The 71,769-nt window shown below is 46.3% G+C and overlaps 2 protein-coding genes and 2 long non-coding RNA genes across 13 annotated transcripts; all 4 read left to right on the forward strand.

The window, feature by feature from the left end:
• Nucleotides 1-9,421: 9,421 nt before the first annotated feature.
• Nucleotides 9,422-11,705, forward strand: LOC123040693 (uncharacterized). The gene is made up of 4 exons (XR_006418226.1): nucleotides 9,422-10,195; nucleotides 10,289-10,462; nucleotides 10,639-10,880; nucleotides 11,005-11,705. It is a non-coding gene; the product is annotated as an uncharacterized lncRNA (long non-coding RNA).
• Nucleotides 11,706-12,582: 877 nt separating this feature from the next.
• Nucleotides 12,583-15,980, forward strand: LOC123040694 (uncharacterized). Its single transcript, XR_006418227.1, has 3 exons — nucleotides 12,583-12,759; nucleotides 12,860-15,526; nucleotides 15,606-15,980. It is a non-coding gene; the product is annotated as an uncharacterized lncRNA (long non-coding RNA).
• Nucleotides 15,981-18,182: 2,202 nt separating this feature from the next.
• LOC123043777 (uncharacterized) lies at nucleotides 18,183-21,522 on the forward strand. 10 transcript variants are annotated; one of them, XM_044466351.1, is made up of 7 exons: nucleotides 18,183-19,108; nucleotides 19,219-19,369; nucleotides 19,842-19,983; nucleotides 20,112-20,217; nucleotides 20,341-20,392; nucleotides 20,759-20,818; nucleotides 21,188-21,522. In XM_044466351.1, exons 3-7 carry the CDS (start codon nucleotides 19,885-19,887, stop codon nucleotides 21,465-21,467), a joined length of 597 nt encoding a protein of 198 aa, XP_044322286.1. In that variant the 5' UTR covers nucleotides 18,183-19,108; nucleotides 19,219-19,369; nucleotides 19,842-19,884; the 3' UTR covers nucleotides 21,468-21,522. The 10 variants fall into 10 exon arrangements, 4 of the variants coding, with proteins under 4 accessions (XP_044322286.1, XP_044322287.1, XP_044322289.1 ...); XM_044466352.1 differs by having other exon boundaries at nucleotides 19,242-19,369; XR_006419553.1 differs by lacking the exon at nucleotides 20,759-20,818 and having other exon boundaries at nucleotides 20,097-20,217.
• Nucleotides 21,523-46,834: 25,312 nt separating this feature from the next.
• Nucleotides 46,835-48,908, forward strand: LOC123040695 (desmethyl-deoxy-podophyllotoxin synthase-like). Its single transcript, XM_044463467.1, has 2 exons — nucleotides 46,835-47,780; nucleotides 48,126-48,908. Exons 1-2 carry the CDS (start codon nucleotides 47,436-47,438, stop codon nucleotides 48,750-48,752), a joined length of 972 nt encoding a protein of 323 aa, XP_044319402.1. The 5' UTR covers nucleotides 46,835-47,435; the 3' UTR covers nucleotides 48,753-48,908.
• The last annotated feature ends 22,861 nt before the right edge of the window (nucleotides 48,909-71,769 follow it).

The following is a 71,769-nucleotide window of genomic DNA, read 5'->3' on the forward strand; positions in this document are numbered from 1 at the left end:
GACACCAGATCCGAATTAAAATGCATCAACCGCGTGTGTAGCCGTGATGGTCTCTTGTCGGTGGAGTCCGGGAAGTGAACACGGTCTTTGGGTTATGTTTGACGTAAGTAGGAGTTCAGGATCACTTCTTGATCATTGCTAGTTTCACGACCGTTCCATTTGTTCTCTTCTCGCTCTTATTTGCGTATGTTAGCCACCATATATGCTTAGTCGCTGCTGCAACCTCACCACTTTGCTCCTTCCTTTCCTTTTAAGCTTTGCTAGTCTTGATACCCATGGTAATGGGATTGCTGAGTCCTCGTGGCTCACAGATTACTACAACAACAGTTGCAGGTACAGGTTTTGTGATGATCATGACGCGAGAGCGATGCTTGCTTGCGTTGAGTTCTTCTTCTGCTTCTTCGATCAGGGGATAGGTTCCAGGTCGGCAGCCTGGGCTAGCAGGGTGGATGTCGTTTGAGTTTCTGTTTGTGTTTCATCCGTAGTCGGATATTGCTCTTATGTATTGTGATATTGTATTCGTGTGGCATTATGTGCCTTTTGTATGTATCCCCATCTATTATGTAATGTTGATGTAATGATATCCACCTAGCAAAAGTGTTTCAATATGCGGGTCTATCCTTGGTGGGACCATCGAGTTCCTTTTGGATAGGGTCGCATATTGGGCGTGACAAGTTGGTATCAGAGCCTCGACCGACGCTAGGAGCCCCCTTGATTGATCATGTAGTTTGGCCGTTGTTGAGTCTAGAAGAACACTGTTTTCGGAGTCTAGTTACATCGGAGAGTAGGAATTCTTTTTACTCCTCAGCCCCTTCGTCGCTCTGGTAAGGAATCTTGACGTAGGTGTTTTGAATTACTCCTCTTCCCCTTCAAATTTTTCTTTAGGATCACGCAGTTGGTTTTCCGATCGTTGGTTCTCATCTCTTTTGATCCGGTGCATTTCTCGTCAAGTCGACTTGACCCTCTTCATCTTTGAGTTCAATCCTCAGTTGTTTTCTTTTCCCACCCGCCCACCCTTCTTCTTCTCGGAACCGGAGTCCGTAATCGAGTATCCATCCTACTCGTGTGAAGTCTTTGCTCTCTCTCCTTAATGATTTCAACCGGTGTTTTCTCTTCAAGATATTCGTCGATTTCCCCTTCCAAGTTGCCTTTGTTTTTCCCACCCTCCCACCCTTTTTCTTCCCGGAGCCTGAGTCTGTCTCGACCATCCATCTCATTTGTGCGGAGCTTCTTCAGTTTTTCGTCAATTATTTCAACCGGTGAATTCTCGTCTCGGTAGACATTCTTCATCTCTTTTCTTCTCCGGTGGACTCAATTCATGTTTTTCGGGTTGATCACATTCTTTTCCTTGGATCAAGTGTTTTCCCTGCTCGTTCTCCTCTCGCCAGTTTATCCTTCTGGAGTGCTCAAGACATCTCAGGAGATTCGTCCGTGTTCCAATTAATTCGAGGTTGTCACCTCATTCAAATATTTCAGTTGTTCCGGTGCATCATTTATCTGTTCTTCAATCCTTTCCAACGGTGTTATCTCTTCAGTGGGCCCTAACCCACATGTTTTTTCCCAAGATCTTACCTGACTCTTCTAATTCCCCCGGAGTTATTCTCAATTCTTTTCAAGTGTGATGTAAGAATGAATTTCATCAGTCACATGCATTCTCCAAGATCATTTTCAAATTCTTTTCATTGTTGGCTCAACCCCTTCGCTTTTCATTTACCCGAAGTACCTCAGTTATTTTGGTGTTGTTTCTTGTCGACATTTGAAGACCGAAGAAGAGTTTTCCTCTAAGTCTTGTCCGTTCTCTCAAAGATTCGTGGTTCTAGCCTCGTGTTACCATCTCAAATCATTTTAGTTTGTCAGATATTCTTTCTTAACCATCCGGAGTTTGTCAGAAGTTGTCTTTCCGTTTCTTTTCACCGGAGGCCATCATTCCAGTTATCGTTCTGTATTTATCCCGGTGCTTCGTTCAAGTGTTCTTTAATCAGCTCGTGATCTCTTTGTTCTTTTGCATCTAAATCCCCTCTAGCATATTTGTTCCTCTAATTATCCCGGTGATTCATTCTCTTTCATTAGTCATTTTCGAATTCTTACGATGGTTCATTCAAGATTCTTTTTCTTGTTTATCATATTAATTCATTCATTCTTTCCAATCCAACTGATGGTTCATGAAGAATCTCTCAAGTTCGCGCTATATCTCTTCTCAATCCTTTCAAGAAGAATAAGTAGTATGCAAAATCCATTGTTGGTCATCAATTTAATTTGATGAAGGATAAGCATACAATAAATCTTATTCTTATTTCATCAGAGTGATTAATCCCTTCCTTCGGAGTTTGTTCTTGATGAATAAATTCTAATTCCAAGTGCTTTCATCTTTTCTTTTTCGGAGTTCAATTTCCTCGGCCTTTTCGTCGGAACGTCCATCGAAATCATCGCAAGGCTCATCTTATTGTTTTCATTATTCAATCTATCTCTTCATCCTTTTATCACCAGAGTTCTTCATGGTGGTTCTTCATGATTTAATTCATTCTTCAAGAATTCATCAAGATTCTTGTTGGTGGAGTTCAAGTATCTTTCCTTCTTGCTTTTTGAAGTGCAATTAATTCTCTGAATTCTTTTGAAGTGGAGTTTTGCATTTCTTCGGCTTTCTCGGCTATTATATCATTTCCGTTTGTGGTCGGTTATCACCTCATAATTTTTGAGATGTTTTCCATAAGTCCACAACAAGCTTATTCTTTCGTTGTTGATTTTCTCAACAACTCCGTTCAACCCTTCCTTCTAAGTTCTTTTCATTCAATTCTTTTAATTCTTCCGGAGGCTTTGCGTTTTTCATCTCGTCAAGTGCCATCCCATCTTGTGAAGTTCTTATTCTATTCATTCCTTGTTCAACCGGAGTGCTGCCTAAATCCTTTCAGTCTTATTCGTTTAATATCTCGTTCTAACCGGAGTGGTTTCATAGTCTATCTGATTCCGCGAGCTTTCGATTCTCGTCATTCTCGTCGTTCCTCTCTTCTTCTCGAGTGCTCTCGATTCTTTGCTTCTTCTCTTCAGTTCTTGCTTCTCATCATCCCTTTTTCTCTTCCGTCTCGGTCCTAAGATCTCGGGACGAGATCTCTTGTTAGTGGAGGAGTGTTGTAACGCCCCGGATTCGTTGCGCCAGGTGTCCGCCAGTTATTCGCTGTCATTGCCATGTCATTTGCTTGTGTGTTGCATATTGTCATGTCATCATGTGCATTTCATTTTCCATACGTGTTCGTTTCATGCATCCGAGCATTTTCCCCGTTGTCCGTTTTGCAATCCGACGCTCCTATGTCTTCCGGCGTCCCCCTTTTGTCTCTCGTTGTGAGTGGGTGTTAAACGTTCTCGGAATGGATCGAGTCTTGCCAAGCGGCCTTGGTATACCACCGGTAGACCGCCTGTCAAGTTTCGTGTCATTTGGAGTCCGTTTGATACTCCAACGGTTAACCGCGTAGCCCGTAAAGCCCCTTTCATCTTGCATCCCAACACCCCTTCCAAAGTGGCCCAAAACCCATCTAACTCCCCTCCATGCTCTCGGTCGTTCGATCACGATCATGTGGGCGAAAACCGTGCCTCATTTGGAGTCTTCTAGTTCCCCCTACCTATAAATAGGTGTCTCCCCGGAATTTTCGCGCAGATGAACCCTAGCCTCTTTCCCTGCGCGCCGCCGGACATGTCCGCCCGGCGGCCGGACACATCCACCGCCCCGCAGCCACGTCGCCCCGGCCAATCGCGGCTCGCCACCTCAGCTCCGCCGCCGCCTCGCCCAATCCCACCGCGCCACCTCACCCTCTCTCTCTCCACCCCGCCGCCGGCCCGCGCGGCCCGGATCGGGCCCGCGGGGCCCATCCCGCCGCCGCCAGGCTCCCGCCCGAGCCCGCATCGGCGCCCGCCGCCGTCCGGCGCCGGCCACCCGGCGTCGCCCCCGCGCCTCCCTCCGGTCGCCTGCGCCGCCCGCAACCGGCCCCGCCGCAAGCGCCGCCTTCGCCGTGCCCGTCGCCGGATCCCGCGCCTCCCGCGCTGGCGTCCCGGCCAAGCCCCGCCGCCGCCGTCCCGGCGACGCGCCGCCCGCTCACGCCACCGGCCCCCGCAACTGCCGCCGTCCCGCGGCTCCGCCGCCCGCCGCCGTGGGGCCCTGCCGGCGAGCTCCGCGCCGACCCCATCGCCCCCGCGCCCGTGGCCTCCGGCCGTCCTCCTCGCCTCCGGCCGCCTCGCCGTCGCTGGACCCGGCCCGCTCCAGATCCGGTCCGGGTGGACCAGATCCACCCGTCCCGGAACCAAACGCCGCCCATCGCGCCCGGTCCTCTCCGTCCCGGGTCTCCTCCATCCCGTTTTCCCCGAGGTGTTTTTTGCCTAAGTCCCCAGATCTGCAGTAATTATCATGCCATGTTCATCACAATGTATCTCTACATCCTTAGCTCCGTTTTGTGCGTGTAATATGTCAAATTGTTTGGCTCGAAGAGTACTTCATTTCATTCCATTTTATCATATTCATTTGAGCTCATCTTGATGTCTGAATCATTGTTGCAAGAGTGCTTCATAATGTTTTCTGCTGTCTGTTAACAGAACGAGCTCATTTGCCATTTTTGCCATGATTGATGTGTGCATCCTATGAGGTTGATGTCTTCATGTGTTTTGATCTATGCCATGTCTTCTTTACAGTGGTGCTTACCCTGTATTTTTGTGATCAATATGGTGACTAGCACAAGCATGCAAACTAGGCATCATGATGTTGCTGATTTTAGTCCCTGTTCTGCTGTTATTTTGATGCCATGTAAACATGTTGCTACAGAGAGATCCATGCATATTTTGAGATACTTTAGTAAGGATGTTTTGAACATATGGTTATTCTCTATCTATCCCTGCCCTTGGTTGCAATTATGGAGTAGTCTAGCATGTCATTTTCATGCTCTATTTTTGCTTCAAAATGTTTCCTGGCAGATTGTTTACATGTTATTCAATTTTGCCAAGGTTGTTGTAGTTGATCCTTGCATGCTATGAACTTGTTCTTGCCTTGGTTGGTTACATAAACATGTCTTCTTACTGTTGTTTGCCTTGCTATGCCATGTATTGCTCTGTGGTGAGTGGTACAAGCTCATCTACATGCCTTCATAATTCTGTTCCTGCCATGTTTGAATCTGTAATATAACTTGTTATGTTTACATGGGTGCCATCATATTTTCTGATCCTTTTTGGCTCATGGTCAGTAAAGGATATTTGATCTATGCAATTAGTAGATTCATTCCATGCCTTTGTTTGCCATGATAAGTTCATGTAACATGTTGTTTGATAGCTCTAAACATTGCAACCTGATGTTATTTTCTGCAAAGTCTGAACTGTTATTATTTGCAATCTTTCCATGTGTGTTTGAGCATGTTCTAGTGACTTCTGGAGATAGTTCAGTGTTCATGTTTTGTTGTGCTTTCCCTGTGTATCATGCCCATGCCTTTTGTTTTCTTGTTGAGGTCCTGTAGCATGTTGTTTTGATGCTTGCAATATGCCTAGTTGCTGTTTTGGACAGCTTGTCCTTTAAACTTGTTTCATGTGTGTGTGTTGAACCGTTGCTCCGTTTTGAGTGTGCTCTATATGAAACTTGCTTGATTTTGCATATAGTTTCATATTATCATGTTGCATCCTTGTTTTGAGGTGTTTGCTTGATGTTTGGGTGCATTTTGCATCAATGCCATATTTAACTTGTTTTACTCATATCTTCTAGGCCGTAGCTCCGAACTAAATAAACTTTATATGTAACTTGACTAGAATCTCATGTAGATCATCTTGGTTCATCTTAACTTGCTGTTTAACAACTTAAACATAAGGTTTATTCAGATCTGGACCAATTTTGAAATATGCATATGAGGACTTACCGGAATTCTTATATGTTGTTCCCGGCCTCATTTAAACTTGCCTTGATGTGTTGCTCTTGTTTGCATCATCTCTTGCCATGAGTAGCTTCATGTAGTCTTGGCTTGCATCATGCTTGTTGTGCATCATGTCTTGTCTATGAGTGGTGCGTTTACCTTGTTGTGTGCTTCTTTTCGATAGTTCCTGTTTCGTTGCGATCGTGAGGATTCGTTCGTCTACTTTTGGTTTATCTTCGTGGCTTCATCTTCTTCATGGACTCGTTCTTCTTCCTTGCGGGATTTCAGGCAAGATGACCGCTACCCTGGATCTCACTACTATCATTGCTATGCTAGTTGCTTCGTTCTATCGCTTTGCTGCGCTACCTATCACCTGGTTATCAAGCCTCCCATATTGCCATGAACCTCTAACCTTTGACACCTTTCCTACGAAAACTGTTGTTTGGCTATGTTACCGCTTTTGCTCAGCCCCTCTTATAGCGTTGCTAGTTGCAGGTGAAGTTGAAGATTGCTCCATGGTGGACAGGGTTATGTTGAGATATCACAATATCTCTTATATTATTATTAATGCATCTATATATTTGGTAAAGAGTGGAAGGCTCGGCCTTATGCCTGGTGTTTTGTTCCACTCTTGCCGCCCTAGTTTCTGTCATACCGGTGTTATGTTCCCAGATTTTGCGTTCCTTACGCGGTCGGGTGATTTATGGGACCCCCTTGACAGTTTGCTTTGAATAAAACTCCTCCAGCAAGGCCCAACATTGGTTTTACCATTTGCCTCACCACCACCTACTTTTCCCTTGGGAGTCGCTCTCTCGAGGGTCATCTTTATTATAGCCCCCCCCCCCCCGGGCCAGTGCTTGTCTAAGTGTTGGTCCGAACTAGAGCCCTTTGCAGCGCCCCCTCAGGGAAACTTGAGGTCTGGTTTTAGTTGTACGGATTGCTCATCTGGTGTTGCCCTGAGGACGAGATATGTGCAGCTCCTCTCGGGATTGTCGGCGCATCGGTCGGTCTTGCTGGTCTTGTTTTACCATTGTCGAAATGTCTTGTAAACCGGGATTCCGAGTCTGATCGGGTCTTCCTGGGAGAAGGTATAACCTTCGTTGATCGCGAGAGCTTATCATGGGCTAAGTTGGGACACCCCTGCAGGGTATAATCTTTCGAAAGCCGTGCCTGCGGTTATAGGCAGATGAGAATTTGTTAATGTCTGGTTGTAGACAACTTGACACCAGATCCGAAATTAAAACGCATCAACCGCGTGTGTAGCCGTGATGGTCTCTTGTCGGTGGAGTCCGGGAAGTGAACACGGTCTTTGGGTTATGTTTGACGTAAGTAGGAGTTCAGGATCACTTCTTGATCATTGCTAGTTTCACGACCGTTCCATTTGCTCTCTTCTCGCTCTTATTTGCGTATGTTAGCCACCATATATGCTTAGTCGCTGCTGCAACCTCACCACTTTGCCCCTTCCTTTCCTTTTAAGCTTTGCTAGTCTTGATACCCATGGTAATGGGATTGCTGAGTCCTCGTGGCTCACAGATTACTACAACAACAGTTGCAGGTACAGGTTTTGCGATGATCATGACGCGAGAGCGATGCTTGCTTGCGTTGAGTTCTTCTTCTGCTTCTTCGATCAGAGGATAGGTTCCAGGTCGGCAGCCTGGGCTAGCAGGGTGGATGTCGTTTGAGTTTCTGTTTGTGTTTCATCCGTAGTCGGATATTGCTCTTATGTATTGTGATATTGTATTCGTGTGGCATTATATGCCTTTTGTATGTATCCCCATCTATTATGTAATGTTGATGTAATGATATCCACCTTGCAAAAGCGTTTCAATATGCGAGTCTATCCTTGGTGGGACCATCGAGTTCCTTTTGGATAGGGTCACATATTGGGCGTGACATACAAATAGTTAGTTAGACTAGTATGTTGTATCACTAATATATGACTCACCACTTTCTCTCACAAAGGTTGTTGGGAGTCACGCTACATCCGGTTGTAAGCTTGTGGTAGCCCGCTTCTCTTCCTCTCATCTTCTCTCTCCTTCAACTAAACACAAATCTGGTGTGGCATTTCTTATAGTCCGCCTAAATAACTCTCGCTTGCTCTTACATTACGTTTTGTAAATACCAGTTTATAAAAAGTTACGTTTGGGTAGGAAAATAGGAAAACTGGTCGATGCACACCAAACTGACTTACCTTGTGCGCCTATCTCATGAATCACAATCGATGCACACCACGGAGGCACACAGATCAAAGGACGAAGAAGGAACAAATCAAGATTTGTTTTGATCATTAGGGAAAGTATTGATCTACTAAAGGAAAGAAGTTCTTGCATTACTCATTCTCATCGGAATTGTAATAAGGTTAATGACATCTTGGCTAAATTTGGTAGGTTGCAAAGCCGGACTATGGTCTGGCTTGGCTTTGGCCCGGATGAGGTCTTGGAACTTGTGGGACCAGATTGTAACACCTGATTGTTGAGTAATGCAAGAATTTATTCGCAAAAAAAAAACAGAAAAACACCTTATGCATGTCCAGCAAGTCTGATGCTAAGTACAAGTACACGGTATTATTCATGCTTGACATCTAATCTATATCTATATCTATATCTATACCTCTATATCTATATCTATATCTATCTATATCTATATCTATATCTATACCTCTATATCTATATCTATACCTATATATATATATATATATATATATATATATATATATATATATATATATATATATATACCTACTAATAAAGCAATTAGTGCTTCTGGTGGTACGTCGTCGCTGTTTTTACGAAAAAGTCCTTGTGATTTAGAGTAATAAACCCGCAGTCCATATAATAAAGTCAATCGAACCGGTATGACGAGAAAGAAAAAAAACAGCCTCCCGATCTAGCTCGTACGCCGCCGCCTCGTGCTCTGCTCCTCCCCGAGGCCCCTCGCTCGATCTGGACCAGCAGGTCCCGAGCGCCTCGGCCTGCTCCTCACGCCGGCGTCCCGCGCCACTGCCGCCGACCTCCAGCCGTTGTCCATTACCCTCTCCCCCACACTCTATCTCTCTTCTTCTCCCTTTCTTTTCTCTTTCTCAAATCTTGTCTCTGTCAGGAACGACAGCGCCATGGATCCCGATGTGAAGCTTCACTGCAGCCTGATCTGACCTGGGAGGGGGGTCGCGTTGCGCTCGGGCGCCACATCAGGTGGCGGTGGCGAGGTGGGAGGGGAGCACGGAGATGGGCGCGCGGAGACGAAGGAGGAGAAAAATGGAGAGGCGGGGAGGCTACGCTCGGGGTCCGCATCAGGCGGCGACAGCGAAGCGGGAGGTGCGCACGGAGACGAAGGACCCGAGAATGGAGGCGTCCGGGAGCGAGGACTTCGCCGGCGTCAAAGCCACTGCCAGGCGGGACGCGCAGGCGCGTGAGGGGCGCATGGCTCCTCTCCTGGTGCGGCACACGAGGGAATGAGGTGGGGATCGAGCTGCCGGCACACCACCCGCCGTTCACCCTTGCTCCACACTTCGTCGGAACTCCATCTGTTGGTTCTGCACTTAGGTATTCACTGAAGCAAACTTTGTAATTTCCTGATATATCTTAATGATTGTTGAAGCCAAACTCGCATCTCATCTGCTTTTTAATAGTTTTGCATAATTTACTTTCTTGAACTGATGGTCTGAACTCTGAAGTGGTGTCTTATACATGGTTAGATAATGTAGTGGGGAATTTTTCTGATGTACAACCTATATATCAGAAATGGTTGAGCTTGGAATGATCTGTCCCGGTTATTAGTGTTTGTGTTCCTGTAGATCAAATATCTATTTGTAATTTTGGATTAGTATATTTGCTTTGAAAGTCAGAATTGCATTTACTGTTTTCTTTTTGGCGCAAAAAGAAGTAGTTAGTGTTAAACATATGTTAGACAGAGCTACTTACCAATGGCAATTTGTCTGGAGATCTGATGTTTTTTGTACATTGTTGTGGCTGAAAACCTGAAACGATTTGTGTAACTGATAGTCTGTTGCTTTACTTCTACACTGCTTAATTAACCTGCGATTAATTTTGATATTTGATTTTTGGCAAGAATCATCGGACTATAGATTATTGATCATGCATGAAACGTTTTAAAGGAAGCGAATCTACATTTGCATGCTCGGTTTGAAGACTTGCCAGCTGGGTGAAGAAGCTTTCTGACAAACATCCAAATCACTCTAATAGGCCCAAGTTGAGCATATGTTAGATGGTCTGGATGACATGGATGGTGCCGAGGATGTCCCTTTTGATGAGCTCATAGGCATGCAAGGCTTAGTATTTCACTTGGTTGAGAATGCAATTACAGTAAGGATCTCTTCTTTGTCTTATTTTAGTTAGACAAATGTGTTTCCTTCATGTTTACATGTATCTGATGTTGTTTCATTTTATTTTCTTAAGATATGTATTACATACAAGTCTGATGGATTCAAGAGAATGAAGAGTAAATAATACTATACTATAAATACGTCAACTACAGATAACCCTCCCAACTACAATGTTGCACCTGACAACCTCCTACTCAACGAGGCCAAGCTATCTGCAGGGGACCATGCCCCTGGACGTTCCTAAGAGGTATGGACCTAAGGATGGCCTTGCTTGCACTATATTGTAGCAATATAATCCATAATGCATGCAGTTTGCTTTCTCCCTTTCTCCCATGGACTCTGAATATGATATCCACCGTCCTTTGTAGGTTCATTAGTTTACTTTTTGTTGACGCAAAAATTAATATGTAGTTGTAACCGCAGGTGTGCTGCTAGATGACCTTCTTGCTGCTGAAACAACAAATGCTTGTAACTGCAGCTCCTGCTAACATGCAAGCTGGATGAGCACCGGGCATATTTGCTACGATGATGAACAAACATGCAAATGACTGCAGAAACAACAGCTGATGGAGCTGTGGTTCTTGGAAACCCAGTTGCTCCTCCTGTTAATGGGGATGTGTATGCGGATATCAGCCCTGAGAATGTTGTGGTCCAGTGACACCGAGGTTTGCATTATTTCTGTCCTAGACTTGTGCAGACCATCTTTCTATGGATGGTCTTCTGTTCATATTAAATGTGAGCTACCGCGTACTGAGATGTGTTTCGAACTTATTTTGTGTGTGTGTGCAGAAGATAGTGCAAATGTGCTAATTATTTGGTTGAAGCATCTGCTGCAGAGGTTGAGGTAATTAGTGCTACTTTAGCTGCTATAAAGGCCAGACAAGTTGGAGATGAGATGAGCATTTTATCATATTGCTTTGCCTGTAATAACCAAAATTGATTGATTTAGTTTCACACAACATAGATAATTATATCGTCAGGTTCAATTTTACTTATGAAAGTTGAACATTTCTTATCTTGTTAGATTTCCTCTTTGTAAGTTCTAGGACTTTAGTTAATTGAATATCTTAAGGCATGCATGCCAGAACTTTCCAGATGGTAACACTTGATGCAATTCTGTTCCTACTATTCTTACCTGATACTACCTGGACGACCTTCAAGCATCAATAACTTAATCCTTTTAGGTTTTCTACTTCTTTCTCCAGTACAGACATAATATTGTTTGGTGCTTCCCAATATTTGGACGTGAAAGTAGAGAAGCTTTACATTTCAAGAAATATTAGATTATCAATAAGAAAATATGGTCCAAGCCGGACTACTACTTCTAAATGTTTTGTTTTTCACCAAAGGGGATATTTTACTTCTCCTAATCATGGTCGCCGTGTAACCCGATGATAGTAGGATGGTAAATAACTACATCCTTTTTCGGCATGGCAAAAAAAAATACATCCTACCCATTTGATGATTTGCAACTGCAGCTGAACAATAATGAAAGAAAAAAGAGTACATGCTTTACATAATGTACCTACAACAACAATAGGTTGCCCCACCAAACATCACCAGAGGACTGAGAAGGAAAACGACGCTTCCTCAGTCAGGTTCTATTGGCCGTTGTAGCATTAGCATGATGAAGATTCTGGAACAGTGCATGACATGTCCAAGCCCAAGGTCTTCCCTTAGTGTGAAGCACCTGAGCTGGCGTCGAGCAATATCCCTTGAATATTATTTCATTGTGTTCTTTCTAGGTGTGCAACCATATCAGCTGCACCAAGAAGCTCCATGCACGGGGCACGGCAGTACTACTTCCCACAAAACCTATTATAAACAGCGTGCTAGCTACCAGGAATGTGCAGATTCATGGAAGAGCTTTGTGCAAAAAATTAGGAGAAAGAGAAACATAAGAGACATTTCAGCAAGTTTACTTATGAAGGCAAAAAATAATTCTACTTATCACTGTAATACGAGTTGTAATAAACGAGAAAAGACGTGTGATATTATCTTTTTTCTCCCGTTGCAACGCACGGGCACGATTTGGCTCCTTATTTAGATCTAACCATCCAAATACCAACTAACCATCCCTAAAAATAGGTCTAGCAATTTGATGCGGCGGACGAAAACTCTGCCATCCGCATCGGCATTTCTTCTCGCACCTACCGCCGCCGCCCCTCTCTCAAAACACACACGCCCGGCTGCCTCCCTACGCGTCGCCGCCTCGCGCCCGGACACCGGCGCCACCCCACCCGCCACACCGCTCGCCGTCGTCGTCGCCGTCGCCGCCCCTAGACGCTCTGCCTGCGCGCTCCTCGCCGGCACGCTCCGTGAGTCCCTTCCCGCCCCCTCGCCAGATCCCCCCCCCCCCGGCCCACGCTCTCGCCGCGCCGGCGGCCCTCCCCGTCACCCTTGCCGCCTCCCACGACGCGCCTCACCTGTGCGCGTCTCGCTATCCCCACGAAGCCCTCGCCGGCACGCTCCTGGCCTCCCTCCCCGCTCCCCCCATGGCAGACCATAAGCGCGCACGAGGGGCGGCATCAACTTCACTCACTGGTGTGTTATCTTCTCAATCGTCCTTCATTCCTATTGACTGGAAGCAATCTTGTCGATTTCATTTATTTGATTTTGATTGTTCGTCGCCACTCTGTTGTAGATGAAATAACCTCCGCTGCCCGTGGCTCCCTGACTCTCTGATGGCAAGAACAGGCACTTGTGGCACTCATACAAGTCAACAGCCTGTACTCTAATGGTGCACAAAAGGGCTGTACTCGATTAGTCATTTCGTCAGATTTTAATGTGAGTCCTTACTGACAAATGCATGCTAGATTCATCAGTGCTCCACTGGTCCTTTCTCTGCAGCTTCCTTTTGGGTGTATTTTCTAGGCACATAGTATAATACATGATACATAAGGGCAACATGAATAGATTGAAATACTAAAATTCACTATTTGTAATGGATATGTCGTCTCCTTGAACAGATATGAGCAGCCGGTAGTATTTGTTCATCGCCATTTTTTGCATATAGGGGTAGTAAATAAATGTCTTCATACGGAATTATACATCAAAGGTGTGCTACAGTACTAAAGATATATTTATTTTCCCATTTTTTGGTAACCGTCGCAAAGGACGGACACATATACAACAAGTATATTATTTCACCTGTTGAGCACTCATAATTGAACCCATACAACAAGTATATTTAGTTCTTTCTTACAAGTTGAATATTTGCATAGTGATTTTGTATTAACTATAGATTCCCCTCAGCTACTGGAAGGTCCTAATTGCAATTCTGAGCACTCCTGATTGTACCCATACAACAATTCTTATAGTTCTTTCATAACAGTTGAGTATTTTCATATAGATTCTGTACTAATAGAGATTGCCATCAGCCAGTGAAATGTCCATTTTTTTTGGATCACCTCAACTTTGCAACTCTGATCTGTCTGTAATATTTTTCGAGTTATCAATATTGTATCCATAACATGGGGAATATTCATTGAATTAAATCCGAGTCTACACGTGATATTTTTATCTCTGTTTATCCCATTTGTTGAGCAATGATATTATTTTTTAAGGCTGCTTGTTGAGCAATTCCATGGAAGACCCGTGTTCACACTGAACATTGTATTCGTACGCTTCCATGTATTAAATTTTATAATTTTTTTTGGTTGATGCAAGCCTTCTTGTTACCTGTATGTTGTTTATTCTGCAATACTTGTCTTACGTACAATCCAAGCTTCGACTCAAAGTCTGAAGTTGTTGGCTATTTCAACCCCTCCCCTGTAGTTCATATAGTCTTAGATTTGGATTTAGAATCTCTTTTTATTCTGCAACCAAAGTGTTAGTAAAGTATACTGATTAGCACCTGCAATCTTTTGCAGGTTTTCATTTTATGTCTGATTTGTTTTCATATTCACTCACCCTCGAATCAGTGACAGTTGACAATTTGGAGATACATATACAATAGCTAGCTATTGACAAGCCTGATTTTATGTTTTTTCTCGAGGGTCTCAATATCAATCAAATATTTTGATTTTTAGCTGAATGATGGAACAATGGATAGTGGTGCTTAATCTCGAACTAGGCCACTGAAAGCTTATTTACATAGATACTTTTATGTTTCCTTAAAATTTAGTCCACATTTATGACTGACTTTATGCTCTGCTAATTCTGTAACGACATGTTAGATTTTTGCTACATGTGTGAGGTGCTATGTTTTGTAATGGCATGTCTTCTAGGCGTCAGGGAACGATTTGCTGCGACTACAACTAACATGCAATATATTTGTTTACAGCTCAGCATTCCTTCTTTTCTGTTGAGTTTTGTTGATATAGCAATTAACATGCAATGATCTATATTTATATTACTTCCGAAGTTGCATGTGCACGATTGCTGGGTTAGACTGTTAGTATAAGGAACTATTTGTATATGAGAAAAGAAAGCATTGCTTTAAAAATTAACCTATGGGTATGGTTTATCTTAGTTGTTGGTCTGCCATTTGAGGGCGTGAGCACGTGAACATTTTCAATGTACATATGATTTATACTTTCTTGATCAATAATAACAGACATGCCAATGAAAGTAACTGTCAAATGGGAGGTTTGGAGTATGATATTTGGTCTATTCACATGCCATTGGCCCTGCTTTGATCAACACACGATTCTTGCTGACTTCTTACATATCCTGATGCACCAGCCACATGCACCTGCGCCTGCACCTGGTCTTGTTTTCATATATGTTACAGGTCATACGACACTCCATTTTTTATTTGCCACATTTCTATCCATGTTAAATCTGTGGTCATTTCATTGTTTTTTTTCTTGGTTCTGGAGCAAATTATGCTTCCGCTAAATGCAGTTACAGCAGGTCAAAAAACTAAATACAGTTACACAATAAAGTTTGAGGAAGATGGCTTTCATGATCACATTTATTTCCTCCTTATTGCTTTATACATTCAGAAGTTATGCTTGACAAGACAACTTATTTCTCAGACTAAACCATATATGTTAATACATTGATTTATGCTACAACAACGTAATTTTGGAATGTATAGCTCCTAAGTGCCGAATACATGAGACTGAATTTGGTTATCCAGATCATGATTTGGTCTTATTGATAGCAATGTGAACCTTTGAAAAATTGTTTTAATTCATTTGTCTTCTCTTAGTGGACCTGGAATCTTTCTATGGCCTTCTTTCCTAGGGCTGCATTATTTGATTTAATCCTTTTTTGCCCGAGCCGAAGGATCTAATGAGAAACTGTTGGTTCACAATCAACCCTTGGAAGTGTCAACATCTAGATCGACAAATTTTACAGTAAGGTTGTCATTAAATTCTTTTGAGGCCCCTATAGAAGTGAAGTTATTTCATGTAATTATAATTGTGCTTGCTATTTATCAGGTGACTGGAATTTTCAGCTGCGGCGGTCGACATGTGCCTGAGAAGTAGGTGAGACGGCACTAAGGCTCAGATGGAGGTGACACTGCCTGTCGCGGCATCTCCAAGATGGAGATGGAGCTAGGACCTGGACGTAGGCAGGGACGACGCAACTTGTCGTGGTGTCGGCGGCGGAGGACATGCAGCGGGTTATGGGGTTTGGGTAGAGGTGGGTTAGATGGATGACGGCGGCAGCAGCGGTACCTCGGGCAGACCAGGGCGGCAAGGCTGCAACGTGGGCGGTCGTGTGTGTTGGCGTAACGGACCCGACTGAAGAGAAACCTTTTTGAGCCTGAAATAGTCGCTCTCAATTGTAACCATAGCAGCATGGCACGGTTTTGAAGGATCAGAGTTGCTTGTGTGTTGTATGACTCAGTTTTTTCTTGCAAATTTAAGTCCTTTGTTTGCTCTATATGTTGAAGACGTTCGTTCTACACGTCTTCCTACGGGTTTTGAAGAAATAGAGTTGCATGGTACGACATGGTGAAAAGAGAAGATACACATGATGAGATGAAAACGAACTATGTGTTTTTTTATCTGTAAGTAGCTATGTAGGTTAAGTCTCATTACTGGACCGAATCATAACACTCAACACGTGCGTTGCACGTGCACATTTACTAGTACTATACTAGTACTAGTACTATACTATATATACTATACTAGTCTTTCCCTACTAATAAAGCAAATAGTGCTTCTGGTCGTACGTCACTAAAATTACCCTTGGAGTTGTAAATAATTACCCACCATGCCACCGGTAAGTGGGAAAAAACGGTTCACTTAAATCGCGGACGGCTTATGTTTATTTAAGGTAAGCCCATATCATTCATAACGCGAGGTAGAGTGGTGTGGTGGTATTAGCCTCACGTCTCCATACCTAAGACCCGGGTTCGATTCCTGGTTCTCTCCTTTTCACTTCTTTCTCCTTCTCCTTTTTGTTTTTTCGAGAAATCTTCTCCTTCTCCATTCTCTCCTATTTAGCAGATGGGCCACATGATGTTTCAGTTTTGGCCCAACCACTTTATTTTTATTTTTTCTATTTTCGGGCACATTCAACTTTTTTAACTCATAACTTTCAAACCCAAAATCTAACATGTCATATATGGAAATCTCTCAAAAAATCTTCTCCTTCTCCATTCTCTCCTATTTAGCAGATGGGCCACATGATGTTTCAGTTTTGGCCCAGCCACTTTATTTTTATTTTTTCTATTTTCGGGCACATTCAATTTTTTTAACTCATAACTTTCAAACCCAAAATCTAACATGTCATATATGGAAATCTCTCAAAAAATCTTCTCCTTCTCCATTCTCTCCTATTTACCAGATGGGCCACATGATGTTTCAGTTTTGGCCCAGCCACTTTATTTTTATTTTTTCTATTTTCGGGCACATTCAATTTTTTTTAACTCATAACTTTCAAACCCAAAATCTAACATGTCATATATGGAAATCTCTCAAAAAATCTTCTCCTTCTCCATTCTCTCCTATTTAGCAGATGGGCCACATGATGTTTCAGTTTTGGCCCAGCCACTTTATTTTTATTTTTTCTATTTTCGGGCACATTCAATTTTTTTAACTCATAACTTTCAAACCCAAAATCTAACATGTCATATATGGAAATCTCTCAAAAAATCTTCTCCTTCTCCATTCTCTCCTATTTAGCAGATGGGCCACATGATGTTTCAGTTTTGGCCCAGCCACTTTATTTTTATTTTTTCTATTTTCGGGCACATTCAATTTTTTTTAACTCATAACTTTCAAACCCAAAATCTAACATGTCATATATGGAAATCTCTCAAAAAATCTTCTCCTTCTCCATTCTCTCCTATTTAGCAGATGGGCCACATGATGTTTCAGTTTTGGCCCAGCCACTTTATTTTTATTTTTTCTATTTTCGGGCACATTCAATTTTTTTTAACTCATAACTTTCAAACCCAAAATCTAACATGTCATATATGGAAATCTCTCAAAAAATCTTCTCCTTCTCCATTCTCTCCTATTTAGCAGATGGGCCACATGATGTTTCAGTTTTGGCCCAGCCACTTTATTTTTATTTTTTCTATTTTCGGGCACATTCAATTTTTTTTAACTCATAACTTTCAAACCCAAAATCTAACATGTCATATATGGAAATCTCTCAAAAAATCATGCAGATTTTGAATATGCTATTATATTAATCATTTCTAAAATTTTGTTTACGATACAACCTTAATTAATATCTTCTTTACATGTGGTATTTTGGAAATGTCGGTTTACCATTGATATTTATGTTGTTAAATAAATTTGAAACATCTTGAGTATTCAAAAATCATCCAATCTTATGCTTTTTGCGAAACACCACTTATCATGTTGTTTGTTGTGTGGCATCGTGAAAGATTTCAAAGGATTCGCCGATGTTGTAAAGTGTGAGCATGATGGATGGATATTTTTTTCCATATATATATTATAGTATATATATATATTATATATATATTATAGTATATATATATAATTATATATATATATATATTATATATATATATATATATTGTTTCTGGTTGTCCGTCATGGTTGTTTTGCAAAAAAGCACCTCGGTTTACAGGAAATCAACCCGCAACCCTGTTTTAGTGGCACCCAGAGAAAACGTTTCACTTTTACAAACAAACCCTATAGGCATTTCAATTCTGTCCGCAGTCCTTTCCTTCCTCTTATCCACTCTGCGTCGGCGGCTACGCCCATCCCGTCGTGCGCCGGCGGCCGCCGTGCCTTGCGCGGGCGGATGGAGTGCGCTCGCCGGGAGGATGGATAGCGCGGAGAGGCGCGTTCGCGCTCTAGATCCTGTGCGCGGGCCTCGCGCCTCCTTGCACCGCTCCCGCGGCCACTCGCCACCCGCCGTTGCCGGCGACCACAAGCAGCAACCGTCGCACCTCCCCGCGCGCCACCCGAGGCCCCAGCCACGCCGCGCCGCCGTCCTCCGCAACCCCGGCCTCCTCCTCGACCTCGCCTCTCCGTGCGAACAAACGGCGTCGCCGCCGGCGGCCAAGGCCACCGTGCTTGAGCTGACGGGCGCCGACCTCATGAGGCTCATCTCCGAGGTGTTCGCCGTGCTGGCCGACATCAGCTGCAGCATCGTGATGCCAGGGCGTGGTCGCATCGCGGCCGCCTCGCCTGCCTCGTCTACCTGCGGGACGAGGATGTGGCCGCTGCCGGTGTGGAGCGCATCGAGGCCCGCCTCGCCCCCCTCCTCCGCGGAGACTCGGAAGCCAGCGGTCACCAAAACTTCTGCTCCCAAGGCCCCCTTTTCCATCCGCCGTCACCGCGCTCCGAGCGTGAAATCCTCAGCTTCAGGCTGCCGTCAGAGGAGCCGCCTCCGGAGAGGAACGACGGGGCTTGGATGAGCATGTGGAAGGTGCGGACCTGCACGAGGCGCCGACCAAGACGGGCTGTTCTTATCCGTTGCCTACTTTCTAAGCAACTCCGTCTCCATCGAGGTCTGCAATGCTTTTCTATTCCCATTTGTCTTTCTATCTGTTTATTCATTCCACTGTTGATAGGTACATGACACTGCTGTCTTTTTTTTGCTGATGCATAATTACTTCAGCTTCTTTTTTCCGTTGCCAATAGTCATCTCCTCCTTAAGATGGGGATTAGAAGCCGGCAGGAAAACTATGGTTCCCGGATGAAAAAGAGGCGCATAAAAGTTGCAAATTTTGAATAGCAATTCCTATGTATATATGAATGTGCTAATGGAGGTAAGACAAATTCCTAATTTAATAATAACCCCTCTGTCCTTTCTACTGCTTCATGTGTGTGTGCCTGGCTGCCTGCCGCTGTTGTGCATCTGTTTGCTTGGTGTTTTTTCAGACATTGTGTGAGAGAGCGAGACGATTGAGAGATTTATTTGTGCTACCGCTCGTTTGAGAGCAGGAATGTGTAATATATATTTTTGCTGATTTTGAAGATTGTATCCATAACGACAATGATGACATGAAAAAAAAGAATATCAGTAACTACACTTATCCTTGATCTGGTCTGAAAGATAAATATTGTATTTATAATTGTGTAGCTAGGTTTCAGATATTGAAAATATTGCATTGCTAAGTACATTAGTTTATATAAATCAATCATCTGGGTTGTCGTTTTGAATAATTTAACACTATACATCATAGGACGATTGGTGTATATATACTTTACTTCATGACACGGTTGTCACGATTGTTGCAGGGCTGTGTTGCAGGACTGATTGGAGGCAACCAAATCTTGGAGAATGATGGAAGATAATGGACTCCAGCTTTTAGGAATGTTATATAAGGATCCAATTTCAAGCTTTGGACTGTTCCATAAATTTGCTGTTGAGAATCAGGAGGTTGGTTTTTCCTTTGTAAATTTGGAATTTACTTCACACTACAAGTGGAAAAGTAGACTATCAGTTCAAAATTGTGTATCTTCATAACTGTTAATGTAATCTTAGCCTCCTAGGTGATCATTGCATAGGTCTACTGGAAATTGGTGCCAGAGGAGCTCTCGATGAAGTTCCTACGAGAACCAAAATCAATTCTAGATGCATCAGATATATCAATGGAGGAAGCATGGTTCCCAGGTGCAGTGCTAACATTGCTGAATGTTGTCTGCTACCATAGCCTTCCTAAAACAGGACAACACAATTATTATCTGGAGGGACGAGGGATCTGATGATTATCCAGTGAACTGTATGTCTTTGTAGGACCTTCGCACTCAACTGATGTATGCATCTGTTATCAAACTGAGAGTAGGAGGTATGCATAAACCTTTAATTTTGGGAGACATAACCACTCTTCGAATCTTAGCCAGATTCTTCCATCTCTAGGATTTAACTTTCTGTGAAAAGAATTTCATGAACACGCAAAGATTGCCAACTAAACTTTGTACAAAAAAGGTAGACGTGATAAATCTATTTATCTCTCGCCGAACTACTCTGAATTTTGTGGTACCTGGTGAAGATTAAGAAAATATATGCCCTGCTATATTTAGTGATAAATAAGATACCAAATGTGACTAAATAGTTCTGCTTAAGCGTATGTACCTGCACTCTTTTCATATGGTATTGTCAAAACTTCGGCTGAGAATATATTAATAGTTGTTTCAAAATGTTTCCTGTTCAGTCAAGACCTTTGGGACATTACCAAACGCTATTGGACAAGAAGATTGATGGTTTTCAGCAAGTAAGATAATAGTTCAAGTATCGAAGGGACGTACGACTTTTGGTGCATTGTTAGGAAAATTGTATTGAGTGTATTTCACGTTTCTGCTCTGTCTCCATTTTGCTATGTCCTTGAAGTTCTTATGTCACTTGCTATTTTGAGTGCCCACTATCATCTGAACATGAAGTAACATGAGAAGTCAAAGTTTTGTGCATGCCTTTTCTTTAATATGTTCAGATTTATAGCTCATGAGAGTAATGCTTAAGATTGATATTTTAGATACCATTTTTGTATTTAAAGTGCAGGCCGAATTTCTTACTCCTATAACTAAACCAATATATGCTAGCTACTTTGTGTCAGGCGTACTTTTTGGTTTCGTTCATGGTGCAGGTTAGCTGGTTATTTACAAGTGTGTGGAGCATCCAAAATTCAAGTAAGAACACCATGCTTCCTTGGTGTGTCCATAAATATATCTCCATGCTGGAGCTGTCAGATGAGTACGGGTCAAATGAAGAATGACAAAAACGCCCATGACTATTTCAAACTGTTTTATTTTTCCTACATTCAGCCAACCGGAGTATCCTGCTCTCCCTTCTATAGGTTCTACAGTACATCTAAATCCTTATTCTGTCGAATCAGGTACTTGCATTCTATTGTTCAAGATGTGTAATTTTTCTGTTGATTAACAAAATCATTGACTTATGAAAGAACTCTTATTGACGAAAGTGTACATGCAATGAGTTATGCAGTTCACATACAACTTTTACCAAAAGATGGGTTTCCTTTACTCGGTTCATTTATTATTCTGTAGTAATCAGTCATGTATTCCTGGAGTTTCAAAGGATCTCACATTTCATGTTGTCTATAACTTAGCATGCTCGTAACAAGGGTGAAGGAAATATTGTGTGAGATTGAGTAAAAATCTAAGTATGTGTTACGGCCGTAGAGGCCCACCGGGCAATCTTAGCCCACAAGTTATCTTAGGTTAATTCTTACGCAAGTTATCTTAGGCTAGTCGTTTTGAGGTTATAAATATTAGTTGTAAGATACCTTTTGAGATCAAGCAATAAAGATAGTTCTATCATATTGCCCGGCTCCAGAGGAGCCGGAAACCCTAGCCGACAACAGCCAACCGCCGCCGCCCCTAACCCTAGCCGTGACGGCACCCACTCGCCGGCGCGCCCGCTCCAGCCCTCGTCCACCTCCACCTCATCCCTATAACCTGCGTAGCCGCGCTGGTAGGAACCCTAGTCCTACCAATTTGGTATCAGGTACCCGGGTTTCGACCATGTCTTCTCTACCTCCAAATCCACCGCCGCTACCACCGCCGCTGCCCGTCAACTCCACCACCGCCGCTGCCGCCAACTCCTCCACTGCCGCCGCCTCCGCGCCGGGCGCCACGACCTCGCTCCTGGCGGGCGTCATGGCGTCGCTCTCGGCGCCGCCCCTCCAGGCACCCGGCACCGCGCCGGGCCATGGGCGGCCACCAGCTCCCGTCCAACCTACGCCGCCGCCATCACCTCCCCCGCAGACGCAGCAGTTCACACCGGAGGCAATGGCCGGCGTCCTCACCGACCTCGTCGCCGCGGTCCAGGGCATCCGCCTCTACTTGGCTAGCCCGTACGGGCCGTCCCCGCAGCTCCATCCGGCCGTGATCGTGGGATAGCCGGCGCTGCCATGGTACTCCGTCCCCGCGGCGATCACCGGGGGTTACCCGGCGCTGCCCTCACCGGCGGCTCCGATGCCGCCTTGGCCACAGTGGCCGACGCCAGCGCTCGCGGTGCCACCCACACCGCCAGCAGCCGCCCAAGGCCTGTAGTGGCCGGCCTACTCCGTCCCCGCGGCCATCGCCGGGGGCTACCCGGCGCTACCATCGTCGGCCGCTTCCACGCCGCCCTGGCCCCAATGGCCGACGCCAGCGCTCGCGGCGCCACCCGCGCCACCAGCAGCCGCCCAGGGCCCGCAGTGGCCGGCCTGGGCCGCGCCACCCACCGCCTCGCCGTCCCTCCCGGCGGCCACAGTGCAGGTTCCGCCGCCGCCACCGCCCAGCCCTAGCCTGGGCTGGTCCGCGCCAGGCGGTCTTCCGATCCAGGAGGTCCGGTTCCCATCGTCACCATCTCCGCTTCCGAGCTGGCTCCACGGGACATCGCCTCCGCCGGTTTACACGGAGGCCCGGGAGCCGCCGGGTTCCCAGTTGCAGACCTGGGCGTCGGGGGCCACGGGGGCCTACGCCGGCCTTCCCACCATGGACCAAGCACCGTCATCAGCTCTCCGCCCCGCCGAGGCAGTGGGCCATGGCGCGCCAAACCAGCAGCCGCCCCGGTTCGCCAAGCTCGACTTCGCCACTTATGACGGCTCAGATGACCCACTTAACTGGCTCAACCAGTGTGACCAGTTCTTCCGCGGGCAGCGCACACCCGCGTCAGAGCGCACTTGGCTGGCTTCCTACCATCTCCGCGGGGCCGCCCAGACATGGTACTACGCCCTCGAGCAGGACGAGGGCGGCATGCCCCCGTGGGAGCGCTTCCGCGAGCTGTGCCTTCTTCGCTTTGGACCGCAATTACACGGGGGCCGATTGGCCGAGTTGGGCCGCCTACCTTTCACCTCCACGGTGCAGGATTTCACCGACCGCTTCTAGGTCCTGGCATGTCACGCGCCAGGTGTGACGGCCCTGCAGCGGGCTGAGCTCTTCATCGGCGGCCTTCCGGATCACATTCGCGTCGACGTGGAGCTTCGCGGACCCCAGGATCTCCAGTCGGCCATGTACTACGCCCGCGCGTTCGAGCGCCGCGCGGTGGCCATCCAGCAGGAATCACCGTCCCGGACCGTTGGGTCGCTACCAGGGCCGGATTCCTCGCAGGGTCGTCCTACGCAGGCTTCTGCGGCACCCCTCGCCGCGACCGCGGGACGCCCGTTCCGCCGGCTCACCTCAGCCGAGCTCCTCGAGCGTCGCCGCCAAGGATTGTGCTTCAACTGCGACGAGCCCTACACGCCCGGCCATGCCTGCCCGCGACTCTTCTACCTGGACGTTGCAGACTACATTCCGGAGGATGCCGTCGCCGCCGACCTGGCCGCCCCAGCTGTCGAGAAGGTGTTTGACGCTGGTTGATCGCCTCGAGGAGTTCCGCCAGTGCTTCCCCACCTTACAGCTCGAGGACGAGCTGTTTGTGCAGGCGGGGAGAAGTGTTACGGCCGTAGAGGCCTACCGGGCAATCTTAGCCCACAAGTTATCTTAGGTTAATTCTTACGCAAGTTATCTTAGGCTAGTCGTTTTGAGGTTATAAATATTAGTTGTAAGATACCTTTTGAGATCAAGCAATAAAGAGAGGAGCCGGAAACCCTAGCCGACAACAGCCAACCGCCGCCGCCCCTAACCCTAGCCGCGACGGCGCCCACTCGCCGGCGCGCCCGCTCCAGCCCTCGTCCACCTCCACCTCATCCCTATAACCTGCGTAGCCGCGCTGGTAGGAACCCTAGTCCTACCAGTATGCCTACTTATATATATCTTTTGAAATTGGCGAGTTGTATGTTAATTTATGTCGTGTACAAAGAATTCTTGTTTGCCTGTTTTCGCTGCAATGTCAGTGTTTCAGTAGTGTATCTCCCCTTGCAACGCACGGGCAATTTTCCTAGTACTACTTATGTATCCTGATTCCTGATGAAGTATGTAAATATTTTAGAAGGCCAACCCTCCGAGTCGCCGCCGACACGGCCTCCTACCCGGATCTATATGCCGCCGTGCCCGCGAAGCCTGCACCGAGCAGCCCCGAGCCGAGCCCCAGCTCAAAGCGACCGTTCCAGTTGAAATTCCTCCGCGCCGGACGGCACGGCGGCATGACCGCCTGACAGTCGGGTTCCGAGGGGAGCAGCGGCGGCGCCACCACGGGGCCGAGGCGGTACGCAATGCTGAGCGCGCCACGGTGCCTGCTGCTCTGCGCCTTCCGGACCGGGTACGACGCGCACCGCCACGGGGTGCCTCCTCCGGCGGCGCAGGCGCCCGCGAGCAGGTCAGCTACGGGGATGAACACCTCGCCGACATCGCGGTCGCCGAAGCCGAACGAACCGGCGAAGTAGCGCTCGGTGCGGAGGAGCACGTGGAGGTAGGCGCGCCCCGCGGCGGCGGCCGTGGGCGAGACGGCGAACCAGACCGTGTGGTTCCACGCCGGCTCCGTCTCGCCGTCGCGGTCGGTGAGGGTCCGCTGGCGCGTGCGAGGCTCGCCGTAGACGGACGCCACGGCATACACCTGCATGCCGCTGAACAGGTTCACGCTCGGCAGGTTGCTCGCCGAGACGAGCGTCAGCTCCAGAACCCTGTGCGCCATTGCTGACCGCTCCAGCACTGTCGGAGAAAGCGAAACTAGAACGTGGCTAGCAGCTGCGAGCTTTGCCGTACGGGCTTATGGACGGTGGCCATGGCGCGCGGGGTATGTATAGGACCCGCGGTCAGCGACGAGTCGTCGGGTGCTCCAAGTCTGGCGCGAGGGCTACATGCATGCATGGATGTGCACGAATCTGATGCCAAATAAAATTTCAACAGAATCTGCGCAACGTACAGCTTTGTTACTGACATTGGACTACAAAATTCTAGATTTTGAACCCGAAAGATCTTAACATGCGTCTAGAACACCTCCGGTTGAACCAGTAAATTGTAGTATAAGACTGCTAAAGGTTGCTTCTGATGAAAGATTTCTATTGAATACTGATTTCCCACTGACGCGACATATCTATTAAGATACTAAGCGCTCTAGATTTGGTGTTTTTGGTGCATCAGGGGCTATGGGGACGCTATGTGTCCTACCTATAAGGGTGTGTGTTGCTGGGTCGGGAGGTTTTTATGATTTTGAGAAGGTATTGCCTGATGTATTACTATTATCTTTATGTCTTCATCGGTTTTGATAGTTTTCCGGTTGGTCTTTTCCTACTTTTTTCATGTTTGTTTTTGGTTTTTTATTCCCTCTATATTTTTTTCACATTTTAATTCATAAATATTTATTAAAATCCATGAACATTATGACCATTTTTTGAATTCATGAACATTTTTAAAATTTAAGAATATTTATAAAATTACTCCCCCCGCCCTACAATAAAACATTTTATATTGTGGGACGGAGGGAGGGAGTACAAGAATATTTTTAAAGTTTGTGAGCATTCTTTTATTTGTATAACTTTGAAAATTCATAAACATTGTTCGAAATCCACCAGCATTTTTCCAAATAATGCAACAATTTTTAAAACCCAAGATTTGTAAGTACGTGATTTTTTATTTAATGAACTTCTCAAATAAAAATACAATCAGCTTTTCCTAGGCTAACAGTGTAGCAAGTGAAAAAAAAAATAAGTGGGCAAGTGGAGTTGGGAACTGAGCTGAACGAGCGATAGCTTCATGGGCTGGCTCATGTGCGCGTTATTGCAGCAATTCCACAATTTCAACGCGGAATGAGAGATCTCAAACGGGCCCGCACAATCACCACCGACTAACACTGAGGCCGAAATGTGTAACACACCACAACCACACACCTAACAACTTCACTATCATTCCCTCAAAAAAAAACTTCACTATCCTCTCAGAATAATATAGACTTTAACAGTAGTCCAACTTGACATACGAATGACAAAAACACATCACCAGAAACTCAAGCCAATAAAGATAAAACCAAAACAGAACAACCATCCCCAATAACCCGGTAGAAAAAAAAACTTAATCCTACAAGTGAAGAACATCGCAATGATGCATGTTAGCCTCTATATTTGTACTAGTTTTGCCGATCTTGCATCCCGACTTAACCCTTTATACATGCTTTTAACTACTGAAGTTTGAGAGCTGGGAAGAGAAACTTTACGAAGCAAACACGGGGACTACTTCGTTCCTGTTCGGCAGACATCCACTCCCCGCTTTCCAACTCCCAGCTCCGTTCATATTAACAGAGACATTATCTGGTGGGTCCACCTTGACGGGAAACACGGAGAGGCGATTTGTGGCGATCGCGAAGGCGACTGTCGCAGGGCGCTAGGGTTAGGGTTTCCTGCCAGTGGTGGTGTGGATTCCGGTGGCTGGTAGAGGGACGACGGCGTCTCCTACACAGGCAGATCGGCGAGGGCGTTCAACCAACGTGGTTGCACCATGGCGGATCGGAACGGTAGAGGTGGGGCGGCGAATCCCAAGTCGGCGGCTACCCCTCGTGTAGAGGAAACAAAGAAGACTCCGGCGACGACTCCGGGCAAGACGGCGACTCCGCAGGGGAACGCTTCAGTGCTGAAGGATGGCGTGGGGAAGACAACGATCAGATCACATAGTAGAGGCGCATCCAAATCTCCTGCAGATGGCAAGGAGTCGGCAGAGGCAGCTAGCCTTTCAGAATGTATGGGAGGATTAATCTTAACTAAAAAGGAGGCAGCAGGCTTCGTGTTTGGGGGCGCTGGCCGGGAGGTGCCGAGGCCGGCAAAGTGGTTGGCAATAGGTAAAGCATTCACACCAAGACCTGTGAATTTTCATGCTCTGGAAAAATCAATGCAACGGGCTTGGGGCTTGCACCGGGAGGCCAAGTTTAGCGACATTGGGGGGAACAAATTCGTCGTCCACTTTGGAAGTGAAGGAGATTGGAGGCATGCTCTGAATAATGGCCCATGGCAGTTTGATTTCAATGTCCTGGTGCTCAAAGATTATGAAGGTAGTATAAGGCCGTCAGAGATGAGTTTTGATACGGTTGAGGTTTGGGTAAGAGTGACAGATCTCCCGCTGGACAAGAGAACAAAGGCCTTCGGGGAGGCACTGGGGAATTGGCTTGGTAAAGCAGTGCATGTTGACGTGGAAGAAGATGGTTTTGCCAAAGGGATTCATCTAATGGTCCGAACCAAACTGTCGATCTACGAGCCACTTGTAAGGGGTTTCAACTTGAAAGAATCAGATGATGATCCTGATGGAACCTGGTTCGAGTTCGCATATGAGAAGATCCCTCATTTTTGTTTCGACTGTGGTAGACTAGTGCATGGTTCAGATGGATGTGTCCCTCCGGTCAGCTCGGACATGCAATGGGGAGAGTGGCTACGGGCCTCACCGGGGCGCTCGTCTTCTATAAAGGAGGGGAACCACAGAGGAGGAGCATGACGCAGCCAAAGTTTTAAAGGTGTTAGTAGTGCGCGCTCAAGTGAGGATGACAGGGGGAGGAACATGCAGGGTTTTGTGCGAGACCTCCCAACAAATAGAAACTTACACAGATATTTTAATGCTACTGCTTCTGCTGACTCCCGCACTGGCGATGAGGGTAAGCATGCTTTTGGTGAGGTGAGTAGTCCAAACAAACGGCGGCACTGGCCTGATGAAGAAAGAGATTATGACAGGAAAGGGATGGATCTGAGAGATAGTCTAGAAAAAAAGAAAGAAAGAGAGATTAGGCAGGAGTTGAAAGGTAAGCAAATGGATATGAGGCAGGAGCTGAGGAAAAGGTATGAGTCCCAAAGGTATGATGGTGCTAGCGGTTCTGGTTATGGAAGGGAGAGAGAGAGAGAGGCGCCCAGGTTATTATGTTAGGCACCCAAGGGCTGAATATGTTGAATATCAACCAAAGCAGAACCAATATCAAAACCACCCAGGTGATAGGAAGAGGAGACCGAGACAACACTGGGTGATGAAAGGGGAGTCAGGTAGGCTAAGTAACCAGGATGCTTTCATTCGCGAGACAAGACAGAAAACGTCTTCAGTGTTTGACCGCATCTCCGAACATGATAACACAGCGGCGGACCCTGCGGGGCAGGGCCGCCCGGACCAATGAATCTGCTGGCCTGGAACTGTCGGGGGTTGGGGTTGGACTCGACAGTTGGTGAACTCCGGGACCTGATTAGGTCATACAACCCAGCGGTGGTTTTTCTTTCTGAAACAAAGAAGAAGGCGAGGGCGATGGAAATTAAAGTGGAGTTTGGGGTTTAGGAGTGAGGGCTTGAGTGGTGGATTAGCATTATGGTGGAGGGATGGTGTGTAGGTAAAGGTGAGGCCGTGGTGCCAATACTTCATTGATGCGGAAATGGTGTGGGAGGGCAAATCCTATAGATTCACTGGTTTCTATGGGGAGCCTAAGACGGAATTACGGAAAAAAAATCCTGGGATGCAATTCGTTATTTGAGTGCACAAGATAATCTTCCATGGATATGTGTAGGTGACTACAATGAGGCCCTATTTCAATCGGATCAACTAGGTGGTAACCCAAGGCCATTTGCTCAAATGGAAGCTTTTTGGGACTGTTTGGCCGATTGTGGACTTGCAGATTTGGGGTTCTCAGGGTACCCATACACTTGGGATAATAAACGGGATGGTGCGGATAATGTTAAGGTCCGGCTAGACCGTGCCACATGTACTAATGGCTTTCTGGAGTTGTTCCCGGAGACGCATGTGGAGCACTTGGTAACGGAAGAATCTGACAATTAGGCCATTCTTGTTAGGGCGTTGGAGACAGCTCTGCGTACTGACGGAAGGGGGCCGAGGCCTTTCCAATTTGAAGAAGCATGGATGAGGCATGAGCAGTACGAAACAATGGTTCAGGTAGCATGGCTAGTGGCAGGATCAGGAGAGGATACATTAGCTGCAGTCTGGGACCGCCTTGGCAAGATGACAGGGAGCATGCAAAGGTGGGCTCAAGAGGTATTTAGATCAGTAAGGAGACAAATTGCTAAGCTGAAATCCCGGCTAGCTGAAGCTCGCATTAAAGCTGACATGACCGGATGCTCACTGGAGGTCCGCAACATAGAGCAGCAACTCAGGGAGATGTTTGTGAGGGAAGAGGTGATGTACATGCAGCGCTCTAGCGTTGACTGGTTACGTGCTGGAGATCAGAATACGAAGTACTTTTAGAATCGAGCATCCCACCGCAAGAGAAAGAATACGATTAGAGCGCTATGAAGGGATGATGGGACTAAATGCATGGTTGACGAGGAGATGAGAGATATGGCAGCAAATTTTTATGAGTCCCTTTTTAAATCTAAAGGTTCGGGTTGATGCTAATGCTCTTTTGGAGAATATTGAGAAGCTGGTCTCTGATGATATGAATGGGAAACTAACAGCCCCAATAACTGATGCTGAAATTGAGTGTGCATTGTTCCAGATGGGACCGATGAAGGCACCAGGCCCTGATGGGCTCCCGACGCTTTTTTACCAAGGACACTGGTCGATGGTTAAGGGTGACGTGTGCAGGGCTATTCGTGATTTTCTGAATGGTGCACTATCTCTGGAAGGGTTCAATGATACGGTAATTGTTATGATACCTAAAGTAAACTCACCGGAGTTACTTTCTCAGTTTTGGCCTATTAGTTTATGTAACATTTTATATAAAATTGCAGCTAAGGTTCTGGCAAACTGACTTAAGAGTATACTGCCAGTGCTTATTTCTGAAGAATAGAGTGCTTTTGTGCCGGGACGGTTGATCACGGATAATGTCTTGGTGGCATACGAGTGTGTACATGCAATTCGGAAGAGGAAGAGGAAGAAGAGCTTATGTGCTATCAAGTTGGATATGATGAAGGCATACAACAGGGTTGAGTGGATTTTTTTTGGAACAAATTTTGTCACAGTTCGGTTTCGCCCCCCAATGGGTTTCCATGATCATGAGATGTGTTACATCGGCGCGATTTTTGGTTAAGTTGAATGGTGGACTTTCAAGGAAGTTTTTACCCTCCCGTGGGCTCAGACAAGGTGATCCGTTGTCACCTTATCTTTTCTTTGTGTGTGGAAGGATTCTCAGTGCTCCTCAAGAAGGCTCAGAATGACAGGAAAATTAAAGGAGTGAGATTTGGGAGCACGGGCCCCCATGTAACTCACCTCCTGTTTGCCGATGATAGTATTGTCTTCCTAGAGGGAGCAACAGAAAATATGGAGACACTAAAACAGATTCTTGTTAAGTATGAAAAAGCTTCAGGGCAAAAAGTTAACTTACAAAAACCCTCTATTTTCTTTGGGAGGGGGAGCCAAAGTGTCTTCAAGGAGCAAATGAAACTTGTTGTAGGCATTCAGTCTGAAGCTCTCAGTGAGCGTTATTTGGGTCTTCCAACACTGGTTGGTAGATCAAAAGATGGTACTTTCAAATATGTTACTGAATGTTCTAAGGCAAGGTGAGTGGATGGAAGGGCGAAGGGTTGTCTAAAGCAGCCAGAGAAGTTCTTATTAAATCGGTTCTCCAAGCGATACCGACTTACACTGTAACGCCCCGGATTCGATGCGCCAGGTGTCTGCCAGTTATTCGCCGTCGTTGCCATGTCATTTGCTTGCGTGTTGCATTTTGTCATGTCATCATGTGCATTTCATTTTGCATACGTGTTCGTCTCATGCATCCGAGCCTTTTCCCCGTTGTCTGTTTCGCGATCCGGCGCTCCTATGCCCTCCGGCGTCCCCCTCTTCTCTCTTTTCGTGAGTGGGTGTTAAACACTCTCGGTATGGACCGAGTCTTGCCAAGCGGCCCTGGTATAACACCGGTAGACCGCCTGTCAAGTTTCGTGCCATTTGGAGGTCGTTTGATACTCCAACGGTTAACCGCGCAACCCGAAACCCCCCTTTCTCTTTGCAGCCCAACACCCCTTCCAAACTAGCCCAAAACCCATCTAAGTCCCCTCCATGCTCTCGGTCGTTCGATCACGATCGGTGGCCGAAAACCGCTCCTCATTTGGACTCTCCTAGCTCCCTCTATCTATAAATATGTGCCTCCCGTCCAAATTCGCGGATGAAAATCCCCCCTAACCCTAGTTTTCCCCTCTACGCCGCCGGACGCGTCCGCCCCCGGCCGGACACGTCCGCGCCGCCGCACCCCAGCCAATCAGAGGCCGCCGCGTGGCCTCCCGCGCCGCCCCCGCCGCCGCGGCCCGCGGAGCCAATTGTGGGCCCGCGCGGGCCCTCGCGCCGCCGCCCGGCCCCGCATCTCCGCCGCCGTCTCCCGCCTCGGCCGCCGGCCGCCGCCTCCGCCCGGCGCCGCCCTTCGCCGCCTCCTCCGGTTGCCGTTCGCCGCCCAGCTTCTCCGCCAGCGCCGCCCTCGCCGTGCCAGCCCCGCTGCCGGTGTGCCCTGCCGCCTCGCCGGACTGCCCCGGCCCCGCGCCTCCTCGTTGCCCGCCGCCGCCTCGGGACTTCGCCCCGCCGGACCTCGCGCCCCTCGCCGCGCCGCCCTTCGCGCCATCCTCCGGATCCGGGCCGCCGCCGCCCGATCCGGTCGGTCCCCGCCGCCGGCACCGTCCCCGGCCACTGCTCCGCCGGAGCGCCACCGCCGCCGCCGCTCTCCAGCCCGGTCGGGGAGGTGCCCCGATCCAGCTGGCCTCCCATTCGCCTCCCTCGTGGGCCGGCCCAGCTCCGACCGGCCTAGCCCAACCTCTCCGCCGCCAGGCCGGCCTCTCCTTCCTTCTGGGCCGAAGCCCAGTGGTGAGCAGCCCCTATCCCTTGCCCAGTGCGTGATTTAGTTACCGTGCGCCCGTCTGTTTTTTTCTGAGAAACGACTAAGTCCCCAGATCTGCAGTAATAATCATGCCATGTCCATCGCATTGTATCTCTGCATCCGTAGCTCCGTTTCGTGCGTGTAATATGTCAAATTATTCGTCTCAATGAGTACATTATTTCATTCCATTGCAGCATATTCATTTGAGGTCATCTTGATGCCTGAATCATCGTTGTAAGAGTGCTTCATAATGTTGGCTGCTGTCTGTTAACAGAACTTGCTCTTTTGTCATTTTTGCCATGATTGATGTGTGCATCCTATGAGGTTGATGTATACATGTATTTTGAACTATGCCATGTCTTCTTTATAGAGGTGTTTACCATATATTTTTTTGATCAATGTGGTGACTAGCACAAGCATGCAAACTAGGCATCATGATGTTGCTGATTTTAGTCCCTGTTTTGCTGTTATTTTGATGCCATGTAAACATGTTGCTACAGAGAGATCCATGCATATTTTGAGATACTTCAGTAAGGATGTTTTGAACATATGGTTATTTTCTATCCATTCATGCCCCTATTTGAAATTATGGAGTAGTCTAGCATGTCATTTTCGTGCTCTACTTTTGCTTCAAAATGTTTCCTGGCAGATTGTGTACATGTTATTCAATTTTGCCAAGGTTGTTGTAGTTGATCCTTGCATGTTATGAACTTGCTCTTGCCATTCTTAGCTTCACAAACATGTCTTATTACTGTTGGTTGCCTTGCCATGCCATGTATTGCTCTGTAGTGAGTTGCACAAGCTCATCAACATGCCCTCATAATTCTGTTTCTGCCATGCTTGAATCTGTAATATAACTTGCTATGTTTACATGGGTGCCATCATATTTTCTGATCCTTTTTGGCTCATGGTGAGTAAAGAACATTTGATCTATGCATTTAGTAGATTCATGCATGCCTTTGTTTGCCATGATAAGTTCCTGTAACATGTTGTTTGATAGCTCTAAACATTGCAACCTGATGTTATTTTCTGCAAAGTCTGAATTGTCATTACTTGCAATCTTGCCATGTGTGTTTGAGCATGTTCTAGTGATTTCTGGAGATAGCTCAGTGTCCATGTTTTGTAATGCTTTACCTATACATCATGCCCATGTCTTTTGTTTTCTTGTTGAGGTCCTGTAGCATGTTGTTTTGATGCTTGCAATATGCCTAGTTGCTATTTTGGACAGATTGTTGCTATAACTTGTATAGTGTGTGTGTGTGTTGAACCGTTGCTCCGTTTTGAGTGTGCTCTATATGAAACTTGCTTAGAATTGCATGTAGTTTCATATTATCATGTTGCATACTTATTTTGAGGTGTTTGCTTGATGTTTGGGTGCATTTTGCACCAATGCCATGTTTAACTTGTTTTGCTCATATCTTCTAGGCTGTAGCTTCGAACTAAATGAACTTTAGATGTAACTTGACTAGAATCTCGTGTAGATTATCTTTGTGCATCTTAACTTGCTGTTTAACAATTTGAACATAAGGTTTATTCAGATCTGGACCAATTTCGAAATTTGCATATGAGGACTTACCGGAATTGTTATATGTTGTTCCCGGCCTCATTTAAACTTGCCTTGATGTGTTGCTCTTGTTTGCATCATCTCTTTCCATGAGTAGCTTCATGAGCTTTGTCATGCATCATGCTTGGTTGTGCATCATGTCTTGTTCATGTGTGGTGTGTTTACCATGTTGTGTGCTTCTTTTCGATAGTTCCTTTCCCGTTGCGATCATGAGGATTCGTTCGTCTACGCTTGGTTTGGCTTCATCCGTTCGTCTTCTTCATGGAATCGTTCTTCTTCCTTGCGGGATTTCAGGCAAGATGACCGCTACCCTGGATCTCACTACTATCATTGGTATGCTAGTTGCTTCGTTCTATCGCTTTGCTGCACTACCTATCACCTGTTTATCGAACCTCCCATATTGCCATGAACCTCTAACCTTTGACACCTTTCCTATGCAAACCGTTGCTTGGCTATGTTACCGTTTTGCTTAGCCCCCCTTATAGCGTTGCTAGTTGCAGGTGAAGTTGAAGATTTCTCCATGGTGGACAGGATTTTGGTTGGGATATCACAATATCTCTTATATTATTAATGCATCTATATATTTGGTAAAGGGTGGAAGGCTCGGCCTTATGCCTGGTGTTTTGTTCCACTCTTGCCGCCCTAGTTTCCGTCATACCGGTGTTATGTTCCCGGATTTTGCGTTCCTTACGCGGTCGGGTGATTTATGGGACCCCCTTGACAGTTCGCTTTGAATAAAACTCCTCCAGCAAGGCCCAACATTGGTTTTACCATTTGCCTCACCACCACCTACATTTCCCTTGGGAGTAATTAACCCAAGGGTCATCTTTATTACAGCCCCCCCGGGCCAATGCTTGTCTAAGTGTTGGTCCAAACTAGAGCACCGTGCGGGACCATCCCTTGGCAACTTGGGTTACGTCGGTACCTGTACGCTTAGCTTATCCGGTGTTGCCCTGAGAACGAGATATGTGCAGCTCCTATCGGGATTGTCCGTGCATCGGGCGGTCTTGCTGGTCTTGTTTTACCATTGTCGAAATGTCTTGTAAACCGGGATTCCGAGTCTGATCGGGTCTTCCTGGGAGAAGGTATATCCTTCGTTGATCGTGAGAGCTTTTCATGGGCTAAGTTGGGACACCCCTGCAGGGTATAATCTTTCGAAAGCCGTGCCTGCGGTTATAGGCAGATGGGATATTGTTAATGTCCGGTTGTAGATAACTTGACACCAGATCCGAATTAAAACGCATCAACCGTGTGTGTAGCCGTGATGGTCTCTTTTCGGCGGAGTCCGGGAAGTGAACATGGTCTTTGGGTTATGTTTGACGTAAGTAGGAGTTCAGGATCACTTCTTGATCATTGCTAGTTCACGACCGTTCCTTTTGCTCTCGTCTCGCTCTTATTTGCGTTTGTTAGCCACCATATTATGCTTAGTCGCTGCTGCAGCCTCACCACTTTACCCCTTCCTTTCCCTTTAAGCTTTGCTAGTCTTGATACCCATGGTAATGGGATTGCTGAGTCCTTGTGGCTCACAGATTACTACAACATCAGTTGCAGGTACAGGTTATTCGATGATCATGACACGAGAGCGATGCTTGCTTGCGTTGAGTTCTTCTTCTGCTTCTTCAATCAGGGGATAAATTCCAGGTCGGTAGCGTGGGCTAGCAGGGTGGATGTCGTTTGAGCTTCTGTTTGTGTTTCATCCGTAGTCGGATGTTTCTCTCATGTATTGTGATGTTGTATTCGTGTGGCATTGTATGCCTTTTGTATGTATCCCCATCTATTATGTAATGTTGATGTAATGATATCCACCTTGCAAAAGCGTTTCAATATGCGGGTCTATCCTTGGTGGGACCTTGGAGTTCCTTTTGAATAGGGTCGCATATTGGGCGTGACAAGTTGGTATCAGAGCCTCGACTGACCCTAGGAGCCCCCCTTGATTGATCGTGTAGTTTGGCCGTTGTTGAGTCTAGAAGAAAACTATTTCCGGAGTCTACATATATTGGAGAGTAGGAATTCTTTTTACTCCTCTATCCCTTCGTCACTCTGGTAAGGAATCTTGACGTAGGTGTTTTGAATTACTCCTCTTCCCCTTCAAATTTTTCTTTAGGATCACGCAGTTGGTTTTTCGGTCGTTGTTCCTCAGCTCTTTTCATCCGGTGCATTTCTTGTCAAGTTGACTCGAGCCTCTTCTTCGTTGCCAAGTTCAATCCTCAGTTGTTTTCTTTCCCCCCCCCCGCCCACCCTTCTTTTTCTCGGAACCGGAGTCCATAATCGAGTATCCATCCTACTCGTGCGAAGTCTTTGCTTTCTTTCTTCAATTATTCCAACCGGTGTTTTCTCTTCAAGATATTCGTTGGTTCCCCTTTCCAGTTTCCTGTGTTTTTCCCACCCTCCCACCCTCTTCTTCCTGGAGTCCGACTCTCTCGACCATCTATTTCATTCGTGCGGAACCTCTTCAGTCCTTCGTCAATTATTTCAACCGGTGAATTCTCGTCTCGTTCGTCATTCTTCATCCCTTTCTTTTTCCAGTGCACTCGATTCAAGTTTTTCGGGTTGATCATATTCGTTTTCCTTCGATCAAGTGTTTTCCTTGCTCATTCGCCTCTCGCCAGTTCATCCTTCCGGAGTATTCAAATCATCTCAGGAGATTCATCTGTGTTCGAATTAATTCGAGGTTGTCACCTCATTCAAATATTTCAATTATTCTGGTGCATCATCTACCTGTTCAGCACCCTTTTCAATGGTGTTTTCTTTAGTGGGCCCTAACCCACAGGTCTTTTCCCAGGATCTTACCTGACTCTTCTAATTCTCCCGGAGCTATTCCCGATTTTCTTTTCAAAGTCTGACGTAAGAATGGATTTCATCAGTCAGATGCCTTTTCAAGATCGATTTCAAATCTTTTTCATTGTCGGATCAACCTCTCTACTTTTCATTCTCCCGGAGTATCTCAGCAATTTTGTTGGTGTTTCTCGTCGTCATTTGAAGATCGCAGAAGAGTTTTCCTCTAAGTCTTGTCCGTTCTCTCGAAGATTCATGGTTCTAGCCTCGTGTTACCATCTTGAATCATTTCAGTTTGTCAGATATTCTTTCTTAACCATCCGGAGTTTGTCAGAAGTTGTCTTTCCGTTTCTTTCCACCGGAGGTCATCATTCCAGAAGAATTCTTCGTCCTCACATTTCAGCTACCGTTATCCAATTATCCCGGTGCTTCGTTCAAGTGTTCGTTAATCAACTCGAGTTCTTCCAGTTATCTTGTATCTAAATCCCCTCAAGCATATTTGTTCTTCTAATCCTTCCCGGTGATTCATTCTCTTTCGTCAGTCATTTCCGCATTCTTACGGTGGTTAGTTCAAGATTCTTTTCCTTTGATTATCATTCCAATCCATTCATTCTTTCAATCCTTCCGGTGTTTCATGAAGACCTTCTCAAGTTTGCGATATGTCACTTCTCAATCCTTTTTCCAAGAAGAATAAGTAGTATGTAAAATCCATTGTTTGTCATCAATTTAATTTGATGAAGGATAAGCATACAATAAACCTTATTCTTATTTCATCAGAGTGGGTAATCCTTTCCTTCGGAGTTTGTTCTTATTGAATAAATTCTAGTCCCAAGTGTTTCCCATCTTTTCTTTTCCGGAGTTCAAACTTCCTCGGCCATTTCGTCGGAACCCCCATCTAAATCATCGCAAGGCTTTAATCTTATTCTTTTCATCCTTCATTCTATCTCATCATTTTTTGTCACCGGAGTTCTTCATGGTGGCTCTTCATGATTCAATTCATTCTTCAAGAGTTCATCAAGATTTTGTTGGAGGAGTTCAAGTATCCTTTTCTTCTCGCATCTCGAAGTGCAATTAATTCTCTGTATTCTTTTGAAGTGGAGTTTTGCATTTCTTCGTTCCTCTCAGCTATCCAAACATTTCCGTTTGTGTTCGGTTATCACCTTATGATCTTGAGGTGTTACCTATAAGACCACGACAAGCTTATTCTTTCGTTGTTGATTTTCTCAACAACTCCATTCAATCCTTCCTTCTAAGTTCATTTCTTTCCATTCTTTTAACTCTTCCGGAGGCATTGTCTGTTCATCTCATCAGGTGTCATTCCATCCTCTCAAGCTCGTGTTCTATTCATTCCATGTTCAGTCAGAGTGCTACCTAAATCCTTTCAGTCTTATTCGTTTCTTATCTCATTCTAACCGGAGTGGTTTCTTAGTCTATCTGATTCCGTGAGCTTTCGATTCTCGTCATTCTCATCGTTCCTCTCTTCTTCTCGAATGCTCTCGATTCTTTGCTTCTTCTATTGAGTTCTTCTTTCACCTCATCCATTTTCCCTTCCGTCTCGGTCCTAAGATCTCGGGACGAGATCTCTTGTTAGTGGAGGAGTGTTGTAACGCCTCGGATTCGATGCGCCAGGTGTCTGCCAGTTATTCGCCGTCGTTGCCATGTCATTTGCTTGCGTGTTGCATTTTGCCATGTCATCATGTGCATTTCATTTTGCATACGTGTTTGTCTCATGCATCCGAGCCTTTTCCCCGTTGTCCGTTTCACGATCTGGCGCTCCTATGCCCTCCGGCGTCCCCCTCTTCTCTATTTTCTTGAGTGGGTGTTAAACACTCTCGGTATGGACCGAGTCTTGCCAAGCGGCCTTGGTATAGCACCGGTAGACCGCCTATCAAGTTTCGTGCCATTTGGAGGTCGTTTGATACTCCAACGGTTAACCGCGCAACCCGAAACCCCCCTTTCTCTTTGCAGCCCAACACCCCTTCCAAACTGACCTAAAACCCATCTAAGTCCCCTTCATGCTCTCGGTTGTTCGATCGTGATCGCGTGGCCGAAAACCGCTCCTCATTTGGACTCTCCTAGCTCCCTCTATCTATAAATATGTGCCTCCCGTCCAAATTCGCGGATGAAAATCCCCCCTAACCCTAGGTTTTCCCTCTCCGCCGCCGGACGCGTCCGGCCCCAGCCTGACACGTCCGCGCCGCTGCGCCCCAGCCAATCAGAGGCCGCCGCGTGGCCTCCCGCGCCGCCCCCGCCGCCGCGGCCCGCGGAGCCCATCGCGGGCCCGCGCGGGCCCTCGCGTCGCCGCCCGGCTCGCGCATCTCTGCCGCCGTCTCCCGCCTCGGCCGCCGGCCGCCGCCTCCGCCCGGCGCCGGAGTGCGCCTCCGTCGCCGCCCTTCGCCGCCTCCTCCGATTGCCGTCCGCCGCCCAGCTTCTCCGCCAGCGCCGCCCTCACCGTGCCAGCCCCGCCGCCGGTGTGCCCCGCCGCCTCGCTGGACTGCCCCGGCCCCGCGCCTCCTCGTCGCCCGCCGCCGCCTCGGGACTTCGTCCCGCCGGACCTCGCACCCCTCTCCGCGCCGCCCTTCGCGCCATCCTCCGGATCCGGGCCGCCGCCGCCCGATCCGGCCGGTCCCCGCCGCCGGCACCGTCCCCGGCCACTGCTCCACCGGAGCGCCGCCGCCGCCGCCGCTCTCCAGCCCGATCGGGGAGGTGCCCCGATCCAACCGGCCTCCTGTTCGCCTCCCTCGTGGGCCGGTCCAGCTCCGACCGGCCCAGCCCAACCTCTCCGCCGCCAGGCCGGCCTCTCCTTCCTTCTGGGCCGAAGCCCAGTGGTGAGCAGCCCCTATCCCTTACCCAGTGCGTGATTTAGTTATCGTGCGCCCGTCTGTTTTTTTTCTGAGAAACGACTAAAGTCCCCAGATCTGCAGTAATAATCATGCCATGTCCATCGCATTGTATCTCTGCATCCGTACCTCCGTTTCGTGCGTGTAATATGTCAAATTGTTCGTCCCAACGAGTACATCATTTCATTCCATTGCATCATATTCATTTGAGCTCATCTTGATGCCTAAATCATCGTTTCAAGAGTGCTTCATAATGTTCGCTGCTGTCTGTTAATAGAACTTGCTCTTTTGTCATTTTTGCCATGATTGATGTGTGCATCCTATGAGGTTGATGTCTACATGTGTTTTGAACTATGCTATGTCTTCTTTAAAGAGGTGCTTACCATGTATTTTTGTGATCAATGTGGTGACTAGCACAAGCATGCAAACTAGGCATCGTGATGTTGCTGATTTTAGTCCCTGTTCTGCTGTTATTTTGATGCCATGTAAACATGTTGCTACAAAGAGATCCATGCATATTTTGAGATACTTCAGTAAGGATGTTTTGAACATATGGTTATTGTCTATCCATTCATGCCCCTGTTTGAAATTATGGAGTAGTCTAGCATGTCATTTTCTTGCTTTACTTTTGCTTCAAAATGTTTCCTGGCAGATTGTTTACATGTTATTCAATTTTGCCAAGGTCGTTGTAGTTGATCCTTGCATGCTATAAACTTGCTCTTGCCATGCTTAGCTTCACAAACATGTCTTCTTACTGTTGGTTGCCTTGCCATGCCATGTATTGCTCTGTAGTGAGTTGCACAAGCTCATCAACTTGCCTTCATAATTTTGTTTCTGCCATGCTTGAATCTGTAATATAACTTGCTATGTTTACATGGGTGCCATCATATTTTCTGATCCTTTTTGGCTCATGGTGAGTAAAGGACATTTGATCTATGCATTTAGTAGATTCATTCCATGCCTTTATTTGCCATGATAAGTTCCTGTAACATGTTGTTTGATAGCTCTAAACATTGCAACCTGATGTTATTTTCTGCAAAGTCCGAATTGTCATTACTTGCAATCTGCCATGTGTGTTTGAGCATGTTCTAGTGATTTCTAGAGATAGCTCAGTGTTCATGTTTTGTAATGCTTTACCTGTACATCATGCCCATGTCTTTTGTTTTCTTGTTGAGGTCCTGTAGCATGTTGTTTTGATGCTTGCAATATGCCTAGTTGCTGTTTTGGATAGATTGTTGCTATAACTTGTATAGTGTGTGTGTGTGTTGAACCGTTGCTCCGTTTTGAGTGTGCTCTATATGAAACTTGCTTAGAATTGCATGTAGTTTCATATTATCATGTTGCATCCTTATTTTGAGGTGTTTGCTTAATGTTTGGGTGCATTTTGCACCAATGCCATGTTTAACTTGTTTTGCTCATATCTTCTAGGCCGTAGCTTCGAACTAAATGAACTTTACATGTAACTTGACTAGAATCTCGTATAGGTCATCTTTGTGCATCTTAACTTGCTGTTTAACAACTTGAACATAAGGTTTATTCAGATCTGGACCAATTTTGAAATTTGCATATGAGGACTTACCGGAATTGTTATATGTTGTTCCCGGCCTCATTTAAACATGCCTTGATGTGTTGCTCTTGTTTGCATCATCTCTTGCCATGAGTAGCTTCATGTAGCTTTGTCATGCATCATGCTTGGTTGTGCATCATATCTTGTTCATGTGTGGTGTGTTTACCATGTTGTGTGCTTCTTTTCGATAGTTCCTTTCCCATTGCGATCGTGAGGATTCATTCATCTACGCTTGGTTCGGCTTCATCCGTTCGTCTTCTTCATGGACTCGTTCTTCTTCCTTGCGGGATTTCAGGCAAGATGACCGCTACCCTGGATCTCACTACTATCATTGCTACGCTAGTTGCTTCGTTCTATCGCTTTGCTGCGCTACCTATCACCTGTTTATCGAATCTCCCATATTGCCATGAACCTCTAACCTTTGACACCTTTCCTATGCAAACCGTTGCTTGGCTATGTTACCGTTTTGCTCAGCCCCTCTTATAGCGTTGCTAGTTGCAGGTGAAGTTGAAGATTTCTCCATGGTGGACAGGATTTTGGTTGGGATATCACAATATCTCTTATATTATTAATGCATATATATATTTGATAAAGGGTGGAAGGCTCGGCCTTATGCCTGGTGTTTTGTTCCACTCTTGCCGCCCTAGTTTCTGTCATACCGGTGTTATGTTCCCGGATTTTGCGTTCCTTACGCGGTCGGGTGATTTATGGGACCCCCTTGACAGTTCGCTTTAAATAAAACTCCTCCAGCAAGGCCCAACATTGGTTTTACCATTTGCCTCACCACCACCTACATTTCCCTTGGGAGTAATTAACCCAAGGGTCATCTTTATTACAGCCCCCCCCCCCCCGGGCCAATGCTTATCTAAGTGTTGGTCCAAACTAGAGCACCGTGCGAGACCATCCCTTGGCAACTTGGGTTACGTTGGTACCTGTACGCTTAGCTTATCCGGTGTTGCCCTGAGAACGATATATGTGCAGCTCCTATCGGGATTGTCGGCGCATCGGGCGGTCTTGCTGGTCTTGTTTTACCATTGTCGAAATGTCTTGTAAACCGGGATTCCGAGTCTGATCGGGTCTTCCTGGGAGAAGGTATATCCTTCATTGATCGTGAGAGCTTGTCATGAGCTAAGTTGGGACACCCCTGCAGGGTATAATCTTTCGAAAGCCGTGCGTGCGGTTATAGGCAGATGTGATATTGTTAATGTCCGGTTGTAGATAACTTGACACCAGATCCGAATTAAAACGCATCAACCGTGTGTGTAGCCGTGATGGTCTCTTTTTGGCGGAGTCCGGGAAGTGAACACGGTCTTTGGGTTATGTTTGACGTAAGTAGGAGTTCAGGATCACTTCTTGATCATTGCTAGTTCACGACCATTCCTTTTGCTCTCTTCTTGCTCTTATTTGCGTTTGTTAGCCACCATATTATGCTTAGTCGCTGCTGCAGCCTCACCACTTTACCCCTTCCTTTCCCTTTAAGCTTTGCTAGTCTTGATACCCATGGTAATGGGATTGCTGAGTCCTCGTGGCTCACAGATTACTACAACATCAGTTGCAGGTACAGGTTATTCGATGATCATGACGCGAGAGCGATGCTTGCTTGCGTTGTGTTCTTCTTCTGCTTCTTCGATCAGGGGATAGGTTCCAGGTCGGCAGCCTGGGCTAGCAGGGTGGATGTCATTTGAGCTTCTGTTTGTGTTTCATCCGTAGTCGGATGTTGCTCTCATGTATTGTGATGTTGTATTCGTGTGGCATTGTATGCCTTTTGTATGTATCCCCATCTATTATGTAATGTGGATGCAATGATATCCACCTTGCAAAAGCGTTTCAATATGCGGGTCTATCCTTGGTGGGACCTTCGAGTTCCTTTTGGATAGGGTCGCATATTGGGCGTGACATACACCATGAGTTGTTTTCACCTCACGAAGAAGATGTGCCGGAACTGTTGGAAATATGCCCTAGAGGCAATAATAAAAGCATTATTATTATATTTCCTTGTTCATGATAATTGTCTTTATTCATGCTATAATTGTGTTATCCGGAAATCGTAATACATGTGTGAATAACAGACACCAACATGTCCCTAGTGAGCCTCTAGTTGACTAGCTCGTTGATCAACAGATAGTCATGGTTTCCTGACTATGGACACTGGATGTCATTGATAACGAGATCACATCATTGGGAGAATGATGTGATGGACAAGACCCAATCCTAAACATAGCACAAGATCGTATAGTTCGTTTGCTAGAGTTTTCCAATGTCAAAGTATCTTTTCCTTAGACCATGAGATCGTGTAACTCCCGGATACCGTAGGAGTGCTTTGGGTATGCCAAACGTCACAACGTAACTGGGTGACTATAAAGGTAGACTACGGGTATCTCCGAAAGTGTCTGTTGGGTGACATGGATCAAGACTGGGATTTGTCACTCCGTATGACGGAGAGGTATCACTGGGCCCACTCGGTAATGCATCATCATAATGAGCTCAGAGTGACCAAGTGTCTGGTCACGGGATCATGCATTACGGTACGAGTAAAGTGACTTGCCAGTAACGAGATTGAACAAGGTATTGGGATACCGACGATCGAATCTCGGGCAAGTAACATATCGATAGACAAAGGGAATAGCGTACGGGATTGATTGAATCCTCGACATCGTGGTTCATCCGATGAGATCATCGTGGATCATGTGGGAGCCAACATGGGTATCCAGATCCCGCTGTTGGTTATTGACCGGAGAGTCGTCTCGGTCATGTCTACTTGTCTCCCGAACCCGTAGGGTCTACACACTTAAGGTTCGGTGACGCTAGGGTTATGAAGATATGTATATGCAGAAACCCGAATGTTGTTCAGAGTCCCGGATGAGATCCCGGACGTCACGAGGAGTTCCGGAATGGTCCGGAGGTAAAGAATTATATATAGGAAGTGCTATTTCGGGCATCGGGACAAGTTTTCGGGGTTATCGGTATTGTACCGGGACCACCGGAAGGGTCCCGGGGGTCCACCGGGTGGGGCCACCTGTCCCGGGGGGCCACATGGGCTGTAGGGGGTGCGCCTTGGCCTAGATGGGCCAAGGGCACCAGCCCCTATAGGCCCATGCGCCTAGGGTTTCCACCATGGAAGAGTCCATGTGGTGGAAGGCACCCCTAGGTGCCTTGGGGGGGGGGAGGGAAACCTCCCCTTGGCCGCCGCCCCCCCCCCCCTATTAGATCTCATCTACTAGGGCCGGCGCCCCCCTGGCACCCCTATATATAGTGGGGGGGAGAGGAGGGATTTGAGACCAGCCCCTGGCGCCTCCATCTCCCCCCGTTACGTCTCTCCCTCGTAGTCTCGGCGAAGCCCTGCTGCTGTGACGCCCTGCATCCACCACCACGCTGTCGTGCTGCTGGATCTTCATCAACCTCTCCTCCCCCCTTGCTGGATCAAGAAGGAGGAGACGTCTCCCGTCTCGTACGTGTGTTGAACGCGGAGGTGCCGTCCATTCGGCGCTGGTCATCGGTGATTTGAATCACGTCGAGTACGACTACATCATCACCGTTCTTCTGAACGCTTCCGTGCGCGATCTACAAAGGTATGTAGATGCATCTAATCACTCGTTGCTAGATGAACTCCTAGATGATCTTGGTGAAACGAGTAGGAAAATTTTTGTTTTCTGCAACGTTCCCCAACAGGAACCTGACCTCGATCTCTTCTAAATTCTAGTGGGGTGCAATGAATAGTGAAAGGAAGGTCCATTGGGTAGCATGGCAGAAAATGTGTGCTAGCAAGCGGGATGGTGGTATGGGCTTTCGGGACCCGGAGGCTTTTAACCAAGCGTTGTTGGCCAAACAAGCATGGCGGGTACTTCAGGTGCCCACCTCTTTGTGTGCGCGAGTGCTCAAAGCACGGTTTTTTTAAGGACGACACAATCTTATCGGCCACTTGCCCATCTTCTGGATCGTACATGTTTCGAAGCATATTGCATGGAATGGACTTGCTGCGAGAAGGACTTATATGGAGAGTGGGTTCGGGTGAAAGCATTAATATCCATCATGACCCATGGATCCCAAGAGGGGGCTCTACTAGACCTCTTGGTCAGATATATATTCATGGTGTCAACAAGGTTGCGGATCTTATGACAGAGGAGGGGACTGCATGGAATGAGGAGATTGTGGACGCCATGTTCACCCCGGATGATGCAGTGGACATGAAGCAAATAGCGATAGGAGGACCGGGCTCACAGGATTTTCTTGTGTGGAACTTTACGAGGAACGGCATTTTTTCTGTCAGGTCAGCATATCATTTGAGAATGTCACTGAAGGGCTAGGACCGGATAGCTGGAATCCTCAAGCTCGGTTAGTAAGCACAAAGGATTTCTTGCACTATGGGAAACTAGCGCACCGGCGAAAGTAAAAATCCATATGTGGCGAATGATCCGTAATGGTCTAGCTGTCAGGGCGGAACTCCATCATCGACGAATAAAACCGGGTGTCTTTTGTTTGGGGTGTGGACGAGAGGAGACAGTGGTGCATATGTTTTGGGCTTGCCAACATGCGGTTCAGTTCTGGGAGCTGATACGTGCGCAGCATACAATAAGAATGGACTCCCCGCCGCAGTTTATTGCATCTCAGCGAGCTCTTGCGTCATGGCTGCTGGACTGGTTCGCTAAGGCCTCTGGAGATGAGAAGGAGATGATGGTGCAAGCGGCATATGGCCTGTGGCTGGCCAGAAACGAAGCGAGGGGGGAAGCAAAATAGCACCACCACATGAGATATTAGCAACAGTACAGGTGCAGATCATGGACTGGAGACGTGCACATGAGACGAGGGCGCCGCAGCCGGAGCTAAAAACCATCCAACGTTGGGAGCCTCCTGAAGATGGATGGATCAAGATCAACTCCGATGGTGCGGTCTCAAGGCATGGAGACAAAGGAGGAGGTGGTGCAGTATTCAGAGATCACAATGCAGCGTTCAGGGCTGGTATGTGTCAATACTTCCCACACATCACTGATCCCGAGATGGTGGAAGTTTTGGCATGCAGGAAAGCTGTCCAGGTGGCCTTGATCTTCACATTCAGCGAGCTCATTTCGAGTTAGACAGTCAAGTCGTGGTGCAGATGCTTGACAATCCAGAGAAGAACTTATCAGCTGTGGGACGATGGGTGCAGGACATCAAGGCAATGCTCCATTCAATGGAGGAAGCCAAGGTTACGTGCGTTAGTCGTTCAGGGAATGTAGCCGCTCATAAACTCGCTAAAGTAGGCGTAGGTGAAAATCGATCAAAGATTTGGGTGGATTCTCCACCAGACTTTATCTTAGATGTAATTGCAAACGAGATTCCGAGCTTCGGATAAATAAAGCGGCATAATTTCCCCCTAAAAGAAAGCTCCATCCAGAATCAAAACGCACAGAGCGGCACTTTTGCAACTCTGAAAAAGTGGCCTACAAGCCACTCCGCTCCGCTCTGGGAGAGGCATGAAGCCAGCACGTTCAGTGCCACTCCAGCTGCTCCAGGAGCTGAGCTGCGGAGCGGAGGCCTGCCGAACATGCACTTCTTTTCTATAGAAACCAGTCTTTTCGGAGTTAATATATCAATTGTGGCGTGCATACGGTTTGCTGATTTACACGATTACTTACTGAAGGTGTAAGTTGTCATGCTACACCGTCTTACTTGAATTAGAAAAGGTCACTTCCATCATCACAACAGGCAATTGTGAGTTGGCAAGTAACCCCAAATCCCCAATGACGCCATGCCAACTGCCAACGCTAAAGTCGACTCTTGTACTGCTGTACTCAGCAACAATGTTTGGATGGAGTGACGCGGCTTATTTGTCCCATACTCCCTCGAGCGATGCATGCTCTCTTCACAAGAACTGGCCCTCCGGGCTGAGCATATGTGCGTCGGTGCGTGCACACGCTCACTCTATGCCCTCATGAACACCATGGCCGTGGATCAAGCCGCATGCTACCTCGTCTGCATCGTCCTGGCTCTGCTTCTCCCTCCGGTGCTCCTCAAGCTCGTGAAACGTGGCGGCAACGATGGCCTGAACCTGCCGCCGGGCCCGTGGAGGCTGCCGGTGATCGGCAACCTCCACCAAGTCGCGCGCGGCGGGCCGCTGGTCCACCGCACCATGGCCAAGCTCGCGCGCCGGCTCGACGCACCGCTCATGTGCTTGCAGCTTGGCGAGCTCCGCGTCATCGTGGCCTCGTCCGCCGACGCCGCCCGAGAGATCATGAAGACGCACGACGCCAGCTTCGCGACGCGCCCCTGGAACGCCACCACGCGGCTGCTGCGGGCCGACGGCGAGGGCCTCGTGTTCGCGCGCTACGGCGCCCTGTGGCGGTAGCTCCGCAAGCTGTGCGTCGCGGAGCTGCTCAGTGCCCGGCGCGTCCGGTCGTTCCGCCGCGCGAGGGAGGAGGAGGCCCGCCGCCTCGTCGCCGCCGTCGCCGAGGCGGCGTCCTCGGGCCAGGCCGTGAACGTCAGCGAGCGGATCGCCACGGTCGTGGCGGACTCGACGATGCGCGCCATGATCGGGGACAGATTCGAGAGGCGGGAGGAGTTTCTGGAGGAGCTGGCGGAGATCGTCAAGGTCGGCGCGGGGTTCAGCCTGGATGACATGTTCCCGTCGTGGAGGCTCGCGAGCGCCGTCGGCGGCATGACGCGCCGGGCGGAGCTGAACCACCGCAAGACCTACGAGCTCATGGACTGCGTGTTCCGGCAGCACCAGCAGCTGAGAGAGGCCGTAGCTGAAGGCGCCATCAAGGAAGAGGAGGAAGACCTTGTGGACGTGCTCCTTAGGATACAGAAGGAAGGCGGCCTCGAGGTGCCTCTCACCACCGGCAACATCAAAGCGGTCATCCTTGTAAGCCCCATTTTACTACTATCACACCATTTTAATAATTTGCAACATTATTGAGATTTTCAGCAAGTTTCTGGCGATCGAGAATTAGCAAACGATCCAAATCAACAAGTCATTCCATATATTTCTAATCTATACAAAACCAGGAATTGAACTAACATTTCAGTTAAGTTGCACATCTACTAAGATTACTATTCGAAACTTTGAAAATGTGCAATCTGGCCCAGATTTTCAAGAATTTGTAGAGAGGATTAGCGAAAGTGAGACTACTATTTCTGAAGAAATGATTTACTTTATGCACTACTTTTGTTCCAAAAGCAGATGAATAAGTTGTGTATTGGCATACAGGACCTCTTCAACGCCGGGAGCGAGACGTCAGCGAATACACTCGAATGGGTCATGTCAGAGCTAATGAGGAACCCACTAGTGATGCACAAGGCACAAGTCGAGCTACAGAACAGCCTCCAAGGGAAATCGACGGTGACCGAGGATGACCTGGCTGGCCTGAAGTACCTAAAGCTCGTCATCAAGGAAACCCTGAGGCTGCACACGGTGTTGCCACTGCTTCTCCCGAGGGAGTGCCGGGAGACGTGCAATGTCATGGGGTACGACGTGCCCAAGGGCACCACCGTGTTCGTGAACGCATGGGTGATCAGTAGGGACCCAAAGCACTGGGATGACCCAGAGAAGTTCAAGCCGGAGCGATTTGAGAGCATCATGGTTGACTTCAAGGGCACCGACTTCGAGTTTGTTCCATTTGGTGCTGGGCGGAGGATATGCCCGGGCATCACGTTCACGCAGGCCAATATGGAGATTGTGCTCGCCGCACTATTGTACCACTTTGACTGGAAACTCCCTGGCAAGGCTATGCCGGGCGAGCTGGATATGGCGGAGGAGATGGGCATCTCGGTCCGAAGGAAGAACGATCTTTACCTGTGTCCGGTTGTTCATGTTAACCCATGTGCTCTCGTGTAGCTGCTTTACTTATCACACCATGTCCATGTAGCTACCAGTCTATGTTATGCTTGTGTAAGAAATCGACCATTTGGACTGTAAAAGGAAACGGTGTGACTATGTATGGAAAAATGTCCATTAATCAATAAAGGAGTGGAAAGTTAGAGCTGGAGCAAATCTCCCTGGAAGTGAAGGTCCATTAAAACAAAATGTAGAGAAAACAAAATGTTGTTGCTGGGAAAGAAAGGATAAGAGCATCCAAAAGTACCTCTTGATTAAGCAACCAGCTAATTACTCTTGAAATGTATTTTTCACATTTTTCGATAATGGGAATATCTTAATATCAAGCGGATATTAATTACACCCGGTCTCTGCAACAACATAATGTCAAGAGCTAGTCGAGACATCAAGGATGCACACAACCAAAACAAAAAGGAAAAGAAAAACGCCGAACGGATCAACGAAGAAGGAGGAACTACTACCACCAGAGACCACACAAGGACTGCAAAAAAGGTTCTCCAAGAACGACGCCTCCAAGAAGCAAACCGTGCACCAATACAGTCGTCGCCTGATCACAAATCATGGGTTTTCACCCTGAAGAAAGTCTGACTAAACTCCAAACAATGCCTTCAACAAGGAAACGAATAGAGACCCGCCATTGCCAGGTACAACCAGTGAAGGTCGGACCAAGGGTTTTCACCCCGGAAGTCGAGACTTTGTGCCCAAAGAGCACCACCAATAAGAAGTCCACATGTGTTGTCGCGCCTGCTAGCCGGTACTCCTGCAAAACGCCGATCATCTGGTCCACAATCTTCACCACAACTAAACTCGCCTCCGTCATCACTTGAAATCTCGAACTCCACATGAGCCATCGAGATCCACTGGTCATTTACCGAAAAAGGCTTTCGCCCCGCTTTATAAATAAATCAAACCGCCAAGAGCACACATACAAGCACTAGTAATTCTCCAAACCGGAACGTAACGGTTTCTGGTGATTGAACTTGGGACCTCATACTCGACAACTCCTGCTAATAGACAATAAAACTGATGGTTCCTGAAGATTTACAATTTTACATGAATCGTGAAATGTTCAAGAACACATTGAAGCATCGTCATTTGGCATTTTTTTGAAATATTTTTTGAAAATTGTGAACAGTTCTAAAATGCTAAATATTTTTTAAACGAAAACAAATTGTTTATAGGTCCAGAATTTTTTTTGAGAAAATATACTCTATTTGGTAATAGAAACATTTTTAAAAAAACACAAAAAATGAAAATAAAATTAAATACATGCACAATTTTTTAGTGTGACCATTTTTTGACAATTCCAAAAAAGATTAAACGCGAAAAATTCATTGAAATAATGAACAACTTTTTCAAAATAGGAACAAAATTTCAAACATAGGAAAAATTTCGAAATATGAAGATTTTCCAAATTTTTGATCATTTATTGGATATTCTGAAAAAAATACAATTTTGAACAATTTTTGGAAAATGTAAACACTTTGTAAAAGAATGGATAATGTAGAAAAACGTGACCAAAAAAAGTTTAAAGTCCAATATTTTTTGAAATTTCAAACAAAATAGAATTGTGAACATTTTGCGATTTTTTTAGATTTATTAAAAAAAGGAACCGACAAATGAGAAGAAAAACTTAAAAAGGAGACAGAAAATAAACAAAAACAAAGAAAACCGGGTGGCCTCACATTGACTACAAGTAGATCGGCCAACTCCAGCACTCTTGTTTGTTTCGCAACTAATTTGACGCTCGGAGCGTCATATCGGCTACCGTCTTTCCCTAGTATTTTTCTTTGACAACGGGGTTGTAACTCGACGCAGGAACTATATGAACTGATCGACATGTAGAGACCTCCAAATCGGCGCCTTCTGCGTTGGGGTCCTGGCGCCCACGTGTCTGCTGATATAGGCCGGCCTATCATGAGGAAACGCGATTCACTAGCTTTTCTTTTTTAGGTGAACTAGGGATTCATTCAACGTTTAAAACAGAAGGAATACAAATGATGTCTGGTAGGATCCCTAGTCACATGTGGCGACCAGCAGGGAGCCGCGAAGCCGCCTTCGCTAAGGCATGAGCTTCAAGGTTTGTCTCCCTATTTTCAAAACGAAAGCCAACTCTTGCAAAATCTCTAGCTCTATCTCTTATTTCACTCCAAACTAAAACATAAAAAGGAACAAAAGTTCCGTTTATAGCTACGGATTTATTCAACGTTCAAAACGGAAGGAATACAAATGATGTCTAGTATAGGACCCTGGCCACATGCGGGGACCAGCAGGGAGCGACAAAGCCGCCTTCGCTAAGACGTGAGCTTCAAGCTTTGTCTCCCTAGTCGCGAAACAAAAGCTAACTCTTGCAAAATATCTAGCTCTATCTCTTATTTCACTCCAAACTAAAGCATAAAAAGGAACAACAGTTCTGTTTATAACTAGGGTTTTATTCAACGTTCAAAACAGAAGGAATACAAATGATGTCTGGTAGGATCCTTAGCCACATGTGACGACCAGCAGGAAGCGACGAAGTCGCCTTCGCTAAGGCATGAGCTTCAAGGTTTGTCTCCCTATTCTCAAAACGAAAGCTAACTCTTGCAAAATCTCTAGCTCTATCTCTTATTTCACTCCAAACTAAAGCATAAAAAGGAACATCAGTTTCGTTTATAACTAGGGATTTATTCAACGTTCAAAACAGAAGGAATACAAATGATGTCTGGTACAATCCCTAGCCACATGTGGCAACCAGCAGGGAGCGACGAAGCCGCCTTCGCTAAGGCGTGAGCTTCAAGGTTTGTCTCCCTATTCTCAAAACGAAAGCTAACTCTGGCAAAATCTCTAGTTCTATCTTTTATTTCACTCCAAACTAAAGCATAAAAAGGAACATCAGTTCCGTTTATATTTGAGACGACCTGCATGCAGTCCGAGCCTATGATCACATGTGATAAATTGAGATCCTTAGCCAGACTTGGGGCGTCCACTCTAGTCCATCAAAAACCACAGACGAGGCACCCGAGTTACTGGCCATCTTAGTCCCGACGTACGTACATCGGCTCCTGGTGGATTTGTTCCGGCATTCAAAAGCTAACAACGGAGGCACACAGAGACAGAGGAGTAAACTCCAGCTCAATTTTAACAGAAACCCACTATACACATCTCCATCAAATCTGATGATACAGTATTATTCATGCTTGAAGTAGTACTTATGTATCCGGTATATGTCAATATTGTACCAGAAGGCCAACCCTCCGAGTCTCCGACGACGCGGCCTCCTACCCGGATCTATACGCCGCCGTGCCCGCAAAGCCTCCGCCGAGCCCCAGCGCGAAGCGACCGTTCCAATTGAAATTCCTCCGCGCCGGCCGGCACGGCGGCGTGACCGCCTGGCAATCGGGTTCCGAGGGGGGCACCACCACGGGGCCGAGGCGGTACGCAATGCTGAGCGTGCCGTGGTGCCGGCTGCTGAGCGCCTTCCGGACCGGGTACGACGCGCAACACGGGGTGCCTCCTCCGGCGGCGCAGGCCCCCGCGAGCAGGTCGGCGACGGGGACAAACACCTCACCGATGTCGCGGTCGCCGAAGCCGAATGAACCGGCGAAGTAGCGCTCGGTGCGGAGGAGCACGTGGAGGTAGACGCGCCCCGCGGCGGCGGCCGTGGGCGAGACGGCGAACCAGACCGTGTGGTTCCACGCCGGCTCCGTCTCGCCGTCGCGGTCGCCGGTCGGTGAGGGTCCGCTGCCGCGTGCGAGGGTCGCCGTAGACGGCACGGCGTACACCTGCATGCCGCTGAACAGGTTCACGCTCGGCAGGTTGCTCGCCGAGACGAGCGTCAGCTCCAGGACCCTGTGCGCCATTGCCGACCGCTCCAGCACTGTCGGAGAAAGCAAAACTAGTATGTGGCTAGCAGCTGCGAGCTTTGCCGTACGGGCTTATGGACGGTGGCCGTGGCGCGCGGGGGTATGTACAGGACTCGGGCGGTCAGCGACGAGTCGTCGGCTGCTCCAAGTCTCTGGCGCGAGGGCTACATGCATGCATGCATGAATGTGCACGAATCTGATGCCAACAGAAATTTCAACAGAACCAGTGAATCTTTGAACCCTAAAGATCTTAACATGCGTCTAGAACACCTGGTGAACCAGTAAATTGTACTATAAGACTGCTAAGGTGTCTTCTGATGAAAGATTGTGCTACTTATACATAGAGGTGTGTGGCACCTCAACAATGCTACACGTACGAAGGATTACGGGGTGTTACGGGGGCTGATTCAACGTGGCCGTTAATGATTGGGGTTAGTTGTGGAAGCGGGCCCATCCCATGAAAATCAAGGGGTGAACATTTAGTAAATTGGAAGGGATCTGTAAAGCCCCGTAAGTGTGTGTACATGTAGCATTTTTGGTGGCACCCTAGAGCCACAAATCCTCTTCCTCCAATAACTGCCCTATAATAGACAAACTGCTCGGAATATAACTTTCAACACCAAAAAGAGTTTTTTGGCCACAAAAGAACAACCATTCCAACAACTGACCTGAAATAGGGCACAAAAAAGACCACAACTACTCAAACAATTGACCTAAAATAGGGCACCAAATAAGCAAATTGCATAGTTGAGTGCAAACATTCAAAGTTTTAAACTAACATTCAAACATTGCAACGCTTAAAACTACTTGATCACCCTAAACATTATGATGGACTCCGATGGACACACTACGCGTTAGGGTCGAAGTCAAGAGAGTTCCAAAGAGCCACAGTCTCCTGATATGAGGAATCCAACTCCTCGTCGTCTGAGTCAACCTCGATCATCGTCGAGGGGCCAACCTCGTCCTCCTTCTTAACCTTCACCTTCTTCTCATGGCCCCGCTTCCAAAACCACTCTGCCTCGTACTACACATACTGTCAGTGGCGGAGCATTAAAAAATGCCTTCTTCTTTTTTCCCCGAGAAACCTGGAGCCTGGCGACAGGCGATTAGGGTTAGGGTGGACTCCTGGCGGTGCACGTTGATCTCTCGATGGGGCGCAACGGTGATCGGGTAGGGGATGGCGACGTCGTCTGATCCGGGAAGAGGGAAGACGCCCTTGTCGCCGGGGGCGGCTAGGGCAAAGTTGGCTGAGGCGTTGGGAAAACTGGATATCACCGATGAAGAGGCAACGCCGCTGGTCTTGGATGACGACGGAGTGCCGGAGAAGTGGTTGGTGGCGGGGAAGATTCTGCACCGTAATGTCATTCACATCAACACCATCACCAATGCTCTCCGCCCTGCATGGGGTAATCCAAAGGGTTTAGCCTTCAGATCCGTGGGAGATAATACTTTTGTGGCAGAGTTTGCTAACCAGCGAGATCGCGATCGTGTATGGGATGGATCACCTTCGCATGTCAGTAAGAATGCGGTGATTCTTTCAGAGTTTGACGAGTGTATGCACCCAACTGAACTAAGGTTTGACAAGTTACAGCTATGGGCGAGAGTCATGAACCTACCTTTCAATCTTTGTGATGACAAGTGGAGTGCATCAATAGCTGGTCAGATTGACCAGAACGCCATGGCTGTCAAGTTCGATCATATGGCCGGGGTTTTGAGGGCTAGGGTTACTGTTGATGTGGATAAACCCCTGAGAAGATGGATTTTGATTGAATCTAAAAGGAGGAAGTGCACGGATTTATATGATATTCTTTACGAGAACGTGCCTCACTTCGGTTTTTCCTGTGGCCGTTTGGGTCATTCGGATCTGTATTGTCGTACTCCGGGAACTCGGGATGCCAACGGAGATCTCCCCTTTGGGATAGGTTTACGAGCTCGAGATGACAGGAAGAGGAATATGTCTGGGGAGGGTTCGACAACGAGGGAGCAGTTGGCTTCCCAGAGCAAGAAAGCTGAAACCAGACACTTGAGTACTGCACCCAAGGGAGGTGTGGAGGTTACATCCCCACTAAAAGCGAACCCTATGTAGAACAAACGAAGGGGGGGGGGGCTCAGGGGCAGAAACAGGTGTATAGGAGAGTGGAGATGCCGCTCCTAATGGATTACCCTCATCTAGACGGTACTGGTACTGTCAGAATGGGCGCTCTTGGTGGGGATCTGGTGACGCAGGAGGACGGCGAAAATGATGCTAAGCGGGAACATAAGAAGAAGAAACCTACTCCGAGCAACTCGGAGTCTTCGGCAGCGACTGCGGAGCAGTCCTGTCCGCACCAATGAGTTGCTTAAGCTGGAACTGCCGGGGGCTTGGGAACCCAGCAGCAGTTCGCGAGCTTCGCAATGTTGTGAAGAAAGAAGGGCCTAGTCTCCTCTTTGTTATGGAGATGAAAATCTCGGCTAAGCGGGTGGAAAGTCTGCAGAATCAACTCGGTTTCACGGGCTGTTTTGCAGTGAATAGTAATGGATTAAGTGGAGGAATTGGTATGTTTTGGTCGGCTGAGGTTGAAGTTGAGCTAAAGAACTTCAGTTCGAGCCATATCGACATGTTGGTCAGAAAGAAAGCCTGAGACTCCAAGGAGTGGAGGGTTACTGGTTTCTATGGTGCTCCAAGATTGGAGGAGAGGCATCACAGCTGGAGATTTCTCCACACTCTGTTTGCCTTGTAGCACGAAGTGTGGCTTTGTCTTGGGGATTTCAATGAGACTATGTTTGCTTCTGAACACTTCTCGCGTGCGGTTCGGCCGGAATGGCAAATGAGGGCGTTCAGAGAAGCTTTAGATGATTGCTCGCTTCTAGACCTGGGATGGACAGGAGCAGGGTATACTTGGGATAATGGACATGGGGGTGAGCAAAACATAAAAGCCATACTGAACAGGGGGTGTGGAAACACACAGCACACTAACATGTTCCCGCACATTTTGGTTCGTCATATCAGTTGTTGGAAATATGCCCTAGAGGCAATAATAAAATGGTTATTATTGTATTTCCTTGTTCATGATAATTGTCTATGGTTCATGCTATAATTGTATTGACCGGAAACTGCAATACATGTGTGAATACATAGAACACAACATGTCCCTAGTGAGCCTCTAGTTGACTAGCTCGTTGATCAACAGATGGTCATGGTTTCCTGACCATGGACATTGGATGTCATTGATAACGGGATCACATCATTAGGAGAATGATGTGATGGACAAGACCCAATCTTAAGCATAGCACAAGATCGTGTAGTTCGTTTGCTAAAGCTTTTCTAATGTCAAGTATCATTTCCTTAGACCATGAGATTGTGTAACTCTCTGATACCGTAGGAGTGCTTTGGGTGTACCAAACATCACAACACAACTGGGTGGCTATAAAGGTGCACTACAGGTATCTCCGAAAGTGTCTGTTGGGTTGGCACGAATCGAGACTGGGATTTGTCACTCCGTATGACGGAGAGGTATCTCTGGGCCCACTCGGTAATGCATCATCATAATGAGCTCAATGTGACTAAGTAGTTAGTCATGGTATCATGCATTACGGAACGAGTAAAGTGACTTGCCGGTAATGAGATTGAACAAGGTATTGGGATACCGACGATCGAATCTCGGGCAAGTAACGTACCGATTGACAAAGGGAATTGCATACGGGATTGCTTGAATCCTTGACATCGTGGTTCATCCGATGAGATCATCGTGGAACATGTGGGAGCCAACATGGGTATCTAGATCCCGCTGTTGGTTATTGGCCGGAGAGGTGTCTCGGTCATGTCTGCATGATTCCCGAACCCGTAGGGTCTACACACTTAAGGTTCAATGACGCTAGGGTTATAAAGGAAGTTTGTATGTGGTTACTGAATGTTGTTCGGAGTCCCGGATGAGATCCCGGACGTCACGAGGAGTTCCGGAATGGTCCGGAGGTAAAGATTTATATATGGGAAGTCCAGTTTCAGTCACCGGAATAGTTTCGGGGGTTATCGATATTGTACCGGGACCACCGAAAGGTGTCCGGAGGTCCACCGGGTGGGGCCACCTGCCCCGGGGGACTTGATGGGCTGAATATGGGAGGGAACCAGCCCCTAGTGGGCTGGTGCGCCCCTCCCCAAGGGCCCAAGGCGCCTAGGGTTGAAAACCCTAGGGGAGGGGGGCGCCTCCACCTTGCTTGGGGGGCAAGCCTCCCCTCCTGGCCACCGCCCCCCTCTAGATGGGATCTAGAGGGGGCCGGCCCCCTCTCCCCTTCACCTATATATGGTGGGGGGTTTGGGGCTGCCAAGAACATGAGTTTCCCTCTCTCTCCTGGTGCAGCCCTACCCCTCTCCCTCCTCGTCTCTCGCAGTGCTTGGCGAAGCCCTGCTGGAGTGCCACGCTCCTCCATCACCACCATGCCGTTGTGCTGCTGCTGGACGGAGTCTTCCCCAACCTCTCCCTCTCTCCTTGCTGGATCAAGGCATGGGAGACGTCACCGGGCTGCACGTGTGTTGAACACGGAGGCACCGTTGTTCGGTGCTTAGATCGGATTCGGCCGCGATCTGAATCGCTTCGTGAACGACTCCACCGACCACGTTCTTGTAACGCTTCCGCATCACGATCTTCAAGGGTATGAAGATGCACTCCCCTCTCTCTCGTTGCTAGTCTCTCCATAGATTGATCTTGGTGATGCGTAGAAAATTTTGAATTTCTGCTACGTTCCCCAACAGTGGCATCATGAGCTAGGTCTAGTGCGTAGATTCTATGCACGAGTAGAACACAAGTTGTTGTGGGCGTTGATTTTGTTCAATATTCTTACCGTTACTAGTCCTATCTTGTTTCGACGGTATTGTGGGATGAAGCGGCCCGGACCGACCTTACACGTACACTTACATGAGACAGGTTCCACTGACTGACATGCACTTGTTGCATAAGGTGGATAGCGGGTGCCAGTCTCTCCCACTTTAGTCAGATCGGATTCGATGAAAAGGGTCCTTATGAAGGGTAAATATCAATTGGCATATCACGTTGTGGTTTTGGCGAAGGTAAGAAACGTTCTTGCTAGAAACCTATAGCAACCACGTAAAAACTTGCAACAACAATTAGAGGACGTCTAACTTATTTTTGCAGCATATGCCGTGTGATGTGATATGGCCAAAAGAATGTGATGAATGATATGTGATGTATGAGATTGATCATGTTCTTGTAATAGGAATCACGACTTGCATGTCGATGAGTATGACAACCGGCAGGAGCCATAGGAGTTGTCTTAATTTATTGTATGACATGTGTGTCATTGAACAATGCCATGTAATTACTTTACTTTATTGCTAACCATTAGCCATAGTAGTAGAAGTAATAGTTGGCGAGACAACTTCATGGAGACACGATGATGGAGATCATGATGATGGAGATCATGGTGTCATGCCGGTGACGAAGGTGATCATGTTGTGCCTCAAGATGGAGATCAAAGGCGCAAGATGATAATGGCCATATCATGTCACTTTATGATTTGCATGTGATGTTTATCAAGTTTACATCTTATTTTCTTAGAACGACGGTAGCATAAATAAGATGATCCCTCACTAATTGTGCACCGTTGCGAAAGTTTGTTGTTTCGAAGCACCACGTGATGATCGGGTGTGATAGATTCTAACGTTCACATACAACGGATGTAAGCCAGATTTACACATGCAAAACACTTAGGTTGACTTGACGAGCCTAGCATGTACAGACATGGCCTCGGAACACAAGAGACCGAAAGGTCGAACATGAGTCGCATAGTAGATACGATCAACATGAAGATGTTCACCAATGATGACTAGTCCGTCTCACATGATGATCGGACACGGCCTAGTTGACTTGGATCATGTATCACTTAGATGACTAGAGGGATGTCTATCTGAGTGGGAGTTCATTAAATGAACTTAATTATCCTGAACATAGTCAAAAGGTCTTTGCAAATTATGTCGTAGCTCGCGTTTTAGTTCTACTGTTTTAGATATGTTCCTAGAGAAAATTTAGTTGAAAGTTGATAGTAGCAATTATGCGGACTGGGTCCGTATACTGAGGATTGTCCTCATTGCTGCACAGAAGGCTTATGTCCTTAATGCACCGCTCGGTGTGCTGGACCTTGAGCGTCGTCTATGGATGTTGCGAACATCTGACATACACGTTTTGATGACTACATGATAGTTCAGTAATGTTAAACAGTTTAGAATTGAGGCACCGAAGACGTTTTCGAAATGTCACGGAACATATGAGATGTTCCGAGGGCTGAAATTGGGAATTCAGGCTCGTGCCCACGTCAAGAGGTATAACACCTCCGACGAGTTTCTTAGCCTACAAACTAAGGGAGAAAAGCTCAATCGTTGAGTTTGTACTCAGATTGTCTGGGTACAACAATCACTTCAATCGAGTGGGAGTTAATCCTCCAGATGAAATAGTGATGTTTCTCCAAAGTCACTGCCACCAAGCTACTAGAGCTTCGTGATGAACTATAACATGTCAGGGATAGATATGATGATCCTTGAGCTATTCGTGATGTTTTACACCGTGAAGGTAGAAATCAAGAAGGAGCGTCAATTGTTGATGGTTAGTGAAACCACTAGTTTCAAGAAGGGCAAGGGCAAGAAGGGATACTTCATGAAACGGCAAAAATGTTGCTGCTCTAGTGAAGAAACCCAAGGTTAAACCCAAACCCGAGACTAAGTGCTTCTGTAATAAGGGGAACGGTCACTGGAGCAGAATTACCCTAGATACTTGGTAGATAAGAAGGCAGGCAAGGTCGACAGAAGTATATTGGATATACATTATATTGATGTGTACTTTATTAGTACTCCTAGTAGCACCATGGTAATAGATACTGGTTCAGTTGCTAAGTGTTAGTAACTTGAAATAAAAGGCTACAGAATAAACGGAGACTAGCTAAAGGCGAGGTGACAATATGTGTTGGAAGTATTTCCAAGGTTGATGTGATCAAACATCGCACGCTCCCTCTACCATCGGGATCGGTGTTAAATCTAAATAATTGTTATTTAGTGTTTGCGTTGAGCATAGACATGATTGGATTATGTCTATCGCAATACGGTTATTCATTTAAGGAGAATAATGGTTACTCTGTTTATTTGAATAATACCTTCAATGGTCTTGCACCTAAAATGAATGGTTTATTGAATCTCGATCGTAGTGATACACATGTTCATGCCAAAAGATATAAGATAGTAATGATAGTACCACCTACTTGTGGCACTGCCATTTGAGTCCTATTGGTATAAAACGCATGAAGAAGCTCCATGTTGATGGATCTTTGGACTCACTCGTTTTTGAAAAGTTTGAGACATGCGGACCATGTCTATTGGTATGTGTGCATGAAGAAACTCCATGCAGATGGATCGTTTGGACTCACTTGATTCTAAATCACTTGAGACATGCAAATCATACCACATGGGCAAGATGACTGAAAAGCCTCATTTTCAGTAAGATGGAACAAGAAAGCAACTTGTTGGAAGTAATACATTTTGATGTGTGCAGTCCAATGAGTGTTGAGGCACGCGGTGGATATCGTTATGTTCTTACTTCACAGATGATTTGAGTAGATGTTGAGTATATTTACTTGATGAAACACAAGTCTGAATTATTGAAAGGTTCAAGTAATTTCAGAGTGAAGTTGAAAATTGTCGTGACAAGAGGATAAAATGTCTATGATATGATCATAGAGATGAATATCTGAGTTACGTGTTTGGTACACAATTAAGACATTGTGGAAATTGATTCACAACTAATACCGCCTAGAACACCATAGTGTGATGCTGTGTCCGAACATCATAGATGCACCCTATTGGATATGGAGCATACCATGATGTCTCTTATCGAATTACCACTATCGTTTATGGATTAGGCATTAGAGACAACCGCATTCACTTTAATAGGGCACCACATAATTCCGTTGAGATGACACTGTGTGAACTATGGTTTAGAGAAACCTAAGCTGTCGTTTCTTAAAAGTTTGGGGTGCGATGCTTATGTGAAAAAAGTTTCATCCTAGTAAGCTCGAACCCAAAACGAATAAATGCATCTTCATAGGTCACCCAAAACAGTTGGGTATACCTCCTATTTCAGATCCAGAAGCAAAAGTGATTGTTTCTTAAACGGGTCCTTTCTCGAGGAAAAGTTTCTCTCGAAAGAATTGAGTGGGAGGATGGTGGAGACTTGATGAGGTTATTGAACCATCACTTCAACCAGTGTGTAGCAGGGCATAGGAAGTTGTTCCTGTGGCACCTACACCAATTGAAGTGGAAGTTGATAATAGTGATCATGAAACTTTCGATCAAGTCACTACCAAATCTCGTAGGACGACAAGGACACGTACTGCTTCAGAGTGGTACGTCAATCCTGTCTTGGAGGTCATGTTGCTAGATAACAATGAACTTGCGGGCTATGGAGAAGCAATGGTGGGCCCGGATTCCGAAAAATGGCTCGAGGCCATAAAATCCGAGAGAGGATCCATGTATGAAAACAAAGTGTAGACTTTGGAAGAACTACTTGATGGTCGTAAGGCTGTTGGGTACAGATGGATTTTAAAAGGAAGACGGACAATGATGGTAAGTATCACCATTAAGAAAGCTCGACTTGTCGTTAAGATGTTTTCCGACAAGTTCAAGGAGTTGACTACGATGATACTTTCTCACTCGTAGCGATGCTAAGAGTCTGTTGGAATTATATTAGCAATCACTGCATAATTTATGAAATCTTGCAGATAGGATATCAAAATATTGTTTCCTCGACGATATTCTTGAGGAAAGGTTGTATGTGATACAACCAGAAGTTTTTGTCAATCCTGAAAGATGCTAACAAGTATGAAAAGCTCCAGCAATCCTTCTAAGGACTGGAGTAAGCATCTCGGAGTTGGAATATACGCTTTGATGAGATGATCAAAGATTTTGGGTTTATACAATGTTTATGAGAAACTTGTATTTCGAAAGAAGTGAGTGGGAGCACTATAGAATTTCTGATGAGTATATGTTGTTGACATATTGTTGATCAGAAATGATGTAGAAAGCATATAGGGTTATTTGAAAAGTGTTTTTCAATGGAAAACTTGGATTAAGCTACTTGAACATTGAGCGTCAAGATCTATAAGGATAGATCAAAAACGCTTAATAATACTTTCAAATGAATACATACCGTGACAAGATTTTGAAAGAGTTCAAAATAGATCAGCAAAGAAGAAGTTCTTGGTTGTGTTATAAGGTATGCGTATTGAGTAAGACTCACGACCTGACGACGGCACAAAAGAGAGAAAGGACGAAGGTCGTCCCCTATGCTTTAGACGTAGGCTCTACAGTATGCTATGTTGTGTACCGCATCTGAAGTGTGCCTTGCCATGAGTCAGTCAAGGGGTACAAGTGTGATCAAGGATTGGATCACAGCACAACGGTCAAGGTTATCCTTAGTAACTAGTGGACTAAGGAATTTTCTCGATAATGGAGGTGGTAAAAGAGTTTGTCGTAAAGGGTTACGCCGATGCAAACTTTGACACTAATCCGGATGACTCTGAGTAGTATACCGGATTTGTATAGTAGAACAGTTATTTGGAATAGCTCCAAATAGAGTGTGGTAGCTGCATCTAGGAGATGACATAGAGATTTGTAAAGCACATACGGATCTGAAAGGTTCAGACCCGTCGACTAATAACCTCTCTCACAAGCGAGATATGATCAAACCCCATGGGTGTTGGATTCATTACAATCACATAGTGATGTGAACTAGATTATTGACTCTAGTGCAAGTGGGAGACTATTGGAAATATGCCCTAGAGGCAATAATAAAATGGTTATTATTATATTTCCATGTTCATGATAATTGTCTATGGTTCATGCTATAATTGTATTGACCGGAAACCGCAATACATGTGTGAATACATAGACCACAACATGTCCCTAGTGAGCCTCTAGTTGACTAGCTCGTTGATCAACAGATGGTCATGGTTTCCTGACCATGGACATTGGATGTCATTGATAATGAGATCACATCATTAGGAGAATGATGTGATGGACAAGACCCAATCTTAAGCATAGCACAAGATCGTGTAGTTCGTTTGCTAAAGTTTTTCAAATGTCAAGTATCATTTCCTTAGACCATGAGATTGCGTAACTCCCTGATACCGTAGGAGTGCTTTGCGTGTACCAAACGTCACAACGTAACTGGGTGGCTATAAAGGTGCACTACAGGTATCTCCGAAAGTGTCTGTTGGGTTGGCACGAATAGAGACTGGGATTTTTCACTCCGTATGACGGAGAGGTATCTCTGGGCCCACTCGGTAATGCATCATCATAATGAGCTCAATGTGACTAAGTAGTTAGTCACGGGATCATGCATTACGAAACGAGTAAAGTGACTTGCCGGTAACGAGATTGAACGAGGTATTGGGATACCGACGATCGAATCTCGGGCAAGTAACGTACCGATTGACAAAGGGAATTTCATACGGTGATTGCTTGAATCCTTGGCATCATGGTTCATCCGATGAGATCATCGTGGAACATGTGGGATCCAACATGGGTATCCAGATCCCTCTGTTGGTTATTGGCCGGAGAGGTGTCTCGGTCATGTCTGCATGATTCCTGAACCCGTAGGGTCTACACAATTAAGGTTCAATGATGCTAGGGTTATAAAGGAAGTTTGTATGTGGTTACCGAATGTTGTTCGGAGTCCCAGATGAGATCCCGGACGTCACGAGGAGTTCTTGAATGGTCCAGAGGTAAAGATTTATATATGGGAAGTCCAGTTTCAGTCACCGGAATAGTTTCGGGGGTTATCGGTATTGTACCGGGACCACCGAAAGGTGTCCGAAGGTCCACCGGGTGGGGCCACCTGCCCCGGGGGACTTGATGGGCTGAATATGGGAGGGAACCAGCCCCAAGTGGGTGTTGGGGAACTTAGTAATTTCAAAATTTCCTACGCACACGCAAGATCATGGTGATGCATAGCAACGAGAGGGGAGAGTGTTGTCCACGTACCCTCGTAGACCGAAAGCAAAAGCGTTAGAACAACGCGGTTGAGGTAGTCGTACGTCTTCACGGCCCGACCGATCAAGCACCGAAACTACGGCACCTCCGAGTTCTTGCACACGTTCAGCTCGAGGACGTCTCTCGAACTCCGATCCAGCCGAGTGTCGAAGGAGAGTTCCGTCAGCACGACGGCGTGGTGGCGATCTTGATGTTCTACCGTCGCAGGGCTTCTCCTAAGCACCACTACGATATTATCGAGGTGGACTATGGTGGAGGGGGGCACCGCACATAGCTAAGGAACGATCACGAAGATCAACTTGTGTTGTTGTGCCTAGAGGTGCCCCCTGCCCCCGTATATAAAGGATCAAGGGGGAGGGGGCGGCCGGACAGGAGGAGGCGCGCCAAGGAGGAGTCCTACTCCCACCGGGAGTAGGATTCCCCCCCCCCCTTCTAAGTAGTAGGAGTAGGAGTCAAGGAAAGGGGGAAGAGAAGAGAAGGAAGGAGGGGGCGTAGCCCCTCCCCCTAGTCCAATTCGGACTAGGCCTTGTGGGGGCGCCCAGCTTCTCCTCTCTCTTTCCCCTAAAGCCCAATAAGGCCCATATACTCCCCGGCGAATTCCCGTAACTCTCCGGTACTCCGAAAAATACTCGAATCACTCGGAACCTTTCCGAACTCCGAATATAGTCGTTCAATATATCGATCTTTACGTCTCGACCATTTCGAGACTCCTCTTCATGTCCCCGATCTCATATGGGACTCCGAACTCCTTCGGTACATCAAAACTCATAAACTCATAATATAACTATCATCGAAACCTTAAGCCTGCGAATGCTATGGGTTCGAGAACAAGGTAGACATGACCGAAACACGTTTCCGGTGAATAACCAATAGCAGAACCTGGATGCTCATATTGGCTCCCACATATTCTACGAAGATCTTTATCGGTCAAACCGCATAACAACATACGTTGTTCCCTTTGTCATCGGTATGTTACTTGCCCGAGATTCGATCGTCGGTATCTCAATACCTAGTTCAATCTCGTTACCGGCAAGTCTCTTTACTCGTTCCGTAATACATCATCTCGCAACTAACTCATTAGTCACATTGCTTGCAAGGCTTATAGTGATGTGCATTACCGAGAGGGCCCAGAGATACCTCTCCGACAATCCGAGTGATAAATCCTAATCTCGAAATATGCCAACCCAACAAGTACCTTCGGAGACACCTGTAGAGCACCTTTATAATCACCCAGTTACGTTGTGACATTTGGTAGCACACAAAGTGTTCCTTTGGTAAACAGGAGTTGCATAATCTCATAGTCACAGGAACATTATTATGTCATGAAGAAAGCAGTAGCAACATACTAAACAATCAAGTTCTAAGCTAACGGAATGGGTCAAGTCAATCACATCATTCTCCTAATGATGTGATCCCGTTAATCAAATGACAACTCTTTTGTCCATGGCTAGGAAACTTAACCATCTTTGATTCACGAGCTAGTCAAGTAGAGGCATACTAGTGACACTATGTTTGTCTATGTATTCACACATGTATTATGTTTTTGGTTAATACAATTCTAGCATGAATAATAAACATTTATCATGAAATAAGGAAATAAATAATAACTTTATTATTGCCTCTAGGGCATATTTCCTTCAGTCTCCCACTTGCACTAGAGTCAATAATCTAGTTTACATCACTATGTGATTTAACACAAATATTCACATCTGTATGTGATTAATACCCATAGTTCACATCGTCATGAGATCAACACCCAAAGGGTTTACTAGAGTCAATAATCTAGTTCACATCGCTATGTGATTAACACCCAAAGAGTACTAAGGTATGATCATGTTTTGCTCGTGAGAGAAGTTTAGTCAACAGGTCTGTCACATACAGAGCCGTATGTATTTTGCAAATATTCTATGTCTTCAATACTCTGCACGGAGCTACTCTAGCTAATTGCTCCCACTTTCAATATGTATCCAGATTGAGACTTAGAGTCATCTGGATCAGTGTAAAAGTTTGCACCGATGTAACTTTTACGACGAACTCTTTTATCACCTCCATAATCGAGAAACATCTCCTTAGTCCTCACTAAGGATATTCTTGACCGATGTCCAGTAATCTACTATTAGATCAAAATTGTATTCCTTTGTCAAACTCAGAGAAAGGTATACAATAGGTCTGGTACACAGCATAGCATACTTTATAGAACCTATGATTGAGGCATAGGGAATGACTTTTCATTTTCTTTCTATTTTCTGCCATGGTCAGGTTTTGAGTCTTACTCAACTTCACACCTTGCAACACAGGCAAGAACTCCTTCTTTCACTGTTCCATTTTGAACTACTTCAAAATCTTATCAAGGTATGTACTCATTGAAAAATCTTATCAAGCGTCTTGATCTATCTATATAGATCTTGATGCTCAATGTGTAAGCAGCTTCACCAAGGTCTTGCTTTGAAAAACTCCTTTCAAATACTCCTTTATGCTTTCCAGAAAAATTCTACATCATTTCCGATCAATAATATGTCATTCACATATACTTATCAGAAAGGTTGTAGTGCTCCCACTCACTTTCTTGTAAATACAGGCCTTTCCAAAAGTCTATATAAAACCATATGCTTTGATCAACTCATCAAAGCGTATATTCCAACTTCAAGATACTCGCACCAGTCCATTGATGGATCGCTGGAGCTTTGCACATTTTGTTAGCACCTTTAGCATTGACAAACCTTTTGGTTGTATCATATACAACACTTCTTTCAGAAATATCCATTTAAGAAATGCAGTTTTGACATCCATTTGTCAGATTTCATAAAATGTGGCAATTGCTAACGTGATTCGGACAGACTTAAGCATCGATACGAGTGAGAAAATCTCATTGTATTCAACACCTTGAAATTTTCGAAAAACTTTTACAACAAGTCGAGCTTTGTAGATAGTAACACTACTATCAGTGTCCGTCTTCCTCTTGAACATCCATTTATTTTCTATGGCTTGCCGATCATCGGGCAAGTTAATCAAAGTCCACACTTTGTTTTCATACATGGATCCCATCTCAGATTTCATGGCCTCCAGCCATTTCGCCGAATCTGGGCTCATCATCGCTTCCTCGTAGTTCGTAGGTTCATCATGGTCTAGTAACACGACTTCCAGAACAGAATTACTGTACCACTCTGGTGCGGATCTTACTCTGGAAGACCTACGAGGTTCGGTAGCAACTTGATCTGAAGTTTATGATCATCATCATTAACTTCCTCACTAATTGGTGTAGGAATCACTGGAACTGATTTCTGTGATGAACTACTTTCCAATAAGGGAGCAGGTGCAGTTACCTCATCAAGTTCTACTTTCCTCCCGCTCACTTCTTTCGAGAGAAACTTCTTCTCTAGAAAGGATCCATCTTAGCAACAAATATCTTGCTTTCGGATCTGTGATAGAAGGTGTACCCAATAGTTTCCTTTGGGTATTCTATGAAGACGCACTTCTCCGATTTGGGTTCGAGCTTATCAGGTTGAAACTTTTTCACATAAGTATCGCAATCCCAAACTTTAAGAAACGAAAACTTTGATTTCTTGCCAAACCACAGTTCATAAGGCGTCGTCTCAACGGATTTTGATGGTGCCCTATTTAAAGTGAATGCAGCTGTCTCTAATGCATAACCCCATAACGATAGTGGTAAATTGATAAAAGACATCATAGATCGCACCATATCCAATAAAGTGCGGTTACGACGTTCGGACACACCATAACGCTGTGGTGTTCCATGTGGCATGAGCTGTGAAACTATTCCACATTGTTTTATATGAAGGCCAAACTCGTAACTCAAATATTCGTCTCCGCGATCAGATCGCAGAAACTTTATTTTCTTGTTACGATGATTTTTCCACTTCACTCTGAAATTCTTTGAACCTTTCAACTATTTCAGACTTATGTTTCATCAAGTAGATATACTCATATCTGCTCAATTCATCTTGTGAAGGTCAGAAAATAACGATACCCGCCACGAGCATCAACACTCATTGGACCGTATACATCGGTATGTATTATTTCCATGAAGTCACTAGCTCGTTCCATTGTTCCGGAGAACGGAGTTTTTAGTCATCTTGCCCAAAAGGCACGGTTCGCAAGCATCAAATGATTCATAACCAAGTGATTCCGAAAATCCATCTTTATGGAGTTTCTTCATGCGGTTTACACCGATATGACCCAAACGGCAGTGCCACAAATAAGTTGCGCTATCATTATCAACTTTGCATCTTTTGGCATCAATATTATGAATATGTGTATCACTACGATCGAGATCCAACAAACTATTTTCATTGGGTGTATGACCATCGAAGGTTTTATTCATGTAAACAGAACAACAATTATTCTCTGATTTTAAATGAATAACCATATTGCAATAAACATGATCAAATCATATTCATTCTCAACGCAAACGCCAAATAACATTTATTTAGGTTCAACACTAATCCCGAAAGTATAGGGAGTGTGCGATGCTGATCATATCAATCTTGGAACTACTTCCAACACTCATCGTCACTTCACCCTCAACTAGTTTCTGTTTATTCTGTAACTCATGTTTCGAGTTACTAATTTTTAGCAACCGAACAAGTATCAAATACTCAGGGGCTACTATAAACACAAGTAAGATACACATCAATAACCTGTATATCAAATATACCCTTGTTCACTTTGCCATCCTTCTTATCCACCAACTATTCAGGGCATTTCCGCTTCCAGTGACCATTTCCTTTGCAGTATAAGCACTCAGTTTCAGGCTTTGGTCCAGCTTTGGGCTTCTTCGCAGGAGTGACAACTTTCTTGCCATTCTACTTGAAGTTCCCTTTCTTTCCCTTTGCCCTTTTCTTGAAACTAGTGATCTTGTCAACCATCAACACTTGATGCTATTTCTTGATTTCTACCTTCGTCGATTACAACATAACGAAGAGCTCGGGAATCATTTTCGTCATCCCTTGCATTATAGTCCATCACGAATTTCTAGTAACTTGGTGATGGTGACTAGAGAACTCTGCCAATCACTATCTTATCTGGAAGATTGACTCCCACTTGATTCAAGCGATTGTTAGTACTCAGACAATCTAAGCACTTGCTCACTAGTTGAGCAATTCTCCTCCATCTTTTTAGCTATAGAACTTGTTGGAGACTTCATATCTCTCAACTCGGGTATTTGCTTGAAATATTAACTTCAACTCCTGGACCATCTCATATGGTCCATGACGTTCAAAACGTCTTTGAAGTCCCGATTCTAAGCTGTTAAGCATGGTGCACTAAACTATCAAGTAGTCATCACATTGAGCTAGCCAAACGTTCATAACATCTATATTTGCTCCTGTAATAGGTTTGTCACCTAGCGGTGCATCAAGGACATAATTCTTCTGTGCAGCAATGAGGATAAACCTCAGATCACGGACCAAGTCCGCATCATTGCTACTAACATTTTTCAACTTAGTTTTCTCTAGGAACACATATAAAAACATAGGGAAGAAAAAACATAGGGAAGCAACAACGCAAGCTATTGATCTACAACATAATTTGCAAAATACTAATAGGACTAAGTTAATGATAAATTAAAGTTCAATTAATCATATTACTTAAGAACTCCCACTTAGACAGACATCTCTCTAGTCATCTAAGTGATCACGTGATCCAAATCAACTAAACCATGTCCGATCATCATGTGAGATGGAGTAGTTTTTAATGGTGAACATCACTATGTTGATCATATCTACTATATGATTCACGTTCGACCTTTCGGTCTCCATGTTCCGAGGCCATATCTGTATATGCTAGGCTCGTCAAGTTTAACCGGAGTATTCCGCGTGTGCAACTGTTTTGCACCCGTTGTATTCGAACGTAGAGCCTATCACACCCGATCATCACGTGGTGTCTCAGCACGAAGAACTTTCGCAACGGTGCATACTCAGGGAGAACACTTCTTGATAATTAGTGAGAGATCACCTTAAAATGCTACCGTCAATCAAAGCAAGATAAGATGCATAAAGGATAAACATCACATGCAATAAATATAAGTGATATGATATGGCCATCATCATCTTGTGCTTGTGATCTCCATCTCCGAAGCACCGTCGTGATCACCGTCGTCACCGGCGCGACACCTTGATCTCCATTGTAGCATTGTTGTCGTTTCGCCATCTATTTCTTCTACAACTATCGCTACCGCTTAGTGATAAAGTAAAGCAATTACAGGGCGCTTGCATTTCATACAATAAAGCGACAACCATATGGCTCCTGCTAGTTGCTGATAACTCGGTTACTAAACATGATCATCTCATACAATAAAATATAGCATCATGTCTTGACCATATCACATCACAACATGCCCTGCAAAAACAAGTTAGACGTCATCTACTTTGTTGTTGCAAATTTTACGTGGCTGCTACGGGCTGAGCAAGAACCGTTCTTACCTACGCATCAAAACCACAACGATAGTTTGTCAAGTTGGTGTTGTTTTAACCTTCGCAAGGACCGGGCGTAGCCACACTCGGTTCAACTAAAGTTGGAGAAACTGACACCCGCCAGCCACCTGTGTGCAAAGCACGTCGGTAGAACCAGTCTCGCGTAAGCGTACGCGTAATGTCGGTCTGGGCCGCTTCATCCAACAATACCGCCGAACCAAAGTATGACATGCTGGTAAGCAGTATGACTTGTATCGCCCACAACTCACTTGTGTTCTACTCGTGCATATAACATCTATGCATAAAACCCAGGCTCGGATGCCACTGTTGGGGAACGTAGTAATTTCAAAATTTCCTATGCACATGCAAGATCATGGTGATGCATAGCAACGAGAGGGGAGAGTGTTGTCCATGTACCCTCGTAGACCGAAAGCAGAAACGTTAGAATAACGCGGTTGATGTAGTCATACGTCTTCACGGCCCGACTGATCAAGCACTGAAACTACGGCACCTCCGAGTTCTTGCACACGTTCAGCTCGATGACGTCCCTCGAACTCCGATCCAGCCGAGTGTCGAGGGAGAGTTCCGTCAGCACGATGGCGTGGTGACGATCTTGATGTTCTACCGTCGCAGGGCTTCGCCTAAGCACCGCTACGATATTATCGAGGTGGACTATGGTGGAGGGGGCACCGCACACGGCTAAGGAACGATCACGAAGATCAACTTGTGTTGTTGTGCCTAGAGATGCCCCCTGCCCCCGTATATATAGGATCAAGGGGGAGGGGCGGCCGGCCAGGAGGAGGCGCGCCAAGGAGGAGTCCTACTCCCACCGGGAGTAGGATTCCCCCCCTTCCAAGTAGTAGGAGTAGGAGTCAAGGAAAGGGGGAAGAGAAGAGAAGGAAGGAGGGGGCGCAGCCCCTCCCCCTAGTCCAATTCGGACTAGGCCTTGGGGGGGCGCCGAACTTCTCCTCTCTCTTTCCCCTAAAGCCCAATAAGGTCCATATACTCCCCGACAAATTCCCGTAACTCTCTGGTACTCCGAAAAATACCCGAATCACTCGGAACCTTTCCGAACTCCGAATATAGTCATCCAATATATCGATCTTTACGTCTCAACCATTTCGAGACTCCTCGTCATGTCCCCGATCTCATCTGGGACTCCGAACTCCTTCGGTACATCAAAACTCATAAACTCATAATATAACTGTCATCGAAACCTTAAGCGTGCGGACCCTACGGGTTCGAGAACAATGTAGACATGACCGAAACACGTTTCCGGTGAATAACCAATAGCGGAACCTGGATGCTCATATTGGCTCCCACATATGCTACGAAGATCTTTATCGGTCAAACCGCATAACAACATACGTTGTTCCCTTTGTCATCGGTATGTTACTTGCCCGAGATTCGATCGTCGGTATATCAATACCTAGTTCAATCTCGTTACCGGCAAGTCTCTTTACTCGTTCCGTAATACATCATCTCGCAACTAACTCATTAGTCACATTGTTTGCAAGGCTTATAGTGATGTGCATTACCGAGAGGGCCCAGAGATACCTCTCCGACAATCGGAGTGACAAATACTAATCTCGAAATACGCCAACCGAACAAGTACCTTTGGAGACACCTGTAGAGCACCTTTATAATCACCTAGTTACGTTGTGACGTCTGGTAGCACACAAAGTGTTCCTCTGGTAAACGGGAGTTGCATAATC

This window comes from Triticum aestivum, chromosome 2B (genome assembly GCF_018294505.1).
Source record: "Triticum aestivum cultivar Chinese Spring chromosome 2B, IWGSC CS RefSeq v2.1, whole genome shotgun sequence".
Classification (NCBI taxonomy): Eukaryota; Viridiplantae; Streptophyta; class Magnoliopsida; order Poales; family Poaceae; genus Triticum; species Triticum aestivum.

What these genes read in the sequence shown, in the direction of transcription:
- LOC123040695 (XM_044463467.1), top strand. Translation starts at nt 47,436, where the DNA reads ATGCGCGCCATGATCGGGGACAGATTCGAGAGGCGGGAGGAGTTTCTG. An exon ending in ACATCAAAGCGGTCATCCTT is followed by an intron (nt 47,781 to 48,125) that starts GTAAGCCCCATT and finishes ATTGGCATACAG; the next exon opens with GACCTCTTCAACGCCGGGAG.
- LOC123043777 (XM_044466351.1), top strand. Translation starts at nt 19,885, where the DNA reads ATGATGGAAGATAATGGACTCCAGCTTTTAGGAATGTTATATAAGGAT. An exon ending in GGAGGAAGCATGGTTCCCAG is followed by an intron (nt 20,218 to 20,340) that starts GTGCAGTGCTAA and finishes ATGTCTTTGTAG; the next exon opens with GACCTTCGCACTCAACTGAT. An exon ending in TATCAAACTGAGAGTAGGAG is followed by an intron (nt 20,393 to 20,758) that starts GTATGCATAAAC and finishes TTTCCTGTTCAG; the next exon opens with TCAAGACCTTTGGGACATTA.